The following is a 67,017-nucleotide window of genomic DNA, read 5'->3' as shown; positions in this document are numbered from 1 at the left end:
AGAATAGATCGATCGAAGGCTGCATGCATGCACCAGGGGATGCAAATGTGTCGATTAATATAGAAAATAAAAGAGAAAAACAAGAAAACAAATGTAGTTCAAGACCAGAATTTCCAGAAACGCCCTCGTCCTTTGCAGCTGGCTAGGCCTCTCACAGTAAGTACGAGATATATATAGGCCTACCGCCACATAAGTTCATAACTAGAAGAAATTGAAGAAGGAAATACAAGCATCAAATGTGCCTATTCAAAAATACCATACTATTCTGATGCGCAGAATTAGTCGCGACGTCGGACTCCTTCTTCTGTGTAGTCTGCTCCCTTCAATTTTGAACTTGAAGAATCTGGCAGAATTTGATCTGGATATAGACAATTAAATTACTTATAAGCTGCATATTTAGGACCTACAGTCTACAGTGGAATCTGCAGATAATCGGTAACTGCAACCGTTGATCCCCTACTAGCTCCGAAAGATCCCAGAGTCAACTTCTGTGCGCGTACAGTCCAACGCTAGTATTTTCGTGTAAGTACTTAACACCAGTCACTGCACTGCAGCATAAGTTGTGTGAGTGAATACTAACCTCACAATACGTGTGAGTGGGAACGAGTATGCGATACCAAGGGCAAGGCAACAGTCATTGGGGGCACTCAGTATATAATGCATAGTGGGTATGTGCCGCGGAGGGGACCCCCATTTTTACACTCAAATTTCCGTTCCAAGGCATAGCATATTTGTCTTATTGAGAAAAAGAACAAAGAAAGCCGCTCAAAGGCATAGCATTTTCTTCTTATCGAGAAAAAAGGAAGAAAGAAATACGCTCCAATGTTTCGCATATTCTTCGTTACGCCGTTTCGGCTACAATAAGCTGAAATTTTGGTGAAAAGCGGCCGAGAGCGCTGTCCGACCATCGCCTCTGCGCGAGCGCACTTGGCGGCCGTGCCGCCGGGCTAGCTGCATCATGCACGCATGCCCGTTCCATAGGGATGCATACAAACTCACACGCTGGCGATCCGTTCCAAGGACCCCCGTTTTTACAAACATTTGTCGTTCCGAAGCCTGTTCCGAGGACCCTCCTTTTTACAATAAGCCCGCTCCAAGGCTCCCGTTTTTTGTCTCGCCCGCGGCACACCCCTACCACTTTTTTGTTGAGTGCCCCACCCCCCCCCCCCACCCGGGGGCATGCTTACACTTGACGCTGAAATATCATTTAAGAGTTATGGCACGAGCGAGACTAGGCCATGGCCATGCATATTGAGATATCAGTTGACTTCTATCTTAACCAGAAAGAGGCGCTCTTTAGTTACAGTAGGCAGTACGTAGCTATGTTACTCTGAGTGAGGCCAAGTTATGTGACCTCCTTTTTAGATTTTGTTAATACTGAGAGACTGCAATTACACACGTGAGTTTTTGTGATGATTACTGACGTTGCAATTTTCATTGCATACTGAGTCATCAAACAATTGTAGACAGAAACAGAGATTGCAACTCGCAAGAAAATGTAATACATCTTAATTCGCATTACATATGCATATGTTTTTTTGGTATTAGTCTTGTTTGAGAAAAAGAGGATGTCAAAAAAGTTTGAATGCTACAAAGGCCTAAATAAATATCACACGTAATTCTCTTGATTCCTCTTAATTATGTGAAGAGACTTGTAACAGAAAGAATGAAAAGAAATGAATAGCTGCAATAATAGTTGTAATGTTTTTTGACAGAATCATGAACAGGTTACAGATGATGATGGCACAGTGTTGAAAACTGTTTGATGGAGATGGCACATCATTGGATTTGTTTAAAATTAGACCAACAAAGAATCAATGTTACAACAACATTTAACCGATATTAGACAAACATTGAATCAACGTTTACGGCAACGTTGGACTAACATTGGACTAAAGTTAAATCAACTTTCCATCAACATTGGACCAAAGTTGAATCAACTTTCCATCAACATTGGACCAACATTAGACCAACGTTGGATCAACGTCACCCAACGTTGGACCAACATTGGACCAACGCTGCCATACGTGCCTCATCTGGACATAATGATTATGCACTCATGAATATTCATTACATCAGTAAATGACCAAAATTTTAGGTACTAGTAATATTGCTATAATAATTAGAGTATTTATGTTTATTCAATATTTCCAACATGAAAAGTTTCAGAAAAGTATGTGGCTCCATTACCATATCATTTATAATCAAAACATATTATTCTAAGTGAAATTTTCAAGGTTAAGTGTGGAAAATGATATTAACTGTATTCTGCCAAGTATAGGAAAGTTGCTCTATATATAGGAGTCAATGACAGCATTCAGTGGATAGGTGTAGGATGACAGGAATAGGATTAGGATGTAGGATTTTAGGATAGGATAAGACATGATAAAGATCAGAGTATAGAGTTGTAATGGTGGACTTCACCTTGAAACCAATTAATGTTTTGTTAATTACTGCCATACGTTGGAATAACGTTGGAGCAACGTTTTGACAACGCTGTAACAATGTTGCCGGACAATGTTGGAGCATTGTTGCTGGACAGCGTTGAACCAACGTTGTAAACATAGTTGGACTGACGATGTATGCACGTGCACATCCATCGCTGCTTCAACGTTGGCCATCAACGTTGCAGCAACGCTGTTATTGATGACTCGGCTGACATTATACCAACGTTGGAGCATTGATGGTGGACAACGTTGAACTGACGTTGGAAATGTTGTTGGTCTGACGATGTATGGACGTGCACTTCTATTGATGATGCAACGTTGCTTACCAAACGTTGTAGCAATGTTGTATTTGACTATTTAGCCAACATTGGATCAACGTTGCCAGACAACTTTGGAACATTGTTGCTGGACAACGTTGAACTGACGTTGGAAATGTTGTTGGTCTGACGATGTATGCGCGTGCACTTCTATCGATGATGCAACGTTTGCCTGCCAACGTTGAGGCAACGTTGGGAAAAAAATTCCCAACGTTGATCCAACGTTTGTCCAACGCTGTATTGTTACCTGGGCAGATTGTTGAATTCTAAGCATTTTAACATTGTGAATCACATATAGATCACTACGTGAAAACACTGTCACCACCAAAACAGTCGAGATGTCCACAGTGTGAACTTGTCTCCAGATTGTTGAATTCTAAGCATTTTAACATTGTGATTATATATATAGTTCACTACGTGAAAACACTGTCACCACCAAAACAGTCGAGATGTCCACAGTTGTCACATGGGCGGACTCCAAATAAAATTCAAGTAAAACTCAATGTATACCAAATCACAATTTACAATTTATTTCAGTATACAAAACTCCAATATCAAAACATCTCTCTTCGAAGTTCAATATTGTCCAACGTATGAAGTTTAAAAGGGAAATAAAAGTGTAACACCTCTAAATGATAAAGTATTCTGAAAAGTACTCTAATTCACAAGTTTACAATCAGAGGATCCTGCATTGATCCAAGCTATAACATTCAACTCTCGATCTGTCTCTAACTCCAATATAACTGAAGAGATCCTGCACTGATCTAATCACCAACTTCAACGTTCATTGTATTATATTTTCACCTGCAAAATTATCTCCAAAAATATCAATTAAACCTTTAACTTTGTTTCATTTTGTTTTCACAATAACGACTACCAAAAATTCCTATGAAAGGATCCTGCATTAATCCACCTTCATAGAATTCCATTCTCACACTTTGTATCTCTTATCACAACATTTTTGTGATTACATTTCAAAATCCTTCTAACTCCTGAACTTGAGCTTAAAAAAATTATGCACCTAAATTCTAGCTCAAAACTCTGTTAATCGACATCATATCTTACACGGATTCAAACTCGAATAAACTCTTCTCACTATCAAACTGTTCATGTTCGGTCATCTTCATAATCAATGTCTATTTTCTGAAATGTCAATTTGCAAGACTTCCTGGTATTTAGAAAGCTAGTTTCAAATTTAACGAAACGTCTCCTGCTTTCTCTCTCACTGCTATATACAACTTATCTGTCAGGTGACATGTTGACCGAAAACCTTCAGAGTCAGCACTTTATAATGTTCAGCTTAAAACAATTCACCAGTCTTCAAAGCGACCCGGTCTTGGGAATCGTCCCAATCCTGGAAATTATCCGGTCTTGGAATATATCCCGATCTTAGAACCATCTAAAATTAAAGACAAAACCAAGAAACTCTCTACGATATATCCTAACAGTAACATCAACTTGAGGTTATTTTCATGTCGTACTATAATGAATAAAAACTTGTTTGAACATTTACTCTGAGGGTCAAATCACATTCAAGAATATAAAGTATGAATTCACTGTCACATAAACTTGTAGAATGACATCCTTTTATGATACTTAAATTCTTCCTCACAAGTGTTTAACTATTTCATAAAGTTTATAAAGATTAACATCTACATTTCAAATCATCTCTGACGTCTTTCAATCTTTTTGTTTTTGTTTTGTTTTTATAAAAGAATTAAGAAGAAATCACAGATTAACTTACCGATGGCTTCTTCAATACAGGCATAAAAATAACAGCATAAATTTAGCTAAATCTGACCTCATACAGGTATCTAAAAGTTCCAGCCAATATCAAACAAGAAAGGCTGCTTTTCTGATTAAAGTTGAAATTCAAAAATTATCAAGATGGCAGCTAAAATGGCAACTGCCCCAAAATTGCATAGGTGTGTGTTACACAAAGTCTCCAAGATGCAATGCCAGAAAACTAGTGGAAAGCTACCGGGGTCTCCTCCCAATTTTACAATTCCCCCAAAAGTATCTTAAGCAGCTTTTAAAAAGAAAAGGCTCACTGAGCTCACTAAAAGGGACCTATACAAGTCTACCACCCTGGGCACAACACACAATAGATATGCAAATTATCTCAATTCAATTCTAGCAAAAATAACCTCACACATACTTCTCTCATCTCCTACTCACTCTTGCATAAGATCTACTCCTTGTCTCTTAGCAACCTAGCTGAGGAGTGAAACCTAGATAAAATAAGCAAGCTTTGCTGAGGAAAATAAATACAATAAAATAACTGCATTTTCAATGTGACAACAGTGTGAACTTATCTCCAGATTGTTGAATTCTAAGCATTTTAACATTGTGAATCACATATAGTTCACTACGTGAAAACACTGTCACTACCAAAACAGTCGAGATGTCCACAGTGTGAACTTATCTCCAGATTGTTGAATTCTAAGCATTTTAACATTGTGAATCACATATAGTTCACAACGTGAAAACACTGTCACCACCAAAACAGTCGAGATGTCCACAGTGTGAACTTGTCTCCAGATTGTTGAATTCTAAGCATTTTAACATTGTGAATCACATATAGTTCACTACGTGAAAACACTGTGACCACCAACACAGTCGAGATGTCCACAGTGTGAACTTGTCTCCAGATTGTTGAATTCTAAGAATTTTAACATTGTGAATCACATACTGGTATAGTGCACAATGTGAACACCCACACATTCGATACGTCCACAGTGTGAATTTATCTCCAGATTGGTGAATTTTAAGCATTTTAACACTGTAAATCACATATAGTCTACTATGTTAACACACTGTAATCACCCACACAATGGAGATGTCCACAGCGTGAACTGTTTAATTTTAGGCATTTTCACATTGTGGTTCACACATAGTCTCCTATGTGAACACACTTTGTTGTAATGTATGCCACACTGTGGTCTTTCCAGCAACAATAAACGATATGATGGGACAAAGATGGATAAGAATTGTCACATGAGGATAGAGCTGACCCAGTTATAATTGCCTCATTACTTTAATTATGTAATTAACTATTATTCAATACTTCATTTTTTTAATTATGTACTTGACTATTCTTGAATACTTTCATTCGGGGGTCCACGATTTACAAGCAAAGCTTCACAGTGGACCTTTCCATCTTCGACAAGCTATTTTCAGCTACAAATATTTCATGATCCATCTAAGTTTAAAATCTGTAATGTTGAGCTACATGATTGTTTTTTTTTATACTTCAATTGTTTATTATCATTTCATTTCATGAATTTTGTTGACTGTTTAAGAAAAAAATGAAACGGAAATAATTTAAGCAAGAAAGCAGCAACAACATAATTTTCTCTAGTAGTACCATTAATATTTCTAACAATTGAAGACTTTCCGGAAATTCCCGACATGCTAAATACAATCAGAGTTTACTACTTATGTTTAAGTACGTAAATAACATGCTCCCACCTTCATTCCACAATTTTTATACTCTGAATACATCTATTCATTCTTACCCTACCCGTAACTCTTCTAATTTCCATTTAATCAACCCTAAATTGCTTATTGCGCAGAGATCCATAAGACACCATGGTCCAGATTTGTGGAACTCTCTACCAGAGCCTGTAAAACAATCTTCGTCTCTTCACTCATTTAAGGCAAACGTTAAATCTATGTTATTATCAGAATATTTGAAATAAAATTTCTGTGTCGTATCCTTTTTATCGTGAATTTATTCCTCCTTCGATTTAGTCATTCCCAATATCTTCATCATGACCACCATCATCTCCATGGCCTTCATCATCATCATCATCATCATCAACATCATCATATCACCATCACCCTCAGCTTTATCATCTTCATCTTCATACTATAATATTGCATGAATTCATGTTTCGTATTTGAAAATGTATGCCCATTCTGCTTTATAAATGTATTAATTAATTCAATTAGTATAAGTTTGGGATTGTCATTTTTTTCAAGCAATATGCTTATGATGACAATCCTTCTCCTGCAAATTGTGAATATCATATAGTTAATCATTTTTGTCTGAAATTATCTTTTTAATACTCTTTATTTATGATTCATGCCAAAAATGCTAGCATATTATGTTTATTATGTTATGAAAAATGTATTATACGAATGTTATGGATGCAGAAGAAAACAATAAATCAAATCAAATCAAATCAGAGTACCAGTCTCTGTTCTTTGGACGCCACTTGATCTATTACTTTCGAATCATTAACAATTCAGCAACAGAATTCCCAGAAATCCTTCTTCTATATGATAGCGTCATTTAGGCCACGCCTTAGTAATAAATGTCCACTTTCATTCTTAGTGAGATCCTGCAGGCGATCTGTGTTCTTCAAATGCTACAGAAGGACTTTCACACAACTGAAGGTTCACTGTGATTTGTCTTTTTCAAGAAAAGTGAGCAATAGATTCGAAATTATATCCATTCATGCAATTCTGTATAGGCCTATTTATTCAAATTTATTCTATTGATTGCGTTGTTTACAATTACTTTCAGACGTGTATTTATTTATCAATTTCATGTATGTCATGAACCATTTTATGTCGGTCTACCTATATATTTTGTTAGCTTTGCCTATGAATGGCCTGTATTGTAAACATGCTAATTTCAACATTTAACTCTGGATAATACATTGATTTTCATGCGAAATACATATATGCACCATTAACTGAATTGAAAATTCTAGTTTTCTTTAACCATCAACTTGACTCGTCTCGGTGATTTTTCGCTTTCCCTGATTCCACATTCTACCCATTTACCATTATCAGCATGTGTTGGATGAAACGTCACTGATGACGTCACATAATCTCCGTCATCACTGATACTGAATTTGCCCTGAGTTCCCTTCTGCAAAATGAGATCTTGGGCTTTCCAGAGGAGTGTGCCAGGGTAGCCCTTATTCACATAAGCAAAACACTTGAGTGTTTCCGTGGTATTGGCCGTGACGATTACTTTGCTTGGCTCGTCGGGTGGATGACCGCCGGATGACGTAATGCGAACGGATGTATCAGACCCTGTGCAAAATGAAAAAGAGAAAAAAAATAATCACAAAATTGATTATGAAGGAAACTTGGAGACAGTTTCCTTAAGAATTTCGAAACGACAATGGATTTTTGCTTGAAACGATCCAGGGACACTGCCATAATTACACGAGTACGCACACACACCCACACATCCACACCCACATCCTCCCACATCCCCTCACACCCATCCCACCCACACACGCAAGCACCCCTGACACCCACACAAAAAACATCCTTAAAAGGGTTTTTTTCAAGCTCGGGCAATGTACGTGCGTACAGTAGAGTTACTAAAATGGTAACAAAATTGCCACCCCTCCCCCCAAAAAAAACAATAGTACATATAATCGTACCATGACCACAGAATATTTGGAGCATTATTGTAATTTTTCGTATTGAATTGCATTAATTCTATTTCATAAAAAACATGCAAAATAACCCCCCCCCCAAAAAAAAAAAAAAAAAAAAAAAAAGTTAATTCAGTTAAAATTTACAACATTAAATACAACATTAATACGTAATGAATGGCTGGATTGCCCATTATTTGGGGTGGAGATAAACATTCCATTCAATATGTTTTGAATGGAAATGAAATAAAAGAATTGAATTGAATTGAATTGAATTACAAAATAATTCTAGGGAAGTCTGAGAACATTCTGTCATCAAAGGTTGATTATTTGTTTAAGGTGTATTTTGAAAGTTGATATATGAGCACTGTGGCAGTGTCCGTCTTGCCCCCCCCCCCTCCGACGTCCCCGGACAAACGAAATGGGGTGATCACATTAATTTTGTCTCGAGTGATCATACGAGCCTAATTTGGCCGAGAAGAAGATAGCTGAAAGCTACATTAATTTATGTAACGTTCAGTAGTCCGCTTCAAGAAAACTTGTTGTGGTTTTTTTGGAGGAGGGAAGTAAGAATACGAAAATAAGAATTATTATTTTTGCCGGTGAAGGATTTTTGTATTCTTTATATAGTTTATCTATTATTATTTTGTATATATTTGTTATTTTTTTTTTTTTTGGGGGGGGGGGGGTGGAAAGGGGGATTTCCCAACATCTCCATTGGTGTGTCCATGCTGAGTTCTTCAGTGCCTCCCACACCTTTTGGTCTCTTTTTAGCATCAACCCGTAACCGGAGCTAGAAGATGAAGAAATAGACAAAATAGAACACAACCAGGGGGATGTTTCACAAAGATTTAAGTATGACTTAAATCGCACTTAAATGCCGACTCGTGCATGATATGCAACGCGCGTTCTTTTTGATAGATACGTATTAGTGCGCGTCCTCATGACACGATCTGACCAATGCGGTCAAGCCTTTCATAGAGTACGCAATTCGGTATTTAAATGCGACTCTAAGTAATACTTAAATCTTTGTGAAACACCCCCTGCTTAACTTTCTCCGTTAAAATTAACTCCTAGTTTGATAACAAGACTTTATGATACTGGTTTTAGGTTTGATAAAAAGGTTTTCATCACTTACCACTAACAGTGAGCTTGACAGAGGTTTGGATGATACCATTGACGGTCACTACCAAACAGAAATACACCCCGCTGTTCGTACTCTGGACATTTGTGATGATGAGATTCGCTGTCTGGTTCTCGAAGTCAAGGTCTAGGGAGACCTGTCTATTCGATGTCCTTGTCTTACATGAAGAATAGTTATCATCTGGACATTCGTGAGAAGCGACAATGTCAGTACGGTCTGGATTCTGTTATGATGATGATAATGACGAGAACGATGATGATGATTGTGATAATGATGACCACGACGACGATGATGATGATTGCGAGGAAGAGGAAAATGAAAACAATGATTGTTCAAGTTCAAGTTTATTTTCCATTTCCATTAACAACATTATAAGCAAATACAAATAAAAAATACATGAATATAAACAAATACAAATGAAATATGATAATATTGATTACAAATCAATTACGAGTTCCAATACATTTGTAAAATAGTTTTAACAAAGTCTGATATGGAAATGAGGGGATCCACTAAAAATCATTGCTTGTAGAGCGTGATATATTGTGATAATATGATAATAATAATAATGATAATAATAACAATACTACTAATAATAAACATAATATTAATAATGATATATTTTTAAGTAATAATTCTTTTTAATTCTTTAAAATTAAGTCTTTTCAATATTCAGATTCGCCTTAATGCATAGTCGATTCCCTTCAGACATAATGTTGGAATATTGATACCCGATATTAAAGCCGCATGATTAATGGTCATGATGATTAACATATCATTATCAGTCATAATAATGTTGACATGGTTATGAATGAGGTCATTGGATAATTTAAATTTTAAACTACGATCGAAAGGTCTATTATGGTGTACATATAATACCATACACTCTGATCTTTAACATTGGATAATGATTCGATATTAAAAGAACATCCATGTGTGTTTCATATAAGATAAGCATCCCAATGATAATGGACCTAGATAACAATAGAATGGAACATAAATCTATCAAATTTTGTGTAAAAGAAAACTTATCATCAAAATCGTAATGACGTCACATATTGATACGAATGTCTGACACATGATTTCACCTGATTTATAGGTTTCTTTTCAAACGGATGCGGTGACTAACATAATGCAACAATGAAATATATGCCTTTGCACACTAGTTAATATGTATAAAACTTAGATGTCAAAACAATTTATTAAAGAATACCTTTATTTGAAAATACTTCACACTGTCACGATTGAAACCGTGATCATAATCGTGGAGAAATCTTAGTAATCGTATCAGATCATATCAGATCAGTTGTGGTAATCGTATTGATCGTGGAATCTCTTTTGGTTAAAAAAACTTCATGATGAGTTACGAAAGGCCGATTGTGGCGTTTGTATTGGTGAGCTAAATCGTGGAGTAAATCGTAGTGATCGTGTCAGATCGTATCAGATCTTGAAGTCACTCGTGGCTACCGTTTTGATAGTAGAAAATTTTTGGACCGCTCAAAAAAATCTTTCGCGATCAGCTACGAAAGGCCAATCGTAACGGATCTCCAGACGATCGGAACGAGGTATAAAGGATTGCACGACATTGGAAACGAGGTATGAGTTATCGGCAAATTACAAATTGGCACTAAAATGCGGAATACGTTGAACATCTTATGATACAGTCACACCAATGAAACCGACTACAGTCCGACCGAAGACCAATCATTGGAAATAACGTACTAGATTTGATCGGTCTGGAGTCGGTTTCGTTAACGTAGTTAATAACCACATCTTAAATTGGGTCTGACTGTACATTATTCTCTGTTGCTTAATTCATATGCATTGAAATGTAGGGTGTGTTAACGTAGGGGGTGGGGGGCTAGATGTTATGACCGATAAGTTTTATTTCTTATTGTTTTGGTATGTTATTTTTATATTGTGTATAATTTATATTAATTTGTGTAATTTTCTTTCATGCTATATGAGGACCCCTCGGTAGACCAGCAGCACCATGATTGATGCTGCTGAGTAGGGCCATCCTCCCGTTTTCTTTTTACCAATTCATATGTATAATTTTATATGTATTGTTATCTGTTTTTAACGGAAATAAATTCAAACTAAACATTAGAACGTTTAAACACTCACAGTTAAGTACCAGGTGACATGATCCAGGTCTTTCCTGTCCTCGACTCGAGAAAGATTCCATCCATGGGAGCATGGCAGCGTGACGCTCTCCCCGTTCTTGGCAATTATGGGGGCGTGGGTAGTTGCAAACAAGGTGTTGCCGAACTTGACCATCATTTGAACTGCATGCGGACAAGAATAGATATAACTTTACTGCTGCAATCTTAATGGTGATGGTGGTGCTGGAGCTGCATGTTTGTAAAGGTGACGATGATGGTTAGGAAGACGGCGTGGTGGTGATGCTATTGGCGATGATGGTGGTGGTGGTGCTTTTGAAGGTTAGGATGGTGGCGCTGGTGGTGTTGGTGCTGCTGCTGCTGCTGATGATGGCAATGATGTGGTAGTATAATGGTGTTGATGGTGTTAGTTGGTGACTTTTGCGGTGGTGGTAGTGATGATGGTTGTAGAGCTGATGGTGGTGGTGGTGATGAAAATAATGGTGACGATGGTAATGATGGTGATGGTGAATTTGCTGTTAATGAAGATTCTGATGATGCTGGTGGTGAGGATGATGGTGGCTATGGTGGTCATGGTGGTGATTGGAGATGACGTTACCCAGGTAACAAGCCAACGTTGGCTCCACGTTGGAAACTTGAAAGTCGTTGGACGTTGGAAAAACTTGACGGATTAACGTTGAATCGACGTTGGAAACTAGTTTGATGGAAAGATGATGGACAATCAACAATGACACGACGTTGGCAACGTTGGAAACTTGTTAGTTGGAGAGTTGTTGGACAGTCGACAATGTCACAACGTTGGAAACACGTTTGATTGGATAGTTGTTGAACAGCCAGCAAAGGCACAACGTTGGCAACGTTGGAAACTAGTTCGCTGGAAAGTTGTTGAACAACCGACAATGGCACAACGTTGACAAAGTTGGAAACTAGTTTGTTGGAGATTTGTTGGACGGTCGACAATGTCACAACGTTGGAAACACGTTTGATTGGATAGTTGTTGAACAGCCAGCAAAGGCACAACGTTGGCAACGTTGGAAACTAGTTCGCTGGAAAGTTGTTGAACAACCGACAATGGCACAACGTTGACAAAGTTGGAAACTAGTTTGTTGGAGATTTGTTGGACGGTCGACAATGGCACAACGTTGGAGACTAGTAAGTTGGAGAGTTGTTGGACAGTCGACAATGTCACAACGTTGGAGACACGTTTGATTGGATAGTTGTTGACAGCCAGCAAAGGCACAACGTTGGCAACGTTGGAAACTAGTTCGCTGGAAAGTTGTTGAACAATCAACAATGACACGACGTTGGCAACGTTGGAAACTTGTTAGTTGGAGAGTTGTTGGACAGTCGACAATGGCACAACGATGGAAACTAGTAGGTTGGAGATTAGTTGGATAGTCGACGATGACACAAGGTTGGCAACGTTGGAAACTAGTTCGATGGAAAGTTGTTGAACAACCAACTATGGCACAACGTTGTCAAAGCTAGAAACTAGTTCGATGGAGATTTGTTGGATAGTCGACGATGGCACAACGTTGGAAACTGGTAGATTGGAGATTAGTTAGATAGTATACAATGACACAACGTTGATAAAGCTGGAAACTAGTTAGATGGGAGGTTGTTGAACAACTGACACTGGCACAACGTTGGAAACTGGTAGATTGGAGATCAGTAGGATAGTCGACGATGACACAACGTTGGCAACGTTGGAAAGTTGTTGAACAACAGACAATGGCACAACATTGTAAACTAATGTGCTGGAGATTTGTTGGACACGGCCAACAAAGTCACAACGTTGGAAACGCGTGTTTGATTGGATAGGTGTTGAACAGCCAACAAAGGCACAGCGTTGATTACGTCAGAAACTAGTTCGATGGAGAGTTGCTGAACAACCGACAAAGGAACAACGTTGGAAACTATTTTCTTGTAGATTTGTTGGACAGTCGACAATGGCACAACGTTGACAAAGTTGGAAACTAGTTTGATGGAGAGTTGTTGAACAACGGACAATGGCACAACGTGGACAGCGTAATTGGAATAGTTTATTGGAGAGTAGTTGACAGTTAACATTGACACAATGTTGGAAACTATAGTTTGTTGGATATTTGTTTGACAGTCAACATAATATCCCGGCACAATATACACAGTGTTGAGAACGTTAGAAACTGGTTCATTGGAGAATTGATAATGATATACAGACGACTACTCGCATAATTTCCAATGGGGCCAAGGGGGGGGGGGTCGATCAAGTAAGTTTGCTTGTCTATCCATGTCACCCTTGGTATCCCCCAGCAATAAGGGGAAAAGAAATCGAGAGAGAAGGAAAATAATGGGAAGGGAAAGAGGAACTAAAACTAAGGGGAAAACAAAAATAAAGATGGGGTAGAATAGAGAGGCTGCATGCACCGGGGAATGCAAATGTGTCGATTAATGTAGAAAATAAAGGAGAAAAACAAGGAAAAAAATGTAGTTCAAGACCAGAATTTCCAGAAACGCCCTCGTCCTTTGCAGCTGGCTAGGCCTTTCACAGTAAGTACGAGATATGTCATAGGCCTACCGTCACATAACTAGAAGAAATTGAAGAAGGAAATACAAGCATCAAATGTGCCTATTTAAAAATACCATACTATTCTGATGCGCAGAATTAGTCGCGACGTCGGACTCCTTCTGTCATGTGTGTGTAGTCTGCTTCCTTCAATTTTGAACTTGAAGAATCTGGCAGAATTTGGACTGGATAGTGGATATAGACAATTAAATTCCAGATTATCTAGTGATCTGGAACAGTACTTATAAGCTGCATATTTAGGACCTACAATCTACAGTGGAATTTTCTTTGCACTTGCAGATAATCGGTAACTGCAACCATTGATCCCCTCCGAAAGATCCCGGAGTCAGCTTCTGTGCGCGTACAGTCCGACGCTAGTATATTGATGTAAGTAGTAGTAAAGTAGTACTTAACACCAGTCACTGCACAGTATAACATACTAACTAACCTCGTAATTAGCTTGTGTGAGTGACTAATACTAACCTCGCAATACGTGTGAGTGGGAACGAGTATGCGATACCAAGGGCAAGGCAACAGTCATTGGATGATTTTCAAGTACAGTGTTGAAATCTGGTGTTGGTGTAACCCAGGCCAGGGAGCTCCGGCCCGCGCAGCAGGCCGGAGCCCAGGAGCTTACCGTGTAATTAACCATATACCCACGGTAGTAGCGTGAAGCATGGTCTAAATAATTATCCGAATAAATAGTTAAAACAGAAATTAAGCACTTACCGCGCAGCGGGCCGGAGCCCAGGAGCTTACCGTGTAATTCACCATACCCACGGTAGTAGCGTGAAGTATGGTCTAAATAATTATCCGAATAAATAGTTAAAACAGAAATTAAGCACTTACCACGATTATATGGATGAAGGTCTAACGAGTAGCAGCTTCCTGACATCGAGGCACAGACTGGAACCTCAAAAAACGAAAAGTTCTGTCGCGGTAGCTCTCCTCTTTCAGAATTCAAAACAAAATGGCCGATTGAGACCGAGGCTAATAGCACTAGCGCATATAGACTTTGTACCCTCGGTACTGGTCTCGAACGGCCATTTTGCTATGAATTCTGAAAGAAGGAGAGCTACCGCGACAGAACTTTTCGTTTTTGAGGTTCCAGTCTGTGCCTCGATGTCAGGAAGCTGCCACTCGTTAGACCTTCATCGATTTAATCGTGGTAAGTGCTTAATTTCTGTTTTAACTATTTATTCGGATAATTATTTAGACCATACTTCACGCTACTACCGTGGGTATAGTGAATTACACGGTAAGCCCCTGGGCTCCGGCCTGCTGAGAGGGCCGGAGCTCCCTGGGTTAGTGTTGGTGTTGTGACAACACCGTACTTGAATCAGGCTGGTGTTGAGATTGACCTCGGAAAATATGGTGTATTTCCGGCAGTTTGTGTTGAAGGCTGGTGTTGATTGTCATCTGCTGAACCCAACACTGCACTGTGGCTGCATGGTGTTGATGATCTACAAGCAATTTCCCCATTCAGCAACACCGACCCCCAGGGATTGGGAGAATCGTGATTTAAAGTTCAGTGATGGTGTTGATGAACTGTAGCTCACGAACAGGGGGCGAACACGACGAACCATCTCCGTAAAATTATCTTTTACATTTAAGATGAGAGCAAATCATTAGAGTTTTAAATACATTTCAATGAAAAATAATATTACGCTTGGTGTTGGAGCTCAGTTCAGCAGCCCTTTCACGCTCTCAACACCGTACACCGTACTTGAAATCACCCAATGACTTGCTACCTGGCATTCCTGCCTTATTTATTATACGCTGCCTTGAATTGACCTGGTCGGTCCTGCCTGGCCTAGCCTGGACCGAGTGTTTTCCAACTGCAGTCAAACCTGTAGTTGCTATGTGAGGCATGCTACACTTGACGCTGAAATATCATTTAATAGTTATGGCACGAGCGAGACTAGGCCATGGCCATGCATATTGAGATATCAGTTGACTTCTATCTTAATCAAAAAGAGGCACTCTTTAGTTACAGTAGGCAGTAGCTACGTTACTCTGAGTGAGGCCAAGTTACGCGGCCTCCTTTTTAGATTTTGTAAATACTGAGAGACTGCAATTACACATGTGATTTTTTGTGATGATTACTGACGTTGCAATTGGCATTGCATACCGAGTCATTAAACAATTGTAGACAGAAACAGAGATTGCAACTCGCAAGAAAATGTAATACATCTTAATTCTTACATATGTTTTTTTGGTATTAGTCTTGTTTGAGAAAAAGAGGATTTCAAAAAAGTTTGAATGCTACAAAGGCCTCAATAAATATCACACGTAATTCTCTTGATTCCTCTTAATTATGTGAAGAGACTTGTAACAGAAAGAATGAAAAGAAATGAATAGCTGTAATAATAGTTGTAATGTTTTTTGATAGAATCATGAACAGGTGACAGATGATGATGGCACAGTGTTGAAAACTGTTTGATGGAGATGGCGCATCGTTGGATTTGTTTAAAATTAGACCAACAAAGAATCAACGTTACAACAACATTTAACCGATATTAGACAAACATTGAATCAACGTTTACGCCAACGTTTGACTAACATTGGACTAACATTGAATCAACTTTCCATCAACATTGGACCAACATTAGACCAACGTTGGATCAACGTCACCCAACGTTGGACCAACATTGGACCAACGCTGCCATACCTGCCTTATCTGGACAATGATTATGCACTCATGAATATTCATTACATCAGTAAATGACCAAAATTTTAGGTAATATTGCTATAATAATTATAGTATTTATGTTTATTCAATATTTCCACCATGAAAAGTTTCAGAAAAGTATGTGGCTCCATTACCATATCATTTATAATCAAAACATATTATTCTAAGTGAAATATTCAAGGTTAAGTGTGGAAAATTATATTAACTGTATTCTGCCAAGTATAGCAAAGTTGCTCTATATATAGGAGTCAATGACGGGATACAGTGGATAGGTGTAGGATGATAGGAATAGGATATAGGATTAGGATGTAGGATTTTAGGGTAGGATAAGACATGATGATATTAAGATTAGAGTGTAGAGTTGTAATGGTGGACTTCACCTTGAAACCAATTAATGTTTTGTTAATTACTGCCATACGTTGGAATAACGTTGGAGCAATGTTGGAGCAACGTTGTAACAATGTTGGAGCAATGTTGCCAGACAACGTTGGAGCATTGTTGCTGGACAGCGTTGAACCAACGTTGTTAACATAGTTAGACTGACGATGTATGCAAGTGCACGTCCATCGCTGCTTCAAAGTTGCCCATCAACGTTGCAGCAACGCTGTTATTGATGACTCAGCCGACATTATACCAACGTTGGAGCATTGATGGTGGACAACGTTGAACTGACGTTGGAAATGTTGTTGGTCTGACAATGTATGGACGTGCACTTCTATCGATGATGCAACGTTGCTTACCAACGTTGTAGCAATGTTGTATTTGACTATTTAGCCAACATTGGATCAACGTTGAAACATTGTTGCTGGACAACGTTGAACTGACGTTGTAAATGTTGTTGGTCTGACGATGTATGCGCGTGCACTTCTATCGATGATGCAACGTTGGCCTGCCAACGTTGAGGCAACGTTGGGAAAAAATTTCCCAACGTTGATCCAACGTTGGTCCAACGCTGTATTGTTACCTGGGTAATCAATGTGGAACATTGTGGCCCAGTGGATAAGTCTTTTGACTTTGAAACAGAGGGTCGTGGGTTCGAATCCCAACCATGGTGTAATTTCCTTCAGCAAGAAATCTATTCACATTGTGCTGCACTCAACCCAGGTGAGGTGAATGAGTACCCGGCAGGATTAATTCCTTGAATACATGAGCGCTGAAAGGCAGCTCGAGCTAAATAATAATAATAATAATCCGCTTTTATATAGCGCTTAATCCATCGGAACGACGTGTCTAAGCGCTTTACAGATATATTATTACCCAAGTCATCGGATTCAATCAGTCATTCCCGCACACAATGTGTGCACATCCTCCACTCTCTGGGGAGTATTCCAGTCAGTCACCTGTGAGGCGCACACAGTACTGGACAAGCTACAACGACTTTCACATCCTACCGGGTACCCATTTAGCACCTGGGTCGAGAGTGGCAAAGTGTGGATTAACGCCTTGCCAAAGGACGCCAGACCGCGGTGGGATTCGAACACACGACCCTCTGTTTACAAGGCGAGAGTCAGAACCACTACACCACGGCTCCTCCGGGGTAATAACAATAATAACATCGCGCCTCGGAATAGATTATTTCTAGATAGATGGCGCTATATAAATGCCTATTATAAAAATCATTAAGACGATGATTCCTGGTTGTAGTGAAGGTGGTGGTGACATGGTGATGGTGGTGTAAGTGGTGATGATAGTAACGGAGACGGTGGAGGTGATGGTCGTGCATAGTATTGCGATAATATTGGTGATGGTGGTGATGATGGTAATGGTTATTGTGGTGGTGGTGGTGGTGGTGGTGGTGGTGGTGGTGGTGATGATGATGATGATGATGATGATGGTGCTACTGATGGTAATGATGATGATGACGATGACCGGGAGGTGATGATGATGCTGATGAAGATGAGCATATTGATGAATTTGGTGGTGACGTGGTAGTGTTCATGGTGTTTATCGTGATGACGGTGGTGGTGGTGGTGAGGATGGTAATGGTTATTGTGGTGGTGCGGCGGCGGTGATGGTGGTGGTGGTGATGATGATGATGGTGCTACTGATGGTGATGATGATGATGACGATGATGGTGCTACTGATGGTGATGATGATGATGACGATGACAATGACCTGGAGGTGATGATGATGAAGATGACCATATTTATGATTTTGGTAGTGATGTTTGTGGTAGTGGTGATGGTGGTCGTGGTGATGATGATTGTAATCGCAATGATGGTGGCGGGTTGCACGTTTTACCATTTATAGAAGTGCTCTCAGTGCGTTCCCAGTGCGGCTTTGGAAGGTATAGAGTTGAAACCCTTTTTTATTCTTTGAGTATAATTTCTTATAAACTGACGATTCCTACAAGAACAAAAACAATTACAGAATAAATAATTATATTTTTGCCATTAGTTCTACTTTTTCAACGGGCGGAGAATTTATCACATCTCACATCATTTCTCCATCTGCATGATCTGTCCATGTTGTCCATTTAGCTCGTCTTAATACGTCATCAATACTTTCACAGAAAAAACAATCAACATTTGCAAAAGATGATAGGCTTGCATCTTCTTTGATGATAAAATCATATAAATATGATCATCAACATAAGTCTGCTCGCAATTCGTCAAACAAGTGTGTTTTAAACGAACATTTGCTACCTCTTAGAAATTCAATCATAGGAATTCTTACCAGTAATGGCAAATAAAACCGATTTGGCCATCCTCCCCATCTTTATAACGTAATATATATATCCACAGTATAGAATACGAGCTGATCCTGAATAGCACAGTTATCCAGATGAGGGTTTCCTATAGTTCTGTCACTATTTCAGTTTTCATGGCGTTTGGAAGAATGACAAAGGATGTGTTGCTCTCAAAACAGAGGATTCACTTTCAGAGAATACTTATGAAGGGCCATCGATTGGTTGCAAACAGGCTGCTACTTCAACCAAGAGATACAATCACTCATACTTCGATTGAGGATATGAGGGGACGAGCCCTTTGTCCATTTCACTTTCGGTTATGTGAAATCATAATTATAACGACTAGTTAAAAATATATCGGCGTTTTACCAATAGAATAAAGAAAGTTTCACCCGATTAGCTTCACCACATGGACGTAGAGCCCTGAAATCGATGGCTAAATATGGAAGGAATATGGGATATGTATTAGATCTTCGTTTTGATAGATCAATAAATCATTTTACAATCTCGAGGTTGAAAGGTATACCTTTCCCTCCCAGCAAAGAAGATACGCAATAATTAATTTTTTTACTTGTCCCCCACCAACTAATTATATTTTCTAGAAAAAAAAATCATAAAACAAGTAATACTGCACTGTAAGAAATATTGGGTAAAATGTTTACCACCACGAGGGTAATTATGTGTCCAACCAATTTGGGGCAGTATTTTACCCAATGCGGGAAGCATATGTCCAGTAAGGTAAAAAATAAGCAGCAATTACTTTAATTTGGGCCAAATTTTCTTTACATTGGGTAAATAAAAATGCCCAATGTTGGTTGGACACATAATTACCCGCATGGAGCACTTCTACCTAATATTTTTTTTTAGAGTGGGTGCCCAGTTGCCGATTTTGTATCACTATAGTTAAACGCCCGCTATATTTTTCTGAAAAAAAAATCATAAAATAAGTAATACTGCACTAGAAATATTGGATAAATTTTTACCACCACGAATTTTACCCAATGCGGGAAGCATATGTCCAGTAAGGTTAAAATAAGCAGTAATTGCTTTAATTGGGCCAAATTTTCATCACACTGGGTAAATAAAAATGCCCAATGTTGGTTGGACACATAATTACCCGTATGGAGCACTTTTACCCAATATTTTTTTAGAGTGGGTATACAGTTGCCGATATTGTATCACTTTAGTTAAACACCACTTGCAAATAAATAACGGAAAACCTCTGAAACCAGGTTTTTGTCTCTTGTTAATGTAAGTAGGTGAAAACACCTTCGGAAGTTGTTTGAAATGATGGGGAAAATTAATTACATCCACACCCACACACTCATACATGGTTGGGAAATGGTAAATGTGAGATATCATTTTTCTTTTTTAGGGCTAATCAAAATTCGGAACGGATACTTTCTGACATTCGGAATATGTAATGATAAATCTTAAGTAGGGAGTTTTCAAAGCTATATGATAAACAGGAGAGGAACATCATATGAAATGATACCATGCTCCTGAAATTGCTCGTTTAAATGGCGTGTGTTTCCTGTGTGAAACCAACAAAAAGATCATAAAACTCAAGTTTCTTTCACGAGTGTCTTCTTCATAAAAAATCTTTGTAACTATCAAAACCGGAAACATGGTAAGTGCGCCATGGTTTTACGCACCCTTTGCATTTTGGGAAAGACATTTTAATGGGGATTTAGTCATGAATGTTAGGGGTAAAAATTATACAGAAAATAGACAAGTTTGAGTTCAGGGGATAAGAATTGAATACTGTGCAGTATTCCGATGAACTGAGCGAGTCCTAAAATCTAAAATACATAAAGTACATGATTTATTATTTTGAAATAGATTTGGCGTGTAAAAAGTCAAATCAGCGAGATGACAAAAATTTCGATGAAAATCATAATTCGTACTTTTTATCATAATTTTTTTTTGATGGAGGGGGCGAGAGGGGGTGACAAATTGATATGCATTTGTTTTCATTAAAACCATATGAGTGTTCGTACAGATATACAACCCATTCCGCATACATCCGTAAATCCGAAGCTTCGTTATTCCGAAGGTTCGGATATTCCGAAGGTTCGTTAGTCCGAAAACGAAATGAGGTTCGTAATTCCGAAGGTTCGTTAGTCCGAAAACGAAGTGAGGTTCGTAATTCCGAAGGTTCGTTAATCCGAAAAAGAAATGAGGTTCGTAATTCCGAAGGTTCGTTAGTCCGAAAACTAAATGATTCACTAACCTTATTTCGTTTTCGGACTAACGAACCTTATTTCGTTTTCGGATTAACGAACCTTCGGAACAACGAACCTTATTTCGTTTTCGGATTAACGAACCTTCGGAACATCGAGCCTTATTTCGTTTTCGGAATTACGAACCTTCGGAATAAAGAACCTTCGGAATTACGAAGTGTAACCAACTTATTCTATCCTTATCGTCATGGGCATAAACGATCTGCGTTTTCCCCCTTCTGCGTCTTTTTACTCTTCTTTCCTATCTTTTCTATATTGAAATAATCATAAAGGAAGTCGCCCCTAGCTTAATTCCTTTGCCCGAATGGAATCGCCCCCGCTCTTTTATTTCTAGAAGGCATTGCAATGTCATATGTCACTCTGGACGTAGGGTACACTGAAAGATCATTCATTACGATGCTTTGGTATTTTATGGTCATTAATCAACGGGATTTGGATAGTGCTTATCGTCCAGTCCGTGGTTTCGTTTTGACCACAATATTAATTAATGACTATATGTAATCTCATTAATTACTCTACTACAGGTTATATGCTAAGGAAACACAGGACACGCATGTCTTCTCAGTCCATAATGAACAGTGAACAAAACACACTTCCTCCATTCATGTTGGATTATTGTATATTATGCCTGATAACCATATTTTTTGTAATTTTCTTAATATGTACATATCTGGTATTATTAAATGAAACCATTTCTTTCGGAAAATGCTAGATACAGATAGATGGAGAGAGGAAAGAAATCCAGCAGGAAATGAAATACAAATGTAATGTTTATGCTTTTATAGATGACATTTTGTTTCTTCAAATTTCACTCCTCCCCGCGATCAAGCGCATGGGGTGTTTCCCGTTTATTTTAACAATTTGAATATCAGCTCATTTTCGTTAGTATTCTTTATTTAGGTTTATTAGGTAAAATAAGTGGAGAGGATACAAAATACACAAGAACCGAAATATAAAGAGGCGATCAAAGGGAAAGAACCATGAAATCATGGACCATTTTAGGTCAGTAGGCCAATATCAAAATATCAGGTCGCGCTTCGCGCGTCCATTACTGATATAGTCCTTACGAATTACGGAGTCTTCAGTCTTAAAATAAAGCTAATATGCACATCTAGTACTGAAAACCGCAGACTCGAGGATTACCACTAGTGTATCCAGCATCAGCTATGACAAAGAAATGAATGGGCCCATGCAAGGGCACAATAGAGTCACTATCATCCCCAGAAAATTGGGCCCATAGGACCTGATGCTGGATACGCGCCTGATAACCCTACTCCAACTAATCTAAAAAGGAGCTTAGGAGCCATGGACCCCCAAACGTTTCACCGCGAAGAACGAAAAAAAACGGAGAAAGAAAAGTACAAAAAACGATATATAATATATATGTCAAAAAGCTATCCGACAAATTTAGATATATTTTTATCAAAAAGGTCTAAAAAATTTCTCGCTCGCTTCAATCTCTCCTTCGCAGCTTTTTTTCGAAAAAAAAAATTCTACCGTTGAATATGAATGGCCCCCACATATTTTGGGCTCATTATGCAACTGACCCCCCCCCCCCGGCATCCCTCAAGTAAAAAAAATAATCCCTCACACAGAAAAATATTTGCGTCTGTAATCCCCAACCATGTTAACCAATTGACCCCAATATTGAATTGTACACTTAACTTGAACATTGTAGATCTATGTTTGAACAAATCACCCCCCCCCCCTCCCTCAAAGATGTCAGGATATGACAGCCCCCCCCCCCCCATACCAGTGGATGTTTAGCTTGGTTTATGGGGGTTTATGATCAAAGTTAAACCATACTTAAAATGCACTAGAATCATACAATTCAGAAATTGAACGCAGTATAACCATACTCCCTTAATGCACCAGGACCCCGTCTTACAAAGAGTTACGATTGATATGATCAAACCTAACTATGAACAGCCAGCAACATTATCACCTAAAGTGCATGATTACTCGAAATATTTTCTAGATATGCTGTAAATTCATACAATCACTGATTGTTTAAATAGGGATGTAGTGCAAATTGTTTGTAGACAAAATTACGAGATCAATGGATTTCTATACAGTTGAAGTTGATCAGATAAATCGTAGCTCTTTGGAAAATGGGGCCCCAGACATTACATTTGCAATACAGCTAAACGGAGGAATTTTTCATGGACATTTTTTTTGTAAGATTAAGCGCGGGAGCGGTACGACCGCGTGGGAAAATTTTAAGATTTTAGAATGCAAAATTGGATCAAATGACATATTTATACTTTGCTTAGTAAAAAATAGATCGCGTCTGTCTTGAAAAGTGGGGGGGGGGGGGTGGGGGGGGGGGGTGGGGGGGGGGGGGGGTAGGAACCCACTTTAAAAATGGTGGGGTCATCGATCCATATGGTCTCTCGGTTCCGCCGCAGCTGGAATTGAGAGAATGTTATTCAGATGACAATAACAGTCACATTTTGGGAACTCATTCACCAACCGATGAATGTCACTCTATTAGCAGATACCAACGACACCATCTGTCGTCGGTTCATGTGCAATTGGTCATTCTCGAGATCGCTACGCAGATAACGCAGAGAATCTCTTTGTCAAAAGCCCATCAATTACAAAATAGCCTTTGTCGAAAATCGGTGAATCAAAACAGCATTGCCGTCCTGGGCTATGGACACTAAACGGCATATATTTGCAATTTTTGCCCGGTCCAGTTCTTCGGACGATCAGCTGTCCATTGTGATTTGACTTGCATTTTCAAAGGAATTGGTGCGTTGTAGAACGCGTCTGCGTCAGGTTAGGATGGTCGCAAATCAAAACAGATAGAGTGTGTGTGTGTGTGTGTGTATTCTAGTTTTGTCAGACGTGTATCAATCAGATATGATTATTTACGTCTGGGACCGACCATTAACGTCACCATCCGAAAGACGTGATGATCGGTTCAAGTCTAACCGCTCTTTCACACGGTTAAAAAAATCGTAATTTGATTGATTCAAGTGAAACATAAGGCTAATGACGAATTTTAGCACGCGTGAAACCAAACAATAAGCCAGTTCGTAGTTCCTTTCTGCGCATGATCAAAAGGTCATTTGTACTAACGTGACATGGTGGTTTAAAATCTAATGAGATAAGCACCAACATTGATGTCTTGATTATTCTTTTATATATTCTTTTGAATAGTGGTTTTCATTTACATCCACAAAAAACAACAATGCGTCCACGAACGACTGGTATTTCACAGTTTGCCAAGTACATTGTGCAACATGCTATGATATGCATTCAAAGTAGGAATGCAACAAATACCTTCATAAAGTGTTCATTGGTGTGCTATTCTAGTCACCTGGTCTATTCAATTTCTTCATCCTGCCATGTAAGGCAAGGTTACGTAATACCTTGCTTTGAAATCTGCCTATCATAATGAAAGAAATGAAAGGTCATTTGACCAAGATTGTCCATGAAGTAACTACGAACTGGTCTATTATCACGAACGCTAATCACAATCGCGAATTCCAATTCTACTCCGGAGGTGAATTCCGGTTAAGTTTCACTCAAATTACGGTACGAATTTAACGTGTGAAAGGCTTGACCTCAGAACATCTTTGGGGGTGGAGCTTTCAAGCACTTCCGTGGATAATACAATTGTCATGCACTCATCGTATCGATGCAGTGCTTTGATTGACAAGTCACAAAGGACACATACCGGCTTTGCTCGGGAATTCGAATTCAAATCAGTGAGAGTGAAAGTGTGAAAGGTCCGATGATTCTAAAGACGAATTGCAATCATCATTGTCTTTTAGATGTAGGACCTTTTCACACGTGAATCTTGAATCATCATTGCATTATAATAACAATAATAATAACAATAATACTGCTAATAATAATACTAATGATAGTGGCTAAAAGTTAATTTAAAGAACTTTTTTCTCCTTAAAAATCTGGGTGATTATTTTACACTGCATCGATCCTCCCGGCTATCTACGCCCCTGCATGCAAACGCACGGATTCATTTCTTAAAGGTCAAGTCCACCCCAGAAAATTGTTGACTTGAATAAATAGAAAAAAAAACCAAACTAACATAGTGCTGAAAATTTCATTAAAATTGGATTTAAAATAAGAAAGTTATGACATTTTAAAGTTTCGCTTATTTTTCACAAAACAGTGATATGCACAACTAGGTGAGTCAGTCGATGATGTCCATCACTCACTATTTCTTTTGTTTTTTATTGTTTGAATTATACAATATTTCATTTTTTATAGATAAGGACCAACTTGACTGAACCATATAGTATTAAACAATGCTAATACCACATGTTCAGGGAGGAATTAATCGTTGTATCACTTGACAATGAGGAGAAAATTAGAATATTTCATATTTCATATAATAAAATACAAAAGAAATAGTGAGTGGATGACGTCATAGTCTTCTCATTTGCATACCAGCCAGGATGTGCATAGTAACTGTTTTGCGAAATTAAGCGAAAATTCAAAATGTCATAACTTTCTTATTTTACATCCGATTTTGATGAAATTTTCAGTGTTATACTTGTTGGAATTTTCTCTTTTTAATCAAATCAACTTTTTGTTGGGGTGGACTTGTCCTTTAAACAGCCTCGTTAACCGCCATTTTATGACGCGACCTTTTGGTGCAGGGTAGGCTTACATATATTATAAGTGCGTCTGTGTCATCGTACCAGTTGACTTAATTGAAGTGGTTACATGCATCCATCGATCGTCTCTCCCGTTTTACTTTTTAGTGCCACGGTTTCAAAGAGAGTTCTTGATTATTCAGGTACGACTTTTACTTGTATGTATTTAGATCGAGTTTGTAACATTTCTTGTCACTGGTCTGAGGAGTCTGCTTTTGTTGATAGTTTTGAGTATTATGCTGCACGCAGAGGAATTTAAAATTTTGTTGAGGGTTTGGGGTGAGTTGGTTCGAGAGGATGGTCATGATCAAATAGATATATATATATATATATATATATATATACCTAGTACTAAAAAAGGCAGACTAGAGGATTGCCACTAGCGTATCCATCATCAACTATGACAAACAAATGTATGGGCCCATGCACAAGCATAATAGAGTGACTGTTGTCCTCAGAAAATTGGGTCCATTGGATCCAACTGACGTAAAAAAAGGAGCTTAGGGGGCCATGGACCCCAAACGTTTTACCACGAAGAACAAAAAAAAACTGAGAAAAGAAAGAAAAGTATTTTTTAAATGGAGGAATATGATATCAATATGAATATAAATATACGTCAATAATCTATCACAAATTTAGATTTGATAGTTGTATCAAAAAGGTCTAGAAATTTTCTCGCTCGCTTCAATCTCTCCTTCGCAGCTTTTTTTTCCCCAAAAATAATTTTTATATCGTTCAATATGAATGGCCCCCGTATATATTTTGGGTTCATTATGCAACTGACCACCCCCCCCCCCCCAAAAAAAAAAAAAAAAAAAAAAAAATGATGATAATAATAATAATAATAATAAATTAATAAACAAAATAAAATAAAATAAAAAGAATCCCTCACAGAAAAAAATATTTGTGTCAGTAATCCCCAACCATGTAAACCAATTGACCACAATATTGAATTGTACACTTAACTTGAAGATTGTAGATCTATGTTTGAACAAATCACCCCCCCCCCCCTCCCTCAAAGATGTCAGGATATGACAGCCCCACCCCATACCAGTGGATGTTTAGCTTGGTTTATGATCAAAGTTAAACCATATTTAAAATGCACTGGAATTTTTCAGAAATTGGACTCAGTATAACCGTACTCCCTTAATGCACCAGGACCCCGTCTTACAAAGAGTTACGATTGATATGATCAAACCTAACTATGGAAAGCCAGCAACCTCATCACCTAAAATGCATGATTACTCGAAATATTTTCTAGATATGCTGTAAATTCATATAATCACTGATTGTTTGAATAGGGATGTAGTGCAAATTGTTTGTAGACAAAATTACGAGATCAATGGATTTCTATCAGTGGCGTACCTAGGATTTTCCACAGGGGGGGGGGCAAAAAGCAAAAAAAAAAAAAAAAAAGTCTTCGATCACAAATAAAGGATTTCGTACCAGAAAAAATTGACAAGCAAAAAAAAAAAAAAAAAAAAAAGGTCTTCAAGCTCGTCAGGGGGGGGGGCATTAAAGGTCTTAAAGCTGGTCAGCCGGGGGGCAAAAAAGGTTTTTCAAGCCCGTCATGGGGGGGGGGGGGAAGATACGTTTTTGCATGGGTTGTGACTCGTCAGGGGGGGGCAGAGTGCCCCCCTGCCCCCCCCCCCCCGTAGGTACGCTAGTGATTCCTATACAGTTGAAGTTGATCAGATAAATCGTAGCTCTTCGAAAATGGGCCCCAGACATTACATTTGCAATACAGCTAAACGGAGGAATTTTTCATGGACATTTTTTTTGGTAAGATTAAGCGCGGGAGCGGTACGACCGCGTGGGAAAATTTTGAGATTTTAGAATGCAAAATTGGACCAAATGACATATTTATACTTTGCTTAGTAAAAAATAGATCGCGTCTGTCTTGAAAAGTGGGGCGGGGTGGGGGGGGGGGGGGGGGTAGGAACCCACTTTAAAAATGGTGGGGTCATCGATCCATATGGTCTCTCGGTTCCGCCGCAGCTGGAATTGAGAGAATGTTATTCAGATGACAATAACAGTCACATTTTGGGAACTCATTCACCAACCGATGAATGTCACCCTATTATCAGATACCAACGACACCATCTGTCGTCGGTTCATGTGCAATTGGTCATTCTCGAGATCACTATGCAGATATAACGCAGATAATCTCTTTGTCAAAAGCCCATCAATTACAAAATAGCCTTTGTCGAAAATCGGTGAATCAAAACAGCATTGCCGTCCTGGGCTATGGACAAACGACATATTTGCAATTTTTGCCCGGTCCAATTCTTCGGACGATCAGCTGTCCTATATGATTTGACTTGCATTTTCAAAGGAATTGGTGCGTTGTAGAACGCGTCTGCGTCTGGTTAGGATGGTCGCAAATCAAAACAGCTAGAGTGATCGGTTCAAGTCTAACCGCTCTTTCACACGGTAAAAAAAAATCGTAATTTGATTGATTCCAGTGACAAATTAGGCTAATGACGAATTTGTAGCACGCGTGAAACCAACTATCACGAACGCTAATCACAATCGCGAATTCAAATTCTACTCCGGAGGTGAATTCCGGTTAAGTTTCACTCAAATTACGGTACGAATTTAACGTGTGAAAGGCTTGACCTCAGAACATCTTTGGGGTGGAGCTTTCAAGCACTTCCGTGGATAATACAATTGTCATGCACTCATCGTATCGATGCAGTGTTTTGATTGACAAGTCACAAAGGACACATACCGCCTTCGCTCGGGAATTCGAATTAAAATAAGTGAGAGTGAGAGTGTGAAAGGTCCGATGATTCTAAAGACGAATTGCAATCATCATTGTCTTTTAGATGTAGGACCTTTTCACACGTGAATCTTGAATTTGCTATTGTAATCGTGCTGTGATTAGCGTTCGTGATTCTAATCATGTTCTAGTTTGGTTTCATACCTGCTAGTTATTCTTCATTAACCTTATTTTTCACTGGTATCATTTGAATTTAAAATTTTACAGTGTGAAAGGGCATCAAGCCTATATAGGGACTTTTTTCACACGTGAATCTTGAATCATCATTGCATTATAATAACAATAATAACAACAATTATACTGCTAATAATAATACTAATGATAGTGGCTAAAAGTTAATATAAAGAACTTTTTTCTCCTTAAAAATCTGGGTGATTATTTTACACTGCATCGATCCTCCCCGGCTATCTACGCCCCTGCATGCAAATGCACAGATTCGTTTCTTAAAGGTCAAGTCCACCCCAGAAAATTGTTGACTTGAATGAATAGAAAAAAAATCAAACTAACATAGTGCTGAAAATTTCATTAAAATTGGATTTAAAATAAGAAAGTTATGACAATTTAAAGTTTCGCTTATTTTTCACAAAACAGTGATATGCACAACTAGGTGAGTCAGTCGATGATGTCCATCACTCACTATTTCTTTTGTTTTTTCATTGTTTGAATTATACAATATTTCATTTTTTATAGATAAGGACCAACTTGACTGAACCATATAGTATTAAACAATGCTAATACCACATGTTCAGGGAGGAATTAATCGTTGTATCACTTGACAATGAGGAGAAAATTAGAATATTTCATATTTCATATAATAAAATACAAAAGAAATAGTGAGTGGATGACGTCATAGTCTTCTCATTTGCATACCAGCCAGGATGTGCATATAACTGTTTTGCGAAATTAAGCGAAAATTCAAAATGTCATAACTTTCTTATTTTACATCCGATTTTGATGAAATTTTCAGTGTTATACTTGTTGGAGTTTTCTCTTTTTAATCAAATCAACTTTTTGTTGGGGTGGACTTGTCCTTTAAACAGCCTCGTTAACCGCCATTTTATGACGCGACCTTTTGGTGCAGGGTAGGCTTACATATATTACAAGTGCGTCTGTGTGATCGTACCAGTTGACTTAATTGAGGTGGTTACATGCATCCATCGATCGTCTCTCCCGTTTTACTTTTTAGTGCCACGGTTTCAAAGAGAGTTCTTGATTATTCAGGTACGACTTTTTACTTGTATGTATTTAGATCGAGTTTGTAACATTTCTTGTCACTGGTCTGAGGAGTCTGCTTTTGTTGATAGTTTTGAGTATTATGCTGCACGCAGAGGAATTTAAATTTTGTTGAGGGTTTGGGGTGAGTTGGTTCGAGAGGATGGTCATGATTAAATAGAAACTCATGTAGCTGAAGCGTCAAAATTACGTCTATCATAGCCAGACGACCGGAAAATATATTGAAAAAGATATACTTTTGATGTTTTGTGTTGTTGTTTTTTTCCCACAGTGAAGTAATTTGGGGCCCACCTTACAAATGTTTGCGATAAATCCAAACTCAAATTAATATTTTATCTTATCTATTAGAATACACAATTGAGATTGTTTCCAATTTTAGTTTGATTGAAATCGACTGTAACTGTATAAACTGGACCCCTTTCAATTATTCCTCTTCCTTTTTTTATTTTTTTTCTTTGCCGCCTTTCTTCTACTTCATCATATCGCCATTTCGTTTTGTGCTTTTCCTTCCTCCTCTTTGTAACTTTCCTTGATTCAACTTGTTATATTAGCACGATTTATATAATTTATCAAGACCTCTACTCGCCCCAGTGGTGGACCGTGACCCGGAGGAGACAAAGCATTGGAGGGGCAACGCATTGTTCTCAAACAATACAGTGCCCCTCCAATGCTTTGTCTCCTCCGGGTCACGGTCCGCCACTGACTCGCCCCCCCCCCCCAACAAAAAATATCCTTTGTTGTAATTTTCCAAGGCTTTTTAGCAGCATTATCACTACAGACATTGCTATTTACTTACCTCAAAATTTCCTAAATAGTGAAAAATAAGGCTTAAATACTCCATAAAATGTGCTGGAAATGCATGTATGCATATTGGTCCCTATACTGTGTGGGCTAGTGGCTAAAAATGCTGACCCAGGACTGTGTGCGACTCTAGATCTGAGAGGTGCTGTGGAAACATTTCATGTTTCACATCAATCAACTTGGCTGTCAGAAAATGTGAAGATGTCGCTTCATGTAACGACATGGTTCACTCAAAATTTAAAAGAAAAGTTGGGGCCAAAATGTGTAAACAAAGCCCGCGAAAAAAATTTAGGGTTAGTTTGCACACAGAGAAAAACTCGTTAATGGGGTGTTTGGAAATTATTTGGTCACGCATGTGTACAGCAATACATTTGACGCACCCCCGGCGTCCTATATATTACAGAAACACGATATGATCTCTCAAAATATTTAAAAAAATATATAAATGCTGTTATTCGTTACAACCAAAATAATACAGTTGTGCTAAATGGAGACATAATCCCTTATTAAATCTGATCTTTCTCACGAATTCTTAGAAGCATGAAGTGTATCATCGTCACAGTCCTTCTTCTGGCAGTTGCAGGCCTGTCATATGGAACTGGTAAGAATTTTTAATTTAATAAATCCTAGTCTGTTGCAAGAAATGTTTATTAGTACCGTTTTGAAAACATTACAAAGCACACAGGCAAGAATTGTTGTGTTAACCGGATTACACGTTTGATTCCGGTGTTAAATTTGCAGTGCTAGTTCAACATCCATGGGTGCATGGTTGTTAGTTTTACACTCTTTTGCGTCATAAGATATCACTACACAGCAAAAACTGTGGTGTTAACCGGTGTACATAAAGGGCCACACCAGTTATTCTACTCCGGTGTTAAATTGACAGTGTTAGTTTAACACCTATAGGTGTTATTACAACACCTTTGGATGTTACTTATACACTCTTTGGCGTAATGTTCCATCTCTAGGGTGTCATTCTAACACCTCAGGTTGTGGTCCTCTATTAACACCAACTGGTGTCAGTTTTAACACCACCGTTTTTACAGTGTAAGGTGTAATTTATTACCCACTGGGATTTATTAATTTTTTTTTTTTTTTTTGGGGGGGGGTCGGAGGACAACTGGCATACATCCATAGTATCCCGCAATCAGTAACCATCTGGAATAAAATGATTGGAAATGGTTTTTCAACTGATTTGAGTAGGTATGGGTGTCGACATTTACCCCCCCCCCAAAAAAAAAAAAAAAAAAAAAAGTAAGGAGAAAGCCGGGGTGGGGAAAGTGTTTTTTTTTTCAAGGTCAAAGGTCAATGACCAATTTAAATATACTGTATAATGGTATCTCCCAAATAAAATACTACATGTTGGTGACCATGGTGTCAAAGTGCACAGATTGTTACAAGAAGATAAAATAAGATAAAATTAAGTACCTAAAATGCTCATTCACCCATAACATTCAAGGTCAAAGCCTTTCAAAGGTCAATGACCTTTTTTACATCTTATATGGGCGGAAATCTGTCCCGAAAGGTAAGGGGGACAACGGGCTGATCCAGCCTGGGGGGGGGGACAAAAACATTTTCAGCCATATTAATCCCCGATCGGCCGCTCGAAGGTAATTTTTGTCTGTTTCATTGAAGGAGTAGTCCTCATGGTCACTTTTTATCTTTATTCTTATAAATCAACATAAATATCTGATATCATTGTCCTTATTTATATAATGCGAGCGCGAAGCGCGAGCAAATTTTTTTGGGAAAATTTATGTATTTTTTTCCTAAAATTTGAACATTTTGGGCAATGTTTGTTATCCTGAAAAAGATGTATATACAACTAAATATTTACCACGACCGCGAAGTGCGAGCAGAGGTTAACTGATGGAAAAGGTACCTGTTAAAGACTGCTTGCAATTAGCCATGAAGACGCTACGTATTTCAACAATCAAATAATGCGAGCGCAAAGCGCGAGCTGAAAATTTTTGAAATTTTTACCTAAAGACTGGAAATTCTAAGCACTTTTTGTAACTTAAACATATAATAGGTATATAACTAAACAATTGATGCGAACGCGAAGCGCGAGCGGAAAGTTTTGAGATTTAGACCTAAGAACGAGACACTCTATTCATGTTTTGTAAATCATGAAAAGGATGAGTAATTGGGGGTCTTTCTTACACCCGGTCCTTACATAAATAAAGCGAGTGCAAAATGCAGCCAGAAAATGTTCATATACGTTTAATTTGAATTGATCAAAAAGGTACTTGTTAAGGATTGCTTGCACTTAGCCATGAAGACGTTACATATTTCAACAATAAATGCCAGCGCGAATCGCGAGCTGAAAATTTTTGACATTTTTTCAAAAAGAATCGAAAATTTTAATCAATTTTTGTAATGGTGAACAGGGTAGCTATATAACTAAACAATTGATGTAAGCGAAGCGTGAGCAGAAAAATTCGAGATTTAGACCTAAAAACGGGACACTCATGTTTTGTAAATCATGAAAAGGATGAGTAATAGGGGATATTTCTACATTAATAATGCGAGCACAAAATTTTTGATATTGTAATCTGAAACTGGATAATGATTTAAATAGAGAACGAATTGAATATCTGAATAAACATAAGCGTTTTTCAGATTTAGACCTAGAATCTCGGCATTTTACACATCTATCAGCGAGCGCGAAGCGCGAGCTTAAACTTTTTGATATTCTGATCTGAAAAAAAAAAGAGTCAATTTCAGCTATATATTTCATGCACTTTGTAGGAAAATTGTGAGGTGGATATGGATCACACTTAATATTTCATTATTATTTGAGGTTTGCCATAGGACCGGGACATCCTTATAGGACAAGTCATATGGAAATGATGACTATCTTCCTATTCCTCTTACTAAGCGCGAGATGAAACAAAAGGGACAATTTAATCATTAAATTTATATCTTATTTATTAACGCATTTTGCGGGCGAGAAATCTGATGATATTATGGCCTGAAAACTGGACATTTCAAGCACTTTTGTAATTAGGAATAGAATGCATCAGTTAAAATATTTTTAACCATCAATGCGAGCGCAAATTGCGAGCCAAAATCTTTGATAAACTGTCATGAAAATCAATATTGAGACATACATAAATCGCCAATCAAAATACAAGTAGCACTATCTGCTACGTTTTGACAATCAGACTTGAAAAGGGATATTTTCAATCTAAATGGAATACACAAAAATAATAGATACTGAATAAATCGAATTTTGCGAGCGCTCAGTGCGAGTAGAAAATGCCAATATTCAGACCATAAAGCTGTAACTTTTATAAATCACTTTTTTTTAAATCCGTTTGTAAATCACACAAAATAATGAAAGTTCGATTTCCGAGGTGAAATGTATAATGTATATTGACTTCCAAACATGATATCTAAGCTCCATATTGAAAAATCACTTAACAGGCAATGCGAGCGCGAAGCGCGAGCGAAAATTTTATATAGTGACATGAAATATTCTTTCTAAGTTTTCCCCTCATCTTATTTTATTCACTCTTGAAAATTTGACAAGCAAAATAAACAAAGGTTTTCACCCAAAATGTAAGGTCATTTAGTCCAAAATACATGTATTATTTCGAATGTGAATGATGCATTTTTCTCCATCATAAAAGACCAAAAATAGTAGGGGGGACATTTGATATTGTGTCCCCCCTACTATTTTTGGTAGGGGGGACACGTCCCCCCTGTCCCCCCTGGGATTTCCGCCCATGGTATAATGGTATCTCTGAAATGAAAAGGCGCAGGTTGGTGATCATGGTGTCAAAATGCAGAAGTTCTTACAGGAAGATCAAATAAAATGAAATTAAAGGTCAAGTCCACCCCAGAAAAATGTTGATTTGAATCAATAAAGAAAAATCATACAAGCATAATGCTGAAAATTTCATCAAAATCGGATGTAAAATGAGAATGTTATGACATCTTAAAGTTTTGCTTATTTTTCACAAAATAGTTCCATGCAAAACTTAGTCACATGCAAATGGAAGAATCGATGATGTCACTCACTCATGGAGGTGCCGTGGCCGAGTGGTCTAAGGCGGCTATACATGGAAAGTCCGGGGTTCGATCCCCGGCTACGACACCTATGCTCTTTTATCCTGCATTCAAATAAAAGAAAATGCTTTACGCATTATTTGTAACTAGGTGTGCACTTGTTCTTAAAAAAAAAACTAAAAAAAAAAAAATCACTATTTCTTTTGTTTTTTATTGTTTGAATTATACAATTATTCAATTTTTACAGACTTGGCAATAAGGACCAACATGACTTTACCATAAAACGTTAAACAATGGTAATTCTACATGTTCAGGGTGAAATAAAACTTTTTTTCACAGGACAATGAGGAGAAAATTAGAATATTTCATATTTTGTATAATAAAATTCAAAAGAAATAGTGACTGAGTGATGTCATCAGTTCCCTCATTTGCATACTGACCGGGATGTGCATATTACTATTTTGTGAAATTAAGCGAAACTTTAGAATTTCATAACTTTTTTACATCCGATTTTGATGAAAGTTTCAGTGATGTGCTTGTTGGATTTTTCTCTTTTTATTCAAATCAACTTTTTGTTGGGGTGGACTTGTTCTTTAAGCACCACATGTTTTAGCATTTACCCGCGATAATTCATGCAAAGATTTTGTGGATCGGAATCCGAAACAAGGAAATGTTATGGTTCTTCAGTGTCCAGGTCTCAAACCGGATGACAGGAATGAAGGATGATAATATTACAAAGATCATTTATTCACAATATGTTAACATATTTTATGATTCAACTCGAAACGAGGAAGTTTGATTTTTCTCAAATCTTCACACATCCTACAAAAACATAACCGTATACAAACAGTGAAAGAGGAATCTAACCAAAATTAAAAGTTATTTCTAGAGAGATAGGAAAAATCAGACAAGTTGATAGGTTAAAGTTTGAATAATAGTTGACAAAACTTAAAGTCATGAATTTTAAAAGCTGTAAAAATTGATAAATGAGACTTCAAATTCTCCGCACTGACGAGTCATAGTGATAAAGGAAAGGGCTACTCTTTCATTTACTCCAATACATAAAAAAAAAATCTAAATCTTTTCTTCAAATTGTATTTTTTCTTTCATTAAGTAGTAAAACAATATTCTACCTGTCTTACTGCCCCATGGGAGTAGGTATACTCGTGGGGAAAAACACAAATCCATGATAATAAAGTACATGGTTTATGTAGGAGAGTTTTACGTACCATTTGCCAACTTCAAATTTACATAGTCTTAGGGAACTAAAGAAAATTCCATTTTAAAACAGCCATGACTTTTCTTATTGCCTGTCCGATTTCTTTCAAACGTTCACCATTTTGTCTTATTCATTCCCCCCTCTCAAATAATATTCTATGTCCAAGTTTGAGTTCCAATTTAAAGCAGATACGAACCAATAGCGCCATCTCAGTCCTCAACTATTCATACCTGGCCGGTTTCCTGACCCATAATGCTAGTGTAGTCTAGTAATATACACCAACTTGAATGATAACGTGCTACTCAATACTTTTTATACTGCAATAATCATGTTACCAAGTAGCAAAACAATTACTTTTCCTCTCAAAACATTTTAATTTCTCTATACAAATACAATTATAGGTCAATTTATTCTCTGTAGTATTAGTAGATATCTGAAAACGTATATTTTAAGACTATGTATTTATAACACACAGTCAATGAGAGACCACACACAGTTCACACCCCCTTTAAAACGTAATTGTGTCCGTTGTAAAACCTATAGATCCTGTACTAAATTTCGTACTGGTTTTAAGATAATTCACTGGGACGACAGCTCAGAAGTTGCTTGGCAAGTTCCTTCCTTTTGACTCACTTTATTTTGGTATGTTCGCTGGACATAGCCATCCTTTTTATCCCCTTTTCTTCTATCTTTCTAATGCTAGAAGATAATAATATATCTGTAAAGCGCTTAGACACGTCGTTCCGATGTATTAAGCGCTATATAAAAAAACGGATTATTATTATTATTAAATACAAGTTTCAGGGGCTGATATCTTCAAGCCCAGCTTCGAAAAAATGTCCCCTCCATGCCCAACCAATGTGCACCACTAGCAGTTCACGTACGTACCTTAACAATGTTGATTGTTAAATATAAAAATATAACGAATTGGAATAACAGTATGAACATAACTATAGTTGACTTTTTGTGCTTTGAATTCTAATAAAGCAAAATGTGTATGGCTTTTTACTAAATGAAACTATGAAGAAACGATTATACCGTTCAAATAAAACAAAATTTTCATCTTTCGTGAAAAGATGACAGTTTTTTTTGTGTGTGTTTTTACCAATCAGATGAATCTCTTTACGGAAATTATAGCGCTCGTCTTCGCGTTCTTATCGCATGTATAGATTTAAGAGTATACATGAAGTATATTTATGACCCGATCTCTCGAAAGAGAACTACAATTGTCAATCAATTTCACATGCTTAAAACATGAGGGTACCCTACCCCTTCACAGGGGACACGCAGGCATATTCTGATATGGGAAGGGGGGCGGAGGTAACGCGACCCCTCCACCAGATCATTTCGGAATCCAAGTAATAAAAGTAAGGGTAATTGCAGCACCCAATCTCCTGTTTTCCCCCTTTCATAATTATTCTACTATATTTTCATTGCAATAACTTGAAATAGTCGTATAAAGTCAAAATATCATGTTTTCCACACGCGAGCACCGCCATTGGAATTGTCAGGGGTGGTACGAGGAAGATTGATTATGGCCGGGGGGGGGGGGCGACGAGGGGCACGAAGACCTTCTATATTTCTCAATTGAATTATAGGGTGTTGTAATGTTACCAAACCGGGAGCTCTCATTTTCATATATTCTTGTTCCTTCTTACATCATTTTCTTTCCGCCTCTCTTTTTTCTACTTGAAACAAGAAGGGTATACGCCCCTGTGAACATGGTGAAGTTGCCTTGGTAACTCTATAGCATACCAGCAGAATGTTTCCCGTAATATTACCTTTTTAAACGTATCCTGAGAGGTAACGAAAAATGATCGGATGAATATCCTCAAGTTTTTGATATTTTTAAGGGTTAGATTACGATGGGAGAAAAGGAAACCAACGGCCCCATATTTTTTAGTGGGAGGTAGAAAAACACTTTTTATCTTTTTTTCTCTCTTATCATTTCATACATCTTGTTAATATTTCATTTTGTAATTGCTGAAACGCATTAGTATTAATTTCTAGTATCTTTGAAGTTTGATGTATAATTTGTATAATTATATTTGTTATGGATTTATTGTATAATTTATAATCATGTTTCAAATAGTTTGTACAACTTGCTTATGGAATGTGAATGTGTATTTTGATTTGAGAGAGTACAACAAAACATCCTTAAAAAAATACCAAGCCTAGATTTGTTTACCCACCGACCAATCGCAACGCTTTGTGAGCCCTGTCCTCTTTCAAGAAGGTAGATCCGGTTTAAGATCGTTTTTGTATTTTTTTGGACGTCGAGGCTTATAGACCAGTACCGAAATCGTTATTTTGTGGGTTATTTGATAGGCTTGTTTACTAAATTTGTTATACTTATTTCTATTTTTCTTCCTGGTATCAATATCAACTGGATATTCCTGTAAGAACTTAAATACTCAAGCATGTTGAAACCGTGTTTATATTGATTAATTGTTGCTAAGTATGGCAAGGGAATATATATTTTTCTCTAAATATATTGGCAGTTGATAATTATTCTATTCATTATTTAGAAAAGCTTGCTAGTACAATATTTTTGTGGATGTTTTATTTCAGTCCCCCTTTTTTCTATAAGCCCTTAAATTAAGGTGATATGCTATATAAGAGAACATAAGATACAAGCGACCAGTATTATTATGATTAAGCCATACCACCAGGGTGGGGTGGATGCCAGGCTATTTTGATGGATGGGGGGGGGGGGCTATACAGAACACAGTGTCACACAGTCTGATCACAGTGGCCCGTATTCTGAAGTCGGGTTTAATTTAAACCCAGGTTTAAAGTTGTGGTTTAAGTATGGGAAGCCATAAGTATCAAAATTATTAATAAGTAGTGTGTTTCTTATGTTTACTGCACTCTTTCCTGATTCATCGATGGTAAAGACATTAATCTGCTTATACTTCCTAGACAATTATGAATGATTTAAGAGCTAAATGAGCTGAAGTATGATATCTCTACAGTTAGTGATGTATGTAACAATTGGCTATCCATACTTAAACTACAGCTTTAAACCTGAGTTTAACTTAAACCCGACTTCAGAATACGGGCCAGTGTGTTCACATTGTGGACTATGTGAAAACATTCACACTGTTAAGATGCTCAAATTCAACAGCGTGAAGATATTTTCACACTGTGGACACCTCGATTGTCACATGGTCGACTATGTGAGTATGCGATTAAAACTCTCTACTATAACAGTGTGAAGGTGATTTCATATTGTGTTCCACACTTTGAACACAACTAGCACACACTACGGGACTCTGTGTTCTCTCCAGTGAGGGTGGGGGGTCTACTTCTGATTTGGATTACAGGGGTAGGCTAAAATACAGTAACGGGACCTACACCTCCCTTTTTGTGCCCCCCCCCCCCCCTCTCTCATAACAACAATATAATTATTTCGAAATAAATGGTTGGTATGAAGGAATTGGTAAATAGAACCAAACATGAAATATCCAGATATACGGTAAAATGAGCTAATTTTATTTCCATTAATCCATTAGTCGGTAATTTTTTAAATCCTATACAACCATGAAGAATTAACAGAATTTACAGTCCAAAAGACTCAGCGTTTACCTTGATTTATTTCAAGAGCTTCCCCTTTAACTCCTACAATGTTTTTTTCCTTCCCTTTTTTTTTACTTCGTTTTGTTTTTGCATTAGGCATACTTCCAAAAAAAACATAGCGCACCCTATTATTTTGTTTTCTTATACCCTACAACCATGAACAATTAAAAGGATATGTAGTCCAAAAACACTCTGATTTTAACTTGATTTAATTCAAGAGCTTCCCCTTTTACAACTCCTTCATTTTATAATTTTAGTTTTCTTCACTTTTTTTTTACTTCGTTTTGTTTTTGCATTAGGCATACTTCAAAAAGATGTAGCACGTCCTATTATATATGTATATATATATATAGAGAGAGAAAAAATAGATCAAATTTTCGCCCATAGGGCTTCATCAGGAAATGATGAATTTATTAGTTAACAGCATCAAGAAACGCAGTGCGCAAAACGCAACGCGTAAAAACAACAAATAAAGTGCAAATTATATATAAATAATTGTTATTATTTAATAAATAATGATTATATAACAAATATTTGCTCTATATAATACTGGAACAATCGGCGCCTCATAACATAGTACTATATTCCCTTGTATTGATTTACATGTATATGGTTATTATTTCATATTAAAGTGTAATATGTCGATTCGGAATGAAAAAAATGAGTATTGAAACTTTAATCTGTCATTTGTGCGAATAATTATATTCTCAAAATTGTTTTAAATACAAAGCAGTTAAAGTTGAAATCTGATCTTTTGACATTAAAATCCACGTTTTTAACAAAATTCTGCAGTTTGTATGAAATGAGAATTGATAAAAGAGGATTCACACATTCTTGATTGTAGACCGGAGGTGTAGGTCTACATTATGAGAAATGGATAAAAAAATGTTATTTTAACGTCTCTTTTTCTCTTTCTTCCTGGTTTAGGTCAACAACTCAAGTGCAAGGCTTGTATATCCTTACAAACACAGCCTAATCTCATTGATCTGCAATGCAATATGAGCAATCTACCAGAAGTGACATGCTGGAACAACATGACCGCTTGTGGACGCGCTACAATCAATGGTAATACATGTAACCCTATAAGGGTGTGAGCACTGGCGGATCCAGGGGGGGGGGGCACAGCCGGCATGTGCCCCCCTCCCCTTTGAGAAGTAAAATTAAAATTTTTAATGTAAAAATGCCATTAAAACGGAGATGTGCCCCCCTCTTTTGAAAGTAAAGAACCCTTTTTCGTGTCTTTTTTTTGCTCGTCATTTTTTTTTCGGTACGAAATATCCTTATTTTGGGGTTTAAAACCTTGACACGATGTACAGTATATGTCCACATGTCGTCTCCAAGTAGACAAGTTGGCAAGTGCAATCTGTACGCAATTTAAAATTGTCTCATTACCAGAGGCGTCGATCCTGGGTGAGGGGGTGGGTAATGATTTTTTTTTTTTTTGGGGGGGGGGACATATCGATTTGCCTCCCCCAATAATTTGACAAATTGAATAAGTCATAATATACAATGCTAATATATATTATAAAATTCATTGGAAATTGCTTTAAAACCATTTGGCATATACAACTTCTGAAAATACGAAATTGCCCATTTTTCTGAACATTTTGTATTAAAAGTGTGGCGCGTAAGGCGCGCAAAAAAAAATTTGGGAAAAAAATCCGAAACATGGGTCGACGCCCTTAGTACCATCAGCCATGGAGATAATATGCATGATTCAAGTATGAACATACTTCACGAGAGCCAATGAATATTAACTGACCTTGTTTGGAAATGTCCGTCTTTTATCTTGTCTCGTCGGTAAACAGGGAAAAAGGAAAAACTAATTTTATCTGGTTCAAAGTCAATAAATTGACAATAGTGATCCTGATGATATACATATCTTTTTTATAATATTCAAATCTGACTTTTGTGCATTTTTTTATTCATCTCATACATGTATTACATCTCATATATTTGTAATGTTTATCACATTGGTGTAATCAAATGATTTTATATGATTTGAATTTCGTGTCTTAAGCTTGTAGGCTATAATGGTCAAGTTTTAAAACGATAAGGTACACTAAAAAACCCATTGAGCATGATCAAATAGAAGAATTGTTTTAACAAGAACATTTTCTCTTTTCTTTGTATATTTTCATCTTTTCTCGCACAGGGACGGGAATAGTAAAGTCCAATCCCAATCCACCCGTGCCAGTGGCCTTCAATGCTACCATTTTTGGATGTGTGCAGACAATCAAAAGTAATACATGCAGTGAAGATAATGATGCCCGATCCGACTTGCTCGGAAATATTTTGAGTTATCGCGATGACTATGGTATCTCTGACACAGCGGCTTCGTTCGTAGGACGTTTGCCAATGATATTTCAGGCAGACACAACCCGGCTGGATGCAAACATTGTATGCCCCCTCAACGGGACTATTGTTGGAGGGGCTGGGTCTCTGCGTACCGACGTCGTCGTCGTCATTGCTGCTCTTCTCATGGCTATTTTTGCTAAGGAGTTTTAAGATTGTAGGGACTCTTCTGGTTCTTCTTATTCTTCTTCTCCTCTTCCTCCTCCCCTCTTCTTCTTTTTTTCTTCTTCTTCTCCTTCTTCTTCTTCTTCTTCTTCTTCTTTTTTTAAATTCAAATAAACAAATAGTGCATTAGCGGCATGCATTTTGTTTCTCGAAGTGAAATTAGAAAAAGATTTGGGTTTTTTGTTAACATATTATATATTATTATTATTCATAGAGTACTGTAGCTTATGAAGCTAATTTAATGTGCACATTCGCTGGATTCAAGAGGGCGCTGTAGGACGGTGCTGTAAACACGGGTCTAATGCTGCTTTTGACGAGAGGTTTCACGGGCCTAATTACAACTGGCAGGCAAAAGATATTCATTCGAGTCAACCCATTCTCAATTTTCAAATTTGATATTGCTGATTGACAAAAATGAATGAATATGACTGACAATCTAACACTGATTCTAGGGAGGGTACCTACTGAACTTCCTTTTTCCAAATTGGAAAGATATATCACTACTTTGGAACTATTTTGTTACTGGTGGAAGAATTAGGGCCATTTTACTCTCTCAAGTGATGAATTTGATCCTGTCAGGTGTAATCTTTATAAATGCCGATTTATTTTTAAAATGAGCCGGTCGAGGTACCCTTTTCTGGTCAGATATGGAATGTCAGATATATATCCTGTCCACTGGTAGTAAACATTCAACCCTCGAATTTCCTCTTTATCTTTTATGATTTTTTTCAAAGTGCCACTTTAACACACGAGTCTTTGGGAAATGAATTAGGCATGTGATACCTATATCGGCGTACGTTGGCCCAAACATCTGATGACGCCACTTCACAAAACAGAAGGTTTCGAAAAGCAGCCAAAGCGTACGCAACTGAGAATCAAGGGTTTGGGCATTCAGAACATGACATCTGCGTGAGCGTCGTTTAACTTTGGTGTCAATGATCTGCTCGCACCGTCGATTGCAGCGCGTAAATACAATGAATGTCCAACAGCTCTCTCTTAAATCCTGGCAACGTGCAATTGTAGGTTCTTTTAACTTCAAATGTATACAGTGCGTTTCAGAAAAAAGAGTAATCCAAATATAGAGGGCTGGTATATTCGTATCATATTTGATTTCGTGAAATTATTCTGCATGGATATGAGAAAAGAACACCTCAGCTTTCAATTGATACCCTATTTGTACCATTTGTGTCACGCATGACCGAATTAATGTTAATGACAATGGGTGAAGATGACACTTTTTCCAAGTTTTGGTAAAGAGGGTAAAATCTGCACATGATAGAATAGGATGTTTTTGAGGTTTCCAAGTAATTTTTGGAATGTAGAGTCAAGGCATTCCTCTGAAATGATGTTTGAAAGGTTGATGTCTTATTCACCCACACCTTCAACATGTCCTCCTGCATGTCCTCCCGTCTCCTTTGCACACAAAGCAGGCACCGTGGAAGGAGAGGGGAGATGAATCGCAAGGTAGTCATAAGCCACGACACCGCACACCTTGCGATCCGATTTGCGACTCACGCATGCGCTTTTTGCTTTTTGGCATAACAACAAAGATAATGCGTTTACTACTGCGTATGCGCGTTGTTTATCATATACGCGTCGTGCAACTCTGCTGTCTGATTGGCTGGAATTTGGATTGAGCTTGCGATCCAGTCATAAGGATTCGACATGTCAAATCCTTCCGATTTTCCTTGCGACTTGTCTCTGACCGGTCTGCGACTCTGAAGCTGACATGCGCTGTGACGTCACATCTCCCCTCACTCAGTCGCAAGCCAGTCGGCGACTGGTCGGGTCGTAAGGTGTGCGGTGGCCTTAAAACAACTCGTCTCACCATTGCTGGATCATTGCGCAAAGCTTCCACCTCAAGTTGAATTCGGCCCTCCAAATCATCAATATCTTGAGGAGTTGCGAACCAAGTTGCGAACACCTTGGTTTTCTTTACGTGTCCCCAAGGGAAATAATCACAGGGCATGATCGAGGTCATGCAATCTTGTTAGCCATTCTACGTCATGGTTGAGGATAACAACTCGATGTCAAACAGTCTATCACGAATGGTGTTGGAACGATGCGCAGGAGGGCCATCCTGGATCCACCTGTACACTCCTCGAACATGTCTCTCAAAATGTTGATCCAACTGTGTCACGATCTCCTCGTCAATCATCTGCAAGTACAATCGCCCATTTACACTCCCTTGGAAGAAAAAGAGGCCAATCAAAATATTGTTGCCAACTCGGGCATCGATGAAAGTATTTACACCAGCCTCGACCCTTTCATCAAGTTTTCAAATACTTCTAAAAAGGGGTATCTGCATCTTTTGTCTTCAACATCAGTTAATTTGGTCATGCTTGACACAACTGGTACAAATAGGGTATCAATGTAAAGCTGAGGAATTCGTCTCTCATATCCAACCATATGATTTTATAGAATTGAATGGGCTTTGAATTTCGGCTCTCTAGATTTGGATTACCTTTTTTTCTGAAACGCATTGTATAATTAGAGATATCGGACACCGTTTAAACGGATTATTGTTTTACGTACGAAATTTCTAAAACTAATCAATATCAATGTTTTAGCTAGTGATACATCTTAAGTATATATCGATACAGACATATTATAAGCAGAGTACATGTAAGACCCCAAGCTGTTATTTTATTACGAGCACATTTTATGAAATTTTCGAATAATTATTTTGTTACTGTCTTTTGAGTGGGAATGATCGGGCTGGCAGTTCATTGCAGTTGTAAATTGGTTTTCATATTTCTGGTTGTACACTAAACGAAAAAGGCAGATAGGAACAACTACCAACACTCGTGGTTGATAGGATGACCGCAAATAGTGGATGCTGTTACGATGTGCACGTTTAAAGGTAGAGTTAGCTACATTATCCACATTTAATGGCGCAGAGTATGTTGTAGGTGCAAAATGTTCCAGTTTTTGAACGAAACCACACTTTACTGCACCTTGAACACACTAGCGTACCTACGGGGGGGGGGGCAGAGGGGGCAGTCTGCCCCCCCCCTGACGAGCCACAACCCATGCAAAGGACGTATCCCTGCCCCCCCCCCCCCCCCTGACGAGCTTGAAGACCCTTTTTTTTTTTTTTTTTTTTTTTTTTTTTTGCTTGTCAAATTTTTTGCGGACGGTTTTGCCCCCCCCTGTGAAAAATCCCAGGTACGCCACTGCTTGAACATCAAGGAGACAGATGAGAAATTCCGTGCGCTAATAAGATTTTAAAAAATGCATTTTTGTAGGCCTACCCTTTCTCCCCGTAGGGTGTTGCAACTTGCAAGAAAATATTTTCAATCAGTTGCAAATTTTAGATACAAGTTTACAGGTGATAGATTGATTTTAACTATTAAAGGTCGAGTCCACCTCAGAAAATTGTTGATTTGAATGGATAGAGAAAAATCAAACTAACATAACACTGACAATTTCATCAAAATCGAATGTAAAATAAGAAAGTTATGTCATTTTTAAGTTTTGCTTATTTTTCACAAAACAAAACAACTCATTGATGTGCAAATGAGAGAGTCGATGATGTCACTCACTATTTATTGTGTTTTTTATTGTTTAAATTATAAAATATTTCAATTTTCACAGATTTGACAATTGGGACCAACTTTATTTAACCACAAACTGTTAAAATAATGGTAATTGCACATGTTCAGGGAGGCATAAAGTTTAGTTCCACATGACGATGAGGAGAAAATTCGAATTTTTCATATTTCATATAATAAAATACAAAAAAAATAGTGAGTGGGTAACGTCATCTGTCTGCTCATTCGCATACCGACCAGGATGTGCATATAACTGTTTAAAATGTCATAACCCTAAATTTTCAGTGTTGTGTTTGTTGGATTTTTCTCCTTTTATTGAAACCAACTTTTTATTGAGGTGGACTTGTCCTTTAGAGGCAAATCAATTTATACTTGTTGATCAAAAAAAGCTGACCTTGAAATGCGATCAATTGCAAGTACCTTGCGACACCCCCATTGGTGTGTATAGAATGTATGTGATCTCCTTCAGAATGAGTTGATTCTCCGACCTCTGACAGCTGTATCAGCAGAGACCAGAGAAGCGTTTCATTCAAGGGTTTGATCCGACACGAAATCCTCTTTTATCCGACAATTACCATAGTAACACTGCTTCTAAGCCAATCAGAATCAAGAAAGGATCTGACAACTCGTCGGATGAAAATGTTAGTGAAACGCTCCCCAGTGTTTCGTTTTATGAAAGCTTGCCATCTCTACGGAAAGCAAAACTGGACGATAGGCTGATTGGACAAAATGCAGACGCATGGAATGTGCGAAGCATACGTCTGTTCACAAAAGATTAATGTCTAGCTTGGCTTTCCATAGAGATGGTGTCCAGCTGGAGTGTGACACTTTCACGAGGCGGGCCCGTTTAGTTATAGTGTCAACTATGGTTACTTGGCCATCATAACAACTTCCATGGTAACTTTGATTGACTGCCAAGCCCTGTCACGATGGTAGTTGCCATAATAAGCCAGTTCGTAGTTCCTTTCTGCGCATGATCAACAGATTCTACGCATGATCAGAGGAAGGTCATTTGTACTAACGTGACATGGTGGTTTAAAATCTAATGAGATAAGCACCAACTTTGATGTCTTGATTATTCAAATATTCTTTTGAATTGTGGTTTTCATTTACATCCACAAAAAACAACAATGCGTCCACGAACGACTGGTATTTCACAGTTTGCCAAGTATACATTGTGCAACATGCTATGATATGCATTCAAAGTAGGAATGCAACAAATACCTTCATAAAGTGTTCATTGGTGTGCTATTCTAGTCACCTGGTCTATTCAATTTCATCATCCTGCTATGTAAGGCAAGCTTACGTAATATCTTGCTTTGAAATCTGCCTATCATAATGAAATAAATGAAAGGTCATTTGACCAAAATTTTCCATGAAGTAACTACGAACTGGTTTATTAAATTCATTTAAAGTGACAATCATTCTGGAATTTTTTTTTTAGGGGGCGGTGCTGGAGCACCCCTTTAATAGAAAGCACAATATTTCTTTGTCGTTTTGCATAGAAACTATAGGCTGTATCCTAACGTCATTTATTATATTTATTCTATCAATTTGTGTTGCATTTTACCAATGTCCTGGGGGCGTTTCAGAAAGCGCTGCAATCAAACGGAACTCCAAAAATCAAACGTAAATTGACGTTCAGCCAATGAAATGCGCGCATGAGGGACTTACGCTTGATATTTTGATTTGCGTTTAATGGATGATTCATTCTGCAACGGGTCGCATATAGGCTTTCAGTGTATTTGAACGTGTTGGGGGATAGGATTACATTGATAACTGGTATTTTGTTACACTCCGTATAAGTAATAAAAAGTCTTGCGTAAGTCCCTCATGCGCGCATTTCATCGGTTGAAAGTCGAGTACCGATATATTTTTGGGAGTTTGGTTTGATTGCGACTCTTTATGCAACGGGAACCAGTTTGCCTATATAAACGGAACACATGCAGTCAATATTTATCGATTATTTTGGGGTTTTTTTAATGCTGATTTTTTTAATATACTGAAATATATACTAACATAATATAATGATCGATGTGCTATTTGTGCCATGTTCCGGAGTGGATTGGAGTTGAGTCTCGATGTCTATGTTTTAACTTGGAGATCTATGAAGCTGAAACCATTCATACTTTCAATATAATATGTATTCTGAAAAATAATACAAAAAGTGTCAACGTGTAAAAAGGTACTCTCTGAATTTCAAGGATTTAAAATAAATCAATATCGGCTTGTAAATAGTGACCAGCTGAACATTGGATTTTAGCCTTGTGGATTTGAGTTTAAAGCGAACAGAATTGAATTCAAATTGTCTGAGATTAAGAAATAAGAAATGTATCTTTATGGTGAAAATAAATCCAAGTTTCGGCTGGTCATATTCACAGCCGATATGCATTAACTTCAAATCCTTGCAAGAGTGTACTAGAACTCTGAAAATGGGTCCGTGTCACAGTCAGACGAATGAACCGACCCCAAACCGAGCGATGATCTGACATTGAGAATAACGTAATAAGTTTAAACAGTTGGGTGTGGGAGTGGTTTGTGTGACTGCGACGTGGAGTTTTGATGATTGACAGCTGCATGCATACCATGACGATGTTCTTCAAATCGAGATGGCGGCGAGTACAGCAACGTCCAACAGCGCCCTCTTGAATCCAGGGAATCGGCGCACCTTTAAATTAGCTTCATGCACAGCGACGCACGATGCATTCAAGAACACAGTAAATTTATTGAAAATCCCCGTCGAACGATAAAGAACTGGTAAGTCTTTGTCGAAAAATTGTGAATAAGAACAGCAGTTTCGTCCTAGGTTTTGACGAAAAATTGCAAATACGCCGTCCTTCCAGAATCCGGGACTAAACTGTTGTTTTGATTCATCAATTCTCGACAAAGACCTCTTGGTTGATCGTTTGTTATAAAAGGCCATTCGACAAGACATTTTCTATATTCTTAAATACGTTGTGCATAGTGGAAGCGTAAATCCCTTATTTTGTCTCAGTCACACTGTTAAAAAAACCTGATTTTACAACAACAAAAAAGAAGATTTTGCAAAAAGCAATAACAGAATCATTCTGTAAATTCATAAAACAGGAATTTTTCTGCAATTTAACAGAACAGGTCTGTTTAAAAAGGGGAAAAGGGTGTTTTATCAAAGGAAATTTGTAAGGTTCCATACACCAAATACCAATTTCCTGTAAGATTACGCAATCTGGTAAGATTACAGGTGTTCTCGAGACTCTGCTGCAGGAACTTCTTTTATTTTAAGGATACATTATTTTAAGGTGCACACCGGCGAATTCGACTCCAGGCCGATCAAAGCGTTATCATTGACATACCATCGGTCGGTTTGGAGTCGGTTTCGTTGATGTGACCGTATACGGTAAACATGGTAGATTGGACCGTGTCCCTGTCAGAATGTTCTCGGGCCTGTTTCATAGAGCTTGATACAATAACAAACAGTTTAAAGCTACTGAAATGATACAATTTGATTGGCCGATAGTAAATTTGTTATGAATATTGTTCATTTGTTATAATAACAAGTCTTTATGAAAAAGTATCCCAGTATACAAACGAAATTAAGTCTTCCGTGAAGTTGAGAGATTTTAGTGCTTAACAAAGTAGAGTCCAAAGTCTATTTTGTAGAGTCCAAAGTCTATTTTTATTCTCGCTGTTTTCACCATGGGAAAGGTGAAAAAAAGTTTTAGAATTAAGACAATAGAGCAATGGGAAGTCTCCCTGAAAAAGGAATTGTGAAGATTTAGAGATGAGGAACAGATTTTTTTTTTTTTAAGTTTTGATTAAAAAAAAAACGTGGGAAAGCGCGTGTCACTATTTCAGTTATATAATTGTGTGTGCCCTAAAGAGGTATGAGGAGCATGAAAGCATCAGTGTTTTTATTTGATAAATTTTGCTGTTTTACATGAAAGTTTAATTTTAATCGGATGCCGAATTACAGTGACTTATCTGCGTTTTCTTTTCTTCTTTTTTTATTAAATAAAAACCCAAGCAGCACCAACTCCTTGAAATGGGTAAAACCTTTCCCATATCCAATCTCTAAATTTATAAGATAGGTTCTGAATTTGCCATTTCACAAAAACATAACACCGTGAGAGGGAGCTAGATATCTCAAACATCACAAATCAATTTCAGTCAACGATGATAAACAAATAATAAATGGCAAATACTCGTACTTTTTACTTTTGTGTCAGGTTAGAATATTAAATGATACTCGACTATAATTCACACCATTCTCTCTAAAATTACCAGGGGCCCGTTACACAAAGCTTAGCAATGATCATAGAACATTTTTCTACGATTGATTGCATTGACTACAATTTACAATCAATTGTGAAAATCAAGCGTACGATCAATCGCTAACCTTTGTGTTACGAGACCAAGGAGATATAAGACCAGGGGCCTGTAACACAAAGCTTAGCAATGATCTTAGAACATTTTTCTACGATTGATTGCTTTGACTACAATGTACAATCAATTGTGAAAATCAAGCGTACGATCAATCGCTAACCTTTGTGTTACGGCACCCAGGCCTAAAAATGGCTTGACTTTCGTCATTATTTGACTTTATGGAAGGTTTACTTACATGTAGGCAGAGTTACCTGTAACTACATGATTTTGTGTAATAAAATAAGAAAAGGAAAGTGGTGACAGGACTTCTTCTGCCCCCCCATTGCATATTCATGACAGCATGCATATTAATGTTTTCACAATTATAAGAAACCGGCTCAAAATCATATGGGGCCCGTTACACAAATCTTAGCAATGATCTAACATTTTTCTACGATTGATTGCATTGACTATAATGTACAATCAATCGTAAAAATCGATCGTACGATCAATCGCTAACCTTTGTGTTACGGGACCCAGATTGCAAATAAATGTATTAGATTGTGATGCATGGGTACCAAGCCAAAAATAGATTGAGAATAAAATTGAGTTCTATATACCTATCAGAGTGAGAATAAGAATGAGCACTAAATCTATTAGATTACAATATTTCAATAGAATTTTGGATTGGTCCCAAATATCAATCTTTAAAAAAATAGTACTAATCGATCGAGAAGTAGTCGTGCCACAAACACAATTGTTTTCCAGCAAGATAAAAATGTATTAATATTTATTGTCTTTTCATGATTCTAGTTTTACACATTCACATAAAAATGTAACTCAATTACCTTTCCTGCCGGTATAAAGTATTCAATCCATTAACTTTACAAAAACAAAGACTAGATAGGCCTATATTTCCCTATTTACAATCAATACCTAACATGATTGTAAAAAAAGATTATGGGGGTTATTCTAATTCAAACAAAATATTAGACAATACTGCTTCAACTGATGATATCACAAATCATATAACCCATACATAATCAACACGTAATCAAAAGGAACAATATAACAGTTTACGTCACTATTACATTTTCAATCAAACTCAGTGAAATGTATACAAAAAAGGATAGCAAAATAGAAAAAAGAATGTTTAATACAAAAATACATTCAAGTAAGGTTACTCAAGGACTGAAACAATATGGTACAATTCATCCAGACTCATTTCAGCCATATAGTCAATTATTTTCAACCACTTATTCAATATGCTCTTTATTAAACTAAAGGAAGATACGTTAATGCAAAGTCAATCTGATAAACACTATTATCATATACATTTTAAAAAAATTCATAATAAAAACAAGAAAGAGTATTCTAACAATATTTAAATGATATCTATATTTAAAACAATTTCCAGACGTTTGCTACAAGTATTGTTCAAATGAGTAAAGGTGAAGTCGTCGCCCTGAATGTTTTTCTTAATGAAAACGAAAGGTTTTTCCTCGTTTTTTACCACCCCTATATGTTTTTTATCTTTTAGTAAGAGGAATACTTCGTCTCTTTATTTCAATTGTTATTCGGCTTACCAAATTTTATATAGACTCTTAGCTTTTCCGGGCCATCAAACCATCATTAATGTCAATTGGAATTTGATGTAATTAATTTTGATCGTGTGTCATATGAAAAAAAAAATGTGAATTTGAATCTAAGAGTTATAACATTAATAACATTAATAATATGGAACATTTATAGCGTTCAATATAATGTTTCTAAGCGCTGCAAACTATTACCCCGGCTTTAACACGGCTACTGTGCTGCACTCAAGCCAGGTGAGGTGATCATGGCACCTGGTAGGAATGTATTCCTTAAAACGCAGAGCACGTAACAGCTGCTCTGTTAAGGCCGGGGTAATTATGCTGCATGACTGTAGAGCGCTTAGAGACTAAAGTGAAAAGCGCTATACAAGTATTACTAATATTATTTCTCTGATTAGGCGCTCGAGCATTTGAATTCATCTTTACAGAGACCATTGTAACCATTGATGCTTGCCGTTTGGGCTTTCTGAATGACAAAGATGAAACAGTCAATTCTTCAATAATTTCCTAAAGAGCGTGAATCATTATAGCTTTATACCATGGTCAGCTCGAACCCCAGGTAAAGACCTTATGCATATGACGTCATAATCTCATAGCGCCCTCCCTTAGAGGATATAGGAAGACGCATAAACGGAGAGCGGGTCGGAGATGGTCCAGCTGCAGTGATTCACCGACAGATGCGTGGCTATGGCTTCAGCCTCTAAGAGATGCCATGACGTCAATGAGCATGACGTACGTTTATAACATCACATCATATTGCCGACAGACATGTTTATATGGGGGTTATTTCGTTCATGAAAATAACATTTAAAAAATTGCTCCAAAAATAAATATTTACATTAATATCTAGATATCAAGTAGCCTTAATGTACTTCTGTAAACTGTATTAATACACATGATACATTAGTTTTTTTACAACACGTGAGCTGTACCTTTTTCAAAGAACGTTGGGATGAGTATTCATGAGATTTAAGATCCAATCCCTGGAATTAAGGAAGGCCATTATACGGTCAATTTTAGATTCCTTAATACATGTTTTGTATCGTTTTGTTTTATTATGTCAGAGTTAATTGACTTGTGCTGTGGGAACTATAATTCTTCTCCTCATTATGTTCATGCACATTAGAACTGGCATCCATTCGAAGATAGGTCAGAATTCCTGGCTTTGTTTTGGCAATCCTTGAGTTTCAGCCTAAGAATGTTTGGTTACCATGGTGACGATATAAATCCGTTTCCAAGGTTATTGGTGTCAGTCCGCTCTGGGCTCTGACGAGAAAATAAGAAATGAAAAACATATACCAGAACTTTGTAACCAAGCGTCAATTTAACAAATCAACGAAAAGAAACGAACGCAATTAAGACAAGTTTGGAAAGTCTGCCCTATAGCTCTCCTGGGCTCCGTAACACAAAGGTTTGCAATCAATCGCTAAACACCAATGACCAATCAAGATCATCGTTGCCTGCGCACTCTGTTTAAAATACTGACCGGGAACTAATCAGTGTTATATGTTATATTATCAGTGTGGAGCGTTGTGGCCCATTGGATTAGTCTTCGGACTTTGAAACAGAGGGTCGTGGGTTCGAATCCCAGCCATGGCGTAATTTCCTTCGGCAAGAAACTGATCCACAATGTGCTGCACTCAACCCAGGTGAGGCAAATGGGTACCGGTAGGAAGAAATTCTTAAAAAGCTGTGTGCGCTATGAACGCCTAGCTTAGCCGGGTAATGTAGGAGCGCCTTGAGCACCTAACAAGGTGGATATGTGCGCAATATAACTACCCTATATTATATAAATATATATATATACATATATATATGTATGTATTATTTACTTATTTATTGGTTTTCTTTATTCTATACTGCAGAGTTATGCAAAACTGATAGATATATATATATATATTTGCAATTCATCGCAAACCTTTGTGTTACGGAGCCCTGGGTTCATATTGCTTCATAATGATACCCATATAAAAAGAACACTGCACCATTCTATTAGGGAAATCCTCTGGCAAGCCCATCATGCGTGGTTTCCATGACATTTTCTCCGGCGACAATTGCTCCGCTCTAGATTCCACACACCAATCGAATGTCCAACGCTATACGCTACCCTAAACCTAACTTTACAGCTTTAAGCTAACATTAAACCCATTGCAATCCTAACCCTACGTCTTACATGTCTTAGACGAAATTCGGCTCGGAGCAATTGTCGCAGGAACAAATGTCGTGTTCATCCATGCGCGTGATACTGTTGAGAAGGCTATGTTTAAAGTGGTGCTGGGGTTTTCTGGTTTGGGGCTATCACACGCAGGGCCTGTTGCTGAAAGAGTTTTCAAACGCAACTCCAAAAATCCATTACAAGTTCCTAATAGCCGTGTTTCATAGGTTAAAAATAAAGTTGCGATCTTTGGATTTGCGTTTGATCTCAATTCTTTCTGAAATGGGCCCCCGTGATCGTTCCGGTGCAATTGATTTCCCGTGTTTCCATAATTATTGTTATGCAGCTCGTATGTTACGAGGTTTCCTTTAACATGTTTAAGGGCACTTCATGCTACAGTCACACGAGAGAAACCGAATTCTTGGCTCCGTCACAAAAGAATTACCATTACGGTATCTTTGCCATGCAATGGTAACTTGCATGGAATCCTTGAATTTTGATTGGCTGTTGATCAGCGTTACCATGGTAGTTACCATTGGATAGCAAAGTTACCATACAATAAGTCATTAATAACTTTTAAAGCAACTTGGCCCAGACCGATCTGATTATTATACGAAATATTCCGAATGGCATACCGTTGGCTAGCAAGACTTTGGTTTCGTTGGTGTGACTGTAAAGCCAGGGTTACACCAAAACCGAATTCTCCCGAATACATTCGGACTGATTCCAGCCGAATCGAGCATAATTCGGACGGTTTTGGTGGATTCGGGAACATTCGAATTTTCTCGCATTCGCGGAGGGAGAACAGAATACTCCCGAGACCACCCGAATACGTGAATTCGGATGGATTCGCAGCTGATTCGGTACCGGTGTAACCCGGCCTGTAAAGATCTTCAGAATAATTTAAAAATCAATTAGTTGGGTACTTACATGGGGCACGCGGCGTTGTTACCACCGGACCTTCTGATGAGTCGGAACTATCTCCGTTCTCATAATAAACTATAAAACAAAGAATGATATTAAAATCGAAATTAGAGTAAGGTCGGCAAACAGAATTCCCACAGTGAATTTCAGCAATTATGATTGTGACAAACCCTGCTAGAGTAGAGAAACGTTACTATGCTTAGTTGCTCTTTCCCAAATCATTAACACTAAGAAGAAAGTTCAAATTGAAACCCTTGATGTTGGACGACAAGCATTACCCGAGGCGGTGCAAATGTCTGCAATCGTGCACATTTATGTCGTGTATCCCCATTGTGCAGTTTGCTACATCATGCACCCCAATGGGTAAAGAGAAGAATCAATGAGGGAAGGTGTAAGTTGGAACCCTCTTTAACTTTGCACCTATGGTTTGAGATTACAACGCAAAGGTTGCAGTCAGGGTTCATTTAGGGTGCAAAGTTAGCGTTTTCCATGGCAAAAAGAAGATATTACTATTGCATGTGTCAATTTTAATAAGTGTTACTTACATGTATATGGAACATTTTCCACAATAAAAATTTGGATTTGGTGATGCAATTAGTTGAAATCTTATTTCAGAGTATATTTTATCATATTCATCTTGTATCTGATAGTTTTGTATCTGGCAGGCATCATAAAGTCAATCAGATCAAATTCTATTCGTGATAAAAACACAACAGAATTCTACTTTTATACTAAAAATGAAACGCATTTATGGTATGCCCGAATCTGAGTCAATTTCCTCCAGATCATCATTTACGAGGGATAGTGAGGAAAGAACTTCATCTCCGGTTCGCAGGAAGAGTAAGCTCTCAAGGTAATATCCGCAAACGAAAAACTTGAAATAGGCCTATTATACTCACGAACTAAGTAGAAGGTCAGTGCTATGACAGTGATGGCCACCACGATAAAGAACATGACAAAACAGATCAGTCTAGCCCTCGTCGACGATGTCTTTTCATTGGAATACATCATGATGATTGGATCCAGGTCACCGTTCACGCCGTGACCGTTGGGGATCTCTTCGTCCAGAGTTGTGATGCCGTCAGTGTCCTCGGCTACCATGCTGTTTTGGTAGATTGCCTGAGGTTTGTCTTCCTCGGATGTCTCGTCGTACATCGGTGGGGGCGTGCTATTTCCATCTGCAGACACAGGGGACTCGGTCTCGGGGTGAACTGTAACCTCTGCAGGTGCCTGACTCTCCTCGTCTTGTGAAATCATCTCGTTTTCAGCTGTGGGGTCAACGGCAGCTTCATCTATTTCCGGGTCAACTGCACTGTCTATAAGATCTGTGACGTCATTTGCTTCGTCATCAATTTCGGGTGTTGGTTCTGATGCTGGTTCAGTTGGCGGATCCGTTTCAGGCATCGGTTCGGGTTCGGGTACTGAATCGCTTACGGATTCTGGTTCGGCTGCCGGTTCGGGTGCCGGTTCGGGTGCCGGTTCGGGTACCGGTTCGGGTACCGATTCGGGTTCAGGCGGGGGTTCGCTATCCGGAGGTGGAGGTGGAGGAAAGTCTGTTCCATCAGCTGTTAATTCACCTGCAGATGGATTGTCCATATCTTGTTCAGCACCTGCAGGAGCGTCCGTTGGTGGCGCTATATCTGGCTGTTCTTGAGCAACGCTCTCTTCAGCCGAAACAGAGTCTTGCACTTCTTCATCCTGTTTGATAAAAGAGATTAAAAATATCAATTCTTTTAGATGGAAACGAATCGTCAGTCAAGAGGGTGAGGGGTATTATTAAGAAAGGATAAACACATGTCGTTAGGAACGTGTTGTTAAGAAAGAACATTATAGCCCTTCAAAACCTTACACTTCAGGTTGACGAATCCTTAAAGATAACCTTTCTGGACCTGTAATATTCATGCAACTTTAAGATATTACAGTCTTACCTGCGTCATTTGTTTTCGTATGAAGGCAAAGGAACCAAATAGCCTTCTAACGTCTTATGAATATGACCATGAACCAAAAAGAATGTTGTCCTTTTGTTCAGACAACATTCTGTGAACAACTGCACCAACATGGCCAACAGCCCCCTCCCCCTAAGACTACCACTTCTGATTTGATTTTCCCATAGTCAGTTCCTCACAATTTTGCACGACCGTAGCTTCACTTCAAAGCTATACCTTTCAGGGACTCTTAGGTCGCCTGTTAGCAGCTCTTAGTGGCCCAATTGTAGTGAAACGTTTGTTAATCTGAAGACCTCTTGTGTTTATACGACTTCTTATTCACCGGTTCTCTTTCATTCTCCCGATTTAATGTCTTTCGATGGCTTCTACCTGTCTGATTTTCTTTCTGTCTTTCCATTCTAGGTGTTTCTCCTCTCCAATTATCTCAATCCTCACTATTCTTATTCCGTTTCTTTTTTATCTAACGCTCTGATTTAATACCTATGTCTTAACTATACGGATCATTCCCATAGCATTTATTTCGACATGTTCGGGGGGGGGGGTCATAAAGTTCTTACGCTTGTTGTAACGTTGCTATCATGGCAACACCCATGGTAACAGGGCTCAGCAGCCAATCGCAATTAATATTCTCAAGGTTGTTACAATAATGGCAAAGTTACAATAGTTGTAACTTTTTATGAAACGGGCCCGTATTCTTCAGTGACCTCATTAATCGGCAAAATGAATAAATATAGAACCTGGAAGATAAACATATTATGCGCAAGCAAAAACCTTTAAAATACAATGTAACGCAAATAAAGACAGGCCTTTGATTGTCGGTGTTTGCTTCAAAAATGTATATTTAAACTTGTATATTTAAACGTGTATCTGCTTACGCCTCTTCGATCCAGCTGCGGTAGGAAAGCCCAAACTTTGGCTTAATTGGTCGCGTTGCGTTGAAATATTTAAAAGATACTTAATTTAGTCTTTGACCTAGGCCCATTGTGGTCCCCAACTCTGACCAATCTTCGATTCAATACAATGTAGGTCCCACAGTTTGCAAGGTTAAATTAACATAAGGAGTAGTTGTTATAATATCACTTTATTTGCAAATCTGCACATTAAAGGAATACAATATACGCCCAGGACACTTCCCTTTAATGAGAAAATGCAAGGCAATAAAAGTAAATACAGAAGACAAAAAAGACAAATCTTAGAATATAATACAATAATCAATATATCACATATATATATATATCTAGAAACACCAGTAGGTGCCTCTGAGGGACCGCAACAGTCATGACGCAAGCTGAGACCGGTCAAACGCCAGCCAAAGAGCCCCTGATGTCCTTTAAAAAAGCGTTATGTATGGCGTCGTCCCTCACTGCAGCCTCGATTACACTTCGTAATTCCGAAGCTTCGTAATTTCGAAGGTTCTTTATTCCGAAGGTTCGTAATTCCGAAACACGTAAATTGCCTATACCTCGATGTTCGTTAATCCGAAAACGAAAAAGGGTTCGTTAATCCGAACATTTGTGGCGTTATTCCGAAGGTTCGTTAATCCGAAAACGAAATATTATAAGGTTCGTTGTTCGGAAGGTTCGTTAATCCGAAAACAAAATAAGGTTCGTTGTTCCGAAGGTTCGTTAGTCCGAAAACGAAATAAGGTTCGTTAATCATTTCGTTTTCGGACTAACGAACCTTCGGAATTACGAACCTCATTTTGTTTTCGGATTAATGAACCTTCGGAATTACGAACCTCATTTCGTTTTCGGACTAACGAACCTTCGGAATTACGAACCTTATTTCGTTTTCGGATTAACGAACCTTCGGAATTACGAACCTTCGGAATTACGAACCTTCGGAAATACGAACCTTCGGAATAACCGAACCTTCGGAATAACGAAGCTTCGGAATTACGAATGTATGCGGCAGCCTCGACAGTCGCTGCCTTAGCAGACCAAATGAATGAATTATTGCGAATTTGATTGCAAGTAACAATACATTCTTTATGTGAGCATTGATTCTTTTTGGCTAAAAGGGTAAATATTTCGCATATTTTTTAGGTGTAAGCAGTGATCTGTGTCATTTGATAGATGGGGTTCTGCGAAAAGGAAATCGTCAGGGTTATAGGTCTTTGTTGATATGGTCCATTAAAATGATTGTAAAAAATGTATCTATCACTAGGATATAGAAAGAATACAATGCAACTATATAACTCAGCAGACATCCATGAAAGACGAAAACGAAAAATACATAAAACCATGTAAAACACGTCAGAATACTATATAGGTGTCACGCGAGTAAAACATTCCCCATAGACTTGTGTGTTAAAATGGCACTTTTAAAAAACTCATACAAAGTAAACGTAAAATCAAAGGGTCGAATGTTTACTACCATTGGATAAAATATATATCTGAAATTCCATATTTGACCAGAAAGGGTATCGTAGCCAGCTCATTTTAAAAATAAATCGCCATTTATGAAGATAACTCTGATGGGATCAAATTCATCAACTGAAACAGTAAAATAGCCCTAATTCTTCCGCCAGTCGAAAAATAGTTCCAAAGTCATTGATATATCTTCCCAATTTGGCTAAGGAAGTTCATTAGTTACCGTTTCCAGAATCAGTGTTAGATTTTCAATCATATTCATACACTTTTGTCAATCAGCAATATCAAATTGAAAAAAAAATCGAATGGGTTGTTTCGAAGGAATATCTTTTGCCTTCCTGTTGTAATTGGGCTCTTGGCACCACTAGGCAGAACAATACGCTTACTTCTGATTTAGGGGTTGTAAGTTTGGGGAAGGACTTTTACATTCCAATACTTTATTTTCAGAAATATTTTGATACGCATGAATTTCATACATGTAATAAGACTGAATAACTTGATATAGATGTAATCATTCCATGATAATTGTTGATTCACTCTACATGTAATGTATATAATGTATTATTTTTTTACTCTATTTTTATGTTACACACATTGGCCCGTATTCTGAAGTCGGGTTTAATCTAAACTCAGGTTTAAAGTTGTGGTTTAAGTATGGAAAGCCAATTGTTAAATAAATCACTAACAGTAGAAATATCAAACTTCAGCTTATTTGGCTCTCAAATCATTCATAATTGTCTAGGAAGTATAAATAGATGATTGTCTTCACCATCGATGAATCAGGAAAGAGCATGCACAGTAAACATAAGAAACATACAACTTAACAAAAAATTGATACTTTTGGCTTCCCATACTTAAACCACAACTTTAAACCTGAGTTTAAGTTAAACCCGACTTCAGAATACGGGCCATTGAATTGATAAGATGTTGAATGATTTGTTAAACTGCATGGCGCCTTTGGAAAGCAGTTTTGCATAACTGAGCAGGCCTACCCTGCAGTATAGAATAAAGAAAACAAATAAATATAGATAAACAGATAAATGCAGTTCCTAGTTAATAGAATAATTTTTAAACATGTTAGACGTTTAAAATTATGTTATCAATGTAGACTAGACTGATCACAGATTATATAAAAGCTTACCCCGCAAAAAAAGGAAAGTATGGCCTCTTTATCATTTTCCATTTTCAAAAATAGAAATTGAGTAAACCTATCGTGTCAATAGAAAAATCGAACTATTCAGATTTATACGAAATACATGTACGTCTATAAATGTACATACATGTGCATTTATCTTCCAATAAAATCAGCAAAATCTATGGCTATTATTTTCGTTTATGAATAGCAAAGCTTTCATTTTATAACTAAATTCGTGCAGAAACATACTTTAGCCAGTTATGTTACATTGTAATGACTAATAATGCGATATGCCGTCGCCCAGTCACATTTGCAGACACCAAACAGTTGGTAGTATCTCTATTTACAGCCTGATAATATTTGTTCGTAGCAATGCACATAAAAGGGCAGGAAGACATTTGTATTTTTGTTTATAAACACTTTTTTTCTGGCGTGGCGTTTGATTAATTTCAGAAGTTTCCTGAGATGAACATATAAAGCAACATTTCTTACATTCTTCTTGTTTGGTTGGTTCTTTTATAAACTGGATGGTTGGATGGATAGATCTTTTTTTTTCTAGTTTGTTCCTGTTCCAGAATAGTTATCCTTGCAGCATCGTGATCATATATCTGTTTTCGAGTTGTCTTGTCGAGTGCATGCTAGTCTGCAGGCACAGACCCTGATTGGAACTTTGATCAATAAGTGTGCCTCCACGCAAAGACTAGCACATATAAAATTTGCTGTTCCAATCCTGAGCTAGAGAGCCTTCAGTACACAAGGCATGAGTAGGCTGCACATTCAGACCCTTAACTCGAGTGAAGGGTTTGCCCATCAGACTAAGTGCATGCCCCCGCAAAACTGGTTGTCCCTTTTCAATCCTGTCCTACATATAGGCCTAACTTGTTTTGAAGTCTTTGAGTCGGATATCAAGGCTTGGAAATGTATTTCTTCGAAATTTTCCCCTAATTTAAAGAAATATGTACCTACAATTCAAGATTATACCCAGTACTGCATGGGATTTGTACCCATAACCATTTCCTTTGCAAGCACATTGGTTGACGGGTTGGTAGCGTCGCTTTAAAATTACTTCAGGCCTATTCGTTTGCGACTCGTGCGTAATCGGAATAACCCCTATTCTGGCGCTAGGGAGAAATAGTAATAGGAAGCGGTCCGTGTAGGCATTTTCGTCTGAGATCATGATACACCATATATATAGTTTGCACAAGGCCAATGACCGATAGACGTTTTATCGTAGCGCATTTAACCATGTATACGTTTGGATTAACGACGTTGGATCACTTTTTAATTCAGAGAAATGGTGAGAACGTTTTGCCGATTTAACAATCCTTATCATGCTTATATCATATTACTTTGCCCTCGAAGGGAGAATAAAATTAGAATTATTACATTGCAAAGTGATGAAGGGAAACAGAAGAAATGTAACGTATTATAAGAATTAAAAAAACAGTTGCAGATATATAGTCTGTTCGATCGTATCTCGCACTGCACTTCATATTTCATTTCCTATAATAATAGGGGTATAGTATTTTTCGTCAGTGAGTGTGTGAGTGTGCGGTTCTTAGGAACATGGAAGGGTGTGTGTGTGTGGGGGGGGGGAACGCGTTTGTATTCCTAGTACATATATTTATTGACTTTTTAGTAACTATTTTCTTTATTTTCTTATGTGGGATCTATATAATGAGACTATATATCTTACATTTATAATATAGACTTTCCTTAAATTAGGTTTTTGATTGGTCTTCTACTTTTCTTGGGTTAGATGTAAATTGGCGTTTCACCTTTTCTTACGTGGAGATATTTTGGTATTTCTGCTTTTCTTAAGTTACAGATAAATTGATGTTACAACTTTTCCTAAGTTAGAGCTTGATTGGTGCTCCTATTCTTTTCCTGAGAAATTTAGTTAGAGCTCATTGGTGTTTCTACTTTTATTAACTTAGAGTTTGTTTGGTGTTCTACTTTTCTTAAGTTATACTTTGATTGTTGTTTCTACTTTTCTTAAATTAGAGTTTGGTTATTGTTTCTACTTTTCTTTAGTTAGAGTTTGATTGTAATTTCTACTTTTCTTAAGTTAGAGTTTGATTGACGTGTTGACTTTTCATAAGTTAAACCCTGATTGGTGTTTCTGCTCTTCTTACCCTCTAAACAAAGTTTACCTAATATTGAGTTAAATGGGAACATGCGTATTTGTGGGGGTAAAAATACACCAAATATTATGTAAATTTCACGCAATGTTGCGTTGATATTTACCCTTCACACATGCATTTTGCCCAATATTGGAAAACAAAAATTACCCAGCAAACATGCAAGTTCCCTTTCTACCAGATAGTGGGTAAGTTTTTACTCTCTGTTTTTAGAGTGTAAGTTAGAGCTTGATTTGTGTTTCTACTTTTCGTAATAGTTAAATCGACGTTTCTACTTTTCTAAACATTGAGTTTGATTTGTGCTCCCTCCTTCTTATAATGTCTTTTATAACTGCCTATTTACATAAATTCGTGAGAGTTTTGAATAAGTAAAGCTCGGGTAACACCGGAACCGAATCAGCTGCGAATCCATCCGAATACATGTATTCCGGTGGTTTTGGGAGTATTCTGTTCTCCCTCCACGAATGGGAGAAAATTCAGGAAGGATTCGGGAACATTCGAATCCACCGAGACTACCCGAATTCGGGTAAAATCACGGTCCGACTTTATTCGGGAGAATTCGGTTTTGGTGTAACCCTGGTTTAAAGAACTAAAAGGACGAGGGAGAAGCAATCGGGATACGAATACAGAGGAATCGGCCATCGTCTGCTATTGGTAGTGTGTTGACATAGTCATTTAAGGTACTCCTCTACGGCTACGTAATCCTTAAAGTACCATTTTCATCCATTTCACAGTGACGTTACGTAATGTGAATGGGTCAAGTGGTAAACCCTCTTCTTTCCGTGTGTAAATGTCAATGGGTTTAGTTCACATCAGTAACATTTTCACTGGTGCATAAGAATTCCTTAAAGGTAAAGTCTACCTCATAAAAATGTTGATTTGAATCTCCAGAGAAAAATTAGACAAGCATAATGCTGAAAATTTCATCAAAATCGGATGTGAAATAAGAAAGTTATGACATTTTAAAGTTTCGCTTATTTTTCTCAAAATAGTTTTATGCACAATTTAGTCACATGCAAATGAGAGAATCGATGATGTCCCTCACTCACTATTTCATTTCTTTTTATTGTTTGAATTATACAATATTTAAATGTTTACAGATTTGACAATAAGGACCAACTTGACTGAACCATATAATGTTAAACAATAGTAATTCCACATGTTCAGGGAGAAATAAAACTTTGTTTCACAGGACATTGAGGAGAACATTAGAATATTTCATACTTTATATAATAGAATTCAAAAGAAAAAGGGAGTGAGTGATGTCATCAGTTCCCTGACTGACCTCATTTGCATACCGACCGGGATATGCATATGGCTGTTTTGTGAAATGAAGCGAAACTTTAAAATGCCATAACTTTCTTATTTTACATCCGATTTTGATAAAATTTTCAGTGTTATCCTCGTTGGATTTTCTCTTTTTATTAAAATAGACATTTTGTTGGGGTGGACTTGTCCTCTAAACAAATACCTCGTACCATTCCATATTTGGTTCGAGACCGAACGTGTAAGTTTTTTGGCTGATTTGATATTGAGATAATCATTGCAATGTAAAGTAAGCTTATAAAAAGATATATAAATGTAAGTAATACTATAATTAATGTTTAATATAACTATTATTATTATCATTATTATTATTTTCATCATTATTATTATTATTATTATTGTTATTATTATTAGTAGTATTATCATTATCATTGTTATTATTATTATTATTGTTATTATTAATATTATTATTATTATTACTCCACTAGCTGCGTGAACACACTGTGTAGAGTAATATTGTGTTCTTTACAAAATATTCAGTCTTGAATTTGAGCAATTCAAGTTCAGTAGTCCACAAAGTGGAAATTCTGTACATGTTATAAGGTTCCGAATATATGATATCGTTTCCACACCTTTAATTTTAGAATATTTTAACAGTGTGAAAAAAAGTCTTCCATGTGAACACACTGGAAACTCAAACACTACGAAATTATCTTCCCATTTGAGCATTTTAATAACCATATCTTCACGTGCTCCACTATATGTGAACACATTGTGAACACACCACCATCGTGATCATTACCGTCACCATCATCATCATCAACATCATTACCATCATCATCCTCACCATCATCATTTTCATCATCATCAGCAGCAGCATCTTCATCATCATCCTCACCATCATCATAAGTATATGGAAGAAGACGGAACTATACCTGTGGTAACTTCCGGTCGTTCCTTCTGATAGATCTTGATCCTACTTGAATTATCATGTTAAAACATCATCACCACCACCATCACCACCACCACCATTATCACCGTCATCACCATTATCACCATCATCATCTTAATCATCATCATCCTCACTATCATCAGTATACGGAAGACGAAGGAACTACCTGTGGTAACTTCCGGTCGTTCCTTCTGATAGATCTTGATCCTACTTGAATTATCATGTTAAAACATCATCACCACCACCACCATTATCACCGTCATCACCATTATCACCATCATCATCTTAATCATCATCATCAGTATACGGAAGACAACTACCTGTGGTAACTTCCGGTCTTTCCTTCTGATCATAGATCTTGATCCTACTTTAATTATTATGTTACATGTATAACATTAAGTTTATTATTAAGTTCCTATAGTTATTATCAAAATTAAAGATGCATGCATTTTGCGCGTAGGGTGGACGCATGTATTATGGTAATTAACATCGGAACTTGAGGCTTGCAGTCCTCTGGCATGTCTGGTGAACGGAGGAATTGAACACAGAGGAAGAAGAAGTAGTACACTACAGTGGTAATTCAATATTGGACTTGATTAAGTACGGGGTTAGTATTCAATAACAGACAATTAAATAATACATATACATAATGATGCATGTATGAAAATTTAAGGAACGGTAACACGACAGGACTTTGTCTTGTTTTACACAAGGATACATCACATGTTACACACCATTGTTTTACTTACCATATTTTTACTAAAACTTCCAATGAAAAAGTATTGAAAGCAAACTTCAAACTCGAGCAAACTTGGTAGTAATGTTCTCTCTCTCCTTATATATGTGGTGGATTAAGCGATCATGTCATATAAAAGCGCATGTAAAAAGTTCCCCCATTGCAAATTTTCCAGAAACACCGCTGTCAGTCAGAACCTAGTCGAACTTTGTTGCATGGGCTTCATAACTTATCTTATCCGCTTCGTGAGGGGTGTGGCTGGTCAACCGAAAATTATATTCTGTTGTGGAAATAATTTCGCATATTTTGCGGTACACGTATTAGGAGAAGCTGCACCAGCCGTGTGTACGTGGGATCAATAGCCTTCTGAATCATCGTCAGAGACGCCTTCCAGAGTATAATACCGGCATTGTATGTTCTTTTTTATTCTTCTGTGTGCAGGGGATCGAAAAAGAAAGCCAACCCTGATTGCAAGCCGAGTCTAAAATCATTGGCGAGACAATAGGAGCATTGGGGCATGGCTGCCAAGAATACATGGGTGTGGGAAGTTGTGCCCTCTTCTAAACCAAGCTATTTCGCGTTACGTTGTCTACACAAACTATAGAGTAAAACCTGTCGGTAGTAATAGTGTCAGTAGAAAATAGTGGGCTAACATTTATCATTCGTAATTCTTAGAAAGCTCCCTCATGTGTGGTGGAAGGAGTTTTATTGTCGTCTAATAACTTTTCATAAAGAGAGGAAGGTTGTTGCCTGGGTGTGAGCTATAGGTTGCAGGCGTACCAGAGAAATGGGAGATACGGTATAGAGTTACTGGCGTACGGGTCGATGCGGGTCGACCCCCTAAAATTTTCACGACTACGAAAAAAAATGAGAAAGGGAAAAAATTAAAGAAAAAGGGGTGATGATATTATTTTGTAAATGATATGTCAAAATCTATCACAAAAATAGATTTTGGTACTGAAAAGGGATTTTTTTTAATTATTAAATGCGAACGCTTCGCTCGCTTAAAGTGTGGAAGACAATTTGCCCCATACGCCATGTCTTGACCCCCTCAAAATTTTGGTCTCATTAAGCTACTGTATGGAATAATATGTTTAAGGTGTGTTCACACTATTACAAAAGTCGGAACTAGTCAATGACTACTGAGAAACCGTCTTAACATACTCTGATCTGTATTTGACTTTTTATTCGGTCTGCTCCAAAGCGGTTTTATTTCGGCAGAACTACGAACCAAACGTAATCTTCATAAATCGTAATGTCCTGGACACTCAACCGTATCTCTGTGACCTGCATTTTGTTGTTGTTTTTATTTTTACAAACGTGCATCAAAAATATATTATCTACGTCTGGGCCGAACTTTTACCTCGTCATCCGAGAGACATGGCCCGGGGCTCGAATCTCAAACCTCTGCATCGGTTAGTAAGTTCCTCGTGTACCTTGGATTACAGGCGCTCATGACAACTTCATAAATATAATATTAAGTGAATAATATATCATGTTATAGCAGAACTAAAAGGGG

At 37.6% G+C, this 67,017-nt stretch overlaps 2 protein-coding genes across 2 annotated transcripts; one reads left to right on the top strand and one right to left on the bottom strand.

Annotated features, from left to right (window-relative positions):
• The first annotated feature begins 30,099 nt into the window (after nucleotides 1–30,099).
• LOC135155110 (uncharacterized) lies at nucleotides 30,100–45,194 on the top strand. Its single transcript, XM_064103805.1, has 4 exons — nucleotides 30,100–30,236; nucleotides 31,586–31,650; nucleotides 40,789–40,926; nucleotides 42,017–45,194. Exons 2-4 carry the CDS (start codon nucleotides 31,590–31,592, stop codon nucleotides 42,367–42,369), a joined length of 552 nt encoding a protein of 183 aa, XP_063959875.1. The 5' UTR covers nucleotides 30,100–30,236; nucleotides 31,586–31,589; the 3' UTR covers nucleotides 42,370–45,194.
• A 5,855-nt stretch (nucleotides 45,195–51,049) lies between these two features.
• On the bottom strand, nucleotides 51,050–66,215 carry LOC135155109 (clumping factor B-like). Its single transcript, XM_064103804.1, has 4 exons — nucleotides 65,512–66,215; nucleotides 55,850–56,648; nucleotides 54,957–55,025; nucleotides 51,050–53,137 (listed from the first exon to the last, which is right to left on the bottom strand). Coding segments are annotated over exons 1-4 (873 nt in total). The 5' UTR covers nucleotides 65,515–66,215; the 3' UTR covers nucleotides 51,050–53,135.
• Nucleotides 66,216–67,017: the final 802 nt, after the last annotated feature.

The sequence above is a fragment of the Lytechinus pictus genome, chromosome 8 (genome assembly GCF_037042905.1).
Source record: "Lytechinus pictus isolate F3 Inbred chromosome 8, Lp3.0, whole genome shotgun sequence".
Classification (NCBI taxonomy): Eukaryota; Metazoa; Echinodermata; class Echinoidea; order Temnopleuroida; family Toxopneustidae; genus Lytechinus; species Lytechinus pictus.
The sequence above is the reverse complement of the archived record's forward strand: the minus strand, read 5'-3'. Positions and strand labels throughout refer to the sequence as shown.

Coding starts and splice junctions, on each gene's coding strand:
- LOC135155110 (XM_064103805.1), top strand. CDS start 31,590: ATGAAGTGTATCATCGTCACAGTCCTTCTTCTGGCAGTTGCAGGCCTG. Junction 31,651..40,788: donor AGGCCTGTCATATGGAACTG/GTAAGAATTTTT, acceptor TTCCTGGTTTAG/GTCAACAACTCAAGTGCAAG. Junction 40,927..42,016: donor TGGACGCGCTACAATCAATG/GTAATACATGTA, acceptor TTTCTCGCACAG/GGACGGGAATAGTAAAGTCC.
- LOC135155109 (XM_064103804.1), bottom strand. Junction 55,026..55,849: donor ACTGACCTTCTACTTAGTTC/GTGAGTATAATA, acceptor TTTGTTTTATAG/TTTATTATGAGAACGGAGAT.